The 70177-nt window shown below is 50.3% G+C and overlaps 1 protein-coding gene across 1 annotated transcript; it reads left to right on the forward strand.

Moving 5' to 3' along the window:
- Nucleotides 1-16675: 16675 nt before the first annotated feature.
- LOC101934678 (hydroperoxide isomerase ALOXE3-like) lies at nt 16676-41799 on the forward strand. Its single transcript, XM_005314189.2, has 14 exons — nt 16676-16981; nt 22721-22925; nt 25834-25918; nt 26097-26219; nt 31574-31677; nt 32132-32304; nt 32905-33048; nt 33634-33837; nt 34220-34306; nt 36418-36587; nt 38447-38568; nt 39027-39127; nt 39725-39895; nt 40456-41799. The coding sequence occupies exons 1-14, from the start codon at nt 16835-16837 to the stop codon at nt 40633-40635; spliced, it is 2016 nt and encodes a 671-aa protein (XP_005314246.2). The 5' UTR covers nt 16676-16834; the 3' UTR covers nt 40636-41799.
- Nucleotides 41800-70177: the final 28378 nt, after the last annotated feature.

Below are 70177 nucleotides of genomic sequence, written 5' to 3' on the forward strand. Positions count from 1 at the left end.
AGTCACCTCATGCCCAAACTGCTATACAAAGGGAGATCCAGGACATGCTACAGATGGGTATAATCTGCCCCTCTAATAGTGCATGGGCATCTCCAGTGGTTCTAGTTCCCAAACCAGATGGGGAAATATGCTTTTGCGTGGACTACTGTAAGCTAAATGCTGTAACTCGTCCTGACAACTATCCAATGCCACGCACAGATGAGCTATTGGAGAAATTGGGACATGCCCAATTCATCTCTACTTTAGACTTAACCAAAGGGTACTGGCAAGTACCACTAGATGAACCCGCTAAGGAAAGGTTAGGCTTCGTCGCCCAGGCAGGGGTGCATGAATTCAATGTACTCCCTTTCGGGTTGCGAAATGCACCCGCCACCTTCCAAAGACTTGTAGAGGGTCTCCTAGCGGGATTGGGACAATCTGCAGTTGCCTACCTCGATGATGTGGCCATTTTTTTTGACTCATGGACAGAACACCTGGAGCACCTGGAAAAAGTCTTTGAGCACATCAGGCAGGCAGGACTAAGTGTTAAGGCTAAAAAGTGTCAAATAGGCCAAAACAGAGTGACTTACCTGGAGCACCAGGTGGGTCAAGGAACTATAAATCCCCTACAGTCCAAAGTGGATGCTATCCAAAAGTGGCCGGTTCCAAAGTCAAAGAAACAAGTCCAATCCTTCTTAGGCTTGGCCGGATATTATAGGCGATTTGTGCCATACTACAGCCAAATCGCCACCCCACTGACAGACCTAACCAGAAAGAAACAGCCAAATGCAGTTCAGTGGACTGATGAGTGTCAAAAGGCCTTTCACCAGCTTAAGGCGACACTCAAGTCTGACCCTGTGCTAAGGGCCCCAGACTTTGACAAACCATTCCTAGTAACCACAGATGCATCCGAGCGGGGCGTAGGAGCAGTTTTAATGCAGGAAGGACCAGATCAAGAATTCCATCCTGTCGTGTTTCTCAGCAAGAAACTGTCTGAGAGGGAAAGCCACTGGTCAATCAGTGAAAAGGAATGCTACGCCATTGTGTACGCGCTGGAAAAGCTATGCCCATATGTTTGGGGACGGCGTTTCCAACTACAAACAGACCATGCTGCGCTACAGTGGCTTCATACCACCAAGGGGAATAACAAAAAACTTCTTCGGTGGAGTTTAGCTCTCCAAGATTTTGATTTTGAAATACAACACATTTCAGGGGCTTCTAACAAAGTGGCTGATGCACTCTCCCGGGAAAGTTTCCCAGAATCAACTGGTTAAAAATTGTTCTTGGAATGTGGAACATATTGTTCGTTTTTATATAATCAGTAGTATGTGTAAAGGTGCATGTGTCTTAACTCTGTTTTCTCCTAGAGCTCCAGGAAGAAATCACAGCCAGTGTGGAACAGGCTGTCCAACACGATCTGTGATTTGGGGGGGCGTGTCATAACTATAAAGGGAAGGGTAACCACTCTCCTGGGTACAGTACTATAAAATCCCTCCTTGCCAGAGACTCCAAAATCCTTTTACCTGTAAAGGGTTAAGAAGCTCAGGTAACCTGGCTGACACCTGACCCAAAGGACCAATAAGGGGACAAGATACTTTCAAATCTTGGGGGGGGGAGGGGAAAGGCTTTTTTTTGTGCTCTTTGTTTGGGAAGTTGTTCACTCTTGGGACTGAGAGGGACCAGACATCAATCCAGGTTCTCCAAATCTTTCTGAACAAGTCTTTCATATTTCAAACTTGTAAGTAAACAGCCAGGCAAGGCGTGTTAGTTTCTTTGTTTTCTCAACTTGTAAATGTACCTTTTACTAGAGTGTTTATCTCTGTTTGCTGTACTTTGAACCTAAGGCTAGAGGGGGGTCCTCTGAGCTCTTTAAGTTTGATTACCCTGTCAAGTTATTTTCTCATCCTGATTTTACAGAGAGGATTTTTACCTTTTTCTCTAATTAAAAGCCTTCTTTTTAAGAACCTGATTGATTTTTCCTTGTTTTAGGATCCAAGGGGTTTGGATCTGTATTCACCAGGGAATTGGTGAAGGTCTCTCAAGGCTATCCAGGGAAGGGAACTAGCTTTGGGATGGTGGCAGCGGACCAGATCTAAGCTGGTAGTTAAGCTTAGAAGTTTTCATGCAAGCCCCCACATTTTTACCCTAAAATTCAAAGTGGGGAAGCAGCCTTGACACCATGCATCTCTCATACGCATATATGGGGGCGGCCAAACTAACAGGTCCCCAGAACCACATACAACTACCTTAGTGGGGGCGGCAAAACAATTCCCCAGAACCGCTCTGCATCTGACCTTGCTGCACAGTCAATAAGTTCGGATAGCATGAGCCCAACAGGGACAGACGGCCCCACGGACAGTCCTCCTCCGACACCCCAATAGAGATTTCAAAAGGTCTCCTACCTCTATTGTGGCGCCATGGGATTCAAAGGGGAACGATCCGTAGCAGCTGCCGGTGCCTCTGCGGGCATTGCCATCCCGGACGAGCCCCCAAGTTGTCAGAGAATTACAGAGTTCTCACTTTTTGTTTGGGTACAGCAAGTCAGATACTTTATTTTCTCTCTATCAATTGCACAGAGGGAGAGAGCTAAACAGGTCTCTCAACAGGTAAACAATTACAGCAAGCATTTATACCTTTTGTTACAGACAATAATGAGCAACAGCTGCATTTTGTTTATACATAGGTCATTCTGATATCTTGTTTTGCTCACTAATGTAGACTCAGTCTACATTCCATATTATCTACACATTATCTGTATAAGGTCGCAACAACTTCTCACACAGTTCTTTCCCATTCGCCTCACACATTCCTCGCTTCTATAAATCTCGCGTTATTAGGGTTACAGTTAGCCTGACTCTTGCTAACAAACTGTCATGCATTGCAATCCTCTTCCTGTCAGTTCTTTCTCTGCTTCCACAATTCCTACTCTGTTTTAACCAGTTACTGATCGATGGGAGAATCCATGAACTTTCCTGGAAGACATGGCGACATCCTGGTGATCAAGTCAAGAGGGGAATTTCCCGCCTTCAGAATCACCCTGCATCACCATGTTCGGGGGGGCCCCGGGGCTCGCCGATGACCAGCTGTTGGGCGGGCATAATGCGCTTGGGTAGGGGGTGCAGAGAGGAGGGAGCAGTGGGCAGGCAGGACCTGTGATCCCTTGTGTGAAACAGGGGAATTGGCTCTGGGAACCTACCTACCCCTTCTCGCAGCTCCACGGTGTGGTACCCCTCAATCCATTGGTAGCAGGGGAAGCGGTAGATGTCCCTCTCGGGCGATGTCACCTGGATGCAGTTGCAGAGCCAGCTGTCAGAGGGGAAGAAGGAATAGGGCTCCTTGTGCCATTGGATCAGCATGATGGGCTCCTTGTGCCATTGGATCAGCATGATTGGCCCCAGGCATTGTGCGCTGGGCACCTGCTATTCGTCCACCTGAGGAGAGAGGGAATGGGGAGGGATGGGGGGAGCAGGGTTAGACCCCCTGCAGAGTTAGGGGATGATAAGGATTCCCCCTAATTCCTGCACGCTGCTCATTGCCCTTCCGCTCCGGCTTCTGGGGCAAAAAGGGAATCGCCCTGGGGTTTATGGAGGCTCTGCCTGAAGTGACCTCCAGGGGTCACCACTCACACCAATCACACAGAGATTGGGGGTCAGCCAGAGGTGGATTTACAGTAAAACACAGGGTGCCCTGGCACGGCCTCCCCAAAGACAGGAGGCCCCAGGGCCGGGCAGCTGTAGGGGCAGAAGCTTGATCCTGCCGGCTCCTGGGGCTCCTGCTGCAGGCTCCGCCCCCACCGGCAGCCAAGCTCCCCCTCCCCCCCTCTTCCCTGAGCATACCCTGTTCCCGCTCCTCCCCCTCCCTCCCAGCACTTCCCCCATTACCAAACAGCTGTTTGCCAGTGCTCAGGTCGCTCCAGGAGGGACGTGGAGGAGCGGGGCCACAGCATGCTCGGGGGAGGAGGTAGAGAAGAGGCAGGGGTGGGGCCTTGGGGAAGTGGGTGGAATTGGGGCAGGGTGGGGCCCCCCGCACTCCTCCTACACATGTGACTGTGGGATTTATTTCCGGGTGGAGTTCCTCTGGGCAGCTTTCACTGGCTCCCTTGCCACCTTCGAGGAGCAGCGGGCGCTGTCCGGGGTTCTCTGCTCGGTGTCCCCGTCAGGTTCCCGGCGTTTAGCCCTGTGCCCTCACTCCCCTCCCTGTTTTATCTTTAGATGTCCCCCATAATTACTTGAGATCCTGGACCTTGTGGATCCTCCCCTTAGGCTGGGGGAGGTCCTTTCGCAGTGGGCGGGCTTCTGCCTGCCCACTTCCATGATCCCAACAGGACCCCCCCTACACACACAACCCCAACCCCCTACCACAAGCTGCTCAGGACAGAGGGCTGGGGTGGGACAGGAAGGACCACCAAGACCCCAGCCCATGACCCCAGCCCACACACCCAGCCCTGACTCCTGCGCACTCCCACATACCCAGCCCCCTGCCCTCCCTGACTCCTGCACCCCCACACATATCCAGCCCCCCCACACCCCATGCCCTGACTCCTGAATCCTCCCACATCATCACCCCCACTCTGAGCACCAAACGGGAGCTTCTGCACCCCCCTCATTCCCACGTGCACCCCGAGCATCAAATGGGAACTGCCCCAGGTAAGCGCTCCACACCCCAACCTCCTGCCCCAACCCTGAGTCCCTGCCCTCACCCTAGCTCCTGGCCAGACCCTGCACCCCCAGTCCAGACCCTGCACCCCCCTCATACATCCCCAGCCCCCTACCCTCCCTGATTTCTGCACCCCTTCACACACACCCAGCCCTGACTCCTGCGCACCCCCACATACCCAGCCCCCTGCCCACCCTGACTCCTGAATCCCCCCTCCACACTTTCCTACCTACATACCTTGCACCAAATGGGAGCTGCGCCAGGTAAGCGCTCCACACCCCAACCTCCTGCCGCAACCCTTAGCCCCCTCCCACATCCTAAGTGCTGGCCAGACCCTGCACCCCAACATTTAAAAAAAATTTTTAATAATGTGCTCTTATCCAAAGCACTTTACAATAGTTAGCTAACGGTACAAACACTATTTGGAAAGATCATTAAGTAGTCCACCGAGACCCTCAGCAATTTTCAAGCGGTCTGTGGAAAAATAAGTTAGATGACAAAAACAATCAAGGTACCTGTAGCGTGGTGGTCACCCCACTCCGGTCCAGAGGGGTTAAAAACAGCCCTGGGAGGGGTGTGTGGCTGGAGAAAGCAGCATTTAGGCTGAGCTGATTGGGGGAAGTGGCTGCAGCTGGGGCCATGCCCCAAACAGACTCAGCTGGCCCTATAAAGGCAGGGAAGCCGGGACAGACATAGACTCTCTCTCTGAATGTAGAGAGAGAAGGGCCTGACTGCAGGGAGCTTTACCAGACAGCTAGATTGGGAGTAGGGCTGGGGAAGGGCCAGAGGAGCTGGGAGCTCTAGCCTAGGAAAGCCTCAGGCTGCAGGCCTGGCAAGGCCTAGTAGGTGTAGGGTTGTAAGGAGTAGCCCATGGGTAGGCAGAGGCAACAGGTCTGAACCCCTTTACCTGTGATGAGTGGCTGATACTGCAGTCTGCCCCAGTGAATGAGGCTAGATGGTGACTGGCAGTAGCCTTACACTGAAGTGAGGTGGGGTTAGTGGGTGGGGGTTCCTCTGGGAGACCCAGAGTGTGGGGGTACTGCCAGGGGGGCAGCAACCCAGAGAAAGGGGTACTGGGGGGTATGGGGCCAGTGGCATGGTGGATCACCAGCCTGCAGAGGGGGCCAGTGGCATAGCGGATCACCGGCCTGCAGAGGGTGCTCTGGAGCTGGGATTAGGTAATTCCCATGGATGACCAGCAGGAGGTGCCGCAGGGGTGAGTCCAACTCCTTACAGTACCTCACTTTATTTTTATTTACTTCCTATTACTTATAGGAGGAGGAGGAGGATGAAGGGGGGAAAAAGAATGAAAAATGGGGGTGGGGGGAGATAAGACAATGTTCTTTTTCTTGGCTGGGTCCCAAGGAAGAGCCCCAAAAATGAAGCTGCGCAGAGGGCCCCACTAACTCTAAATCTGGGCTATAATACTGGCTTAGGCTCCCCAAAAATCACACAGGGAGAGTTAGGCATCAAAGAAGCTACAGGCAACTAGGCACAACTTTGGATCCCTAACTGAAGGGTAGAGGGCGGTGCCTGATTCATAGCCACAAATCTTCCCCTGGAATGAGGCCCTTAAAACAGGCCAGTCCCTTCCTCACAGGGTCCTGCAACACTAGGTCCCAATCATTGGAGTGCTCATTTACAAATTTATGTATCATGGCCCCCAAAGTTCCATTAAACTTCACCAGGTCATTTGTTTGATGGTGGTAAGGGGTGGCAACCAACTGGTTCACCCCATTAATTTTCCAAAGGCTTTTCATGGTTCCTGCAAGGAAATTAGTTCCCAAATCTGTAAGGATGTCGGAGGGCCAACCTACCCTGGCAAAAATGTCTGTTAATGCCTGGCACACACTTTTTAGTTGCTTAGAGCTACTGCTTCCAGCCATCGGGTGGCAAATCCATGCGAGTCAGTATGTACTGCTTTCCTCTGGGTGTCTTTTTCAGAAAAGGACCCAGAGTATTCACAGCTATTTGCTGAAATGGAACCTCAATTATGGGGAGTGGCTGGAGCAGGGCTTTGACCTGGTCTTGGGGTTTTCCCACTCTTTGGCATACTTCACAAGATCGGACATAAATAGAAACATCCTTGCCCATTCCCTCCCAGTGGAATGACTTCCCCAAACGGTCTTTGGTCCTGTTCACCCCAGCATGGCAACTAGGATGATCATGGGCCAAGCTCAAGAGCTTTACCTGGTACTTAGTTGGAACTACCAACTGTCTTTGAGGATGCCAGTCTTCCTGGTGTCCACCAGAAAGTTTCCTTGTATAGAAGTCCTCTTTCTATAACAAACCGGGATCGATTAGAAGAGCTGAGAGGTGGTGGTTTGCTCTGTGCCGCTGCCCAAGCTCCCTGGAGGCTGTCATCTGCTTCCTGCTCAGTCTGGAACTGTTCCCTTGATGCTGGAGACATCAGTTCCTCACTGGATTGTGGAACTTGGGCTTGGTCCCTCTGGAAGTGATGTAGGTGATGCGGCTGTTTCCGTTGACTGTGAACTGCTCTCCACTGGTGCACTACTTTGTATTTCAGCTCCGGCTGAGCCTCTTGTGTAGGGTTATCTACTGCTGCCAGTGCAGGTTCGCTGGTGCCCTCTGGCGTTGGAGTTGTAGTCAGGGTTGCAAGCACTGGACTCAGTGCTGGCCGTGGTTCTGGTGCTGGTTGCGCTGCTCATTCCGGTTCTGGGACTGCTTCTGGTTGGGTCTCTGGGACTGAATCCACTACGGCTGTTGCAGCCGTTAGCAGGGGATCCAGTTTTACCACCTCAGTTTGGGTCCTTGTAGAAGGCTCAGGAATGGAGCTAGGTGTGAATGCTTGCTTGGCCTGGCTGTGGGTGACCATTCCCACCCTCTTGACTAGCTTCACATGGTTGGCCAAGTCTTCCCACAGCAGCATGGGAATGGGATAATCATCATAGACTGCAAAAGTCCACATTCCTGACCAACCCTGGACAGGCAACTTGGCTGTAGGCAAGTTTAAAGAGTTGGACATGAAGGGTTGAATTGTGACTTGAGCCTCTGGGTTGTTGAATTTGGGGTCCACTAAGGATTGGTGGATAGCTGACACTTGTGCTCCAGTGTCCCTCCACGCGGTAACCTTCTTCCTGCCCACACTCAGTTTCCCTTCACTCTGAGGGTATGTGGGAGGCATCTGGGCCTGGGGACCTTCGGTGTGATTCCGGTATAATGAACTGCAATCTGTTTGGGTTCTTGGGGCAGTTGGCCTTCATATCATTACATTTAAAACATCGCCTAGCTGACTGGTCACTGGGGCGAGGTGGGTTGCAGGAGACTGGTGTGGTGGGATGATAAAATGTTTGGTGTTTTCTTTGGTATGTAAGTTGGGCCTTGGACTGCCCTCAGTGGAAGGGGTTGATTCAGGTTGCCCCTTCTGATATCCGCTCCAACTGCTACTAGCTTTTTTTCTTTTCCGCCACCTCCACCCATTTGGTTCCGATCTCCCCTGCCTCGATTACAGTTTTGGGCTTCCCATCTAGGATGTACCTTTCTATTTCCTCAGGAACACCCTCTAGGAACTGCTCCATTTTCATTAGGAAAGACAAATCTTCCAGAGATTTAATACTTGCTGCTGATATCCAGGCATCACAATTTTTTACAATGTGTTAGGAGTGTCAGGAAAATGCCATGTCTGGTTTCCACCTTAGGGCTCTGAACTGCCGATGGGCATGCTCGGGTGTTAGCCCCATTCTAATTCTGGCCTTTATTTTAAAGTTTGTAACTGTTCATGTGTTCCTTAGGCATTTCAGCTGCCACCTCTGCTAAGGGTCCACTGAGCTGTGGCCTCAGCTCCACCATATACTAGTCTGCAGAGATGCTGTACCCAAGGCAGGCCCTCTTGAAATTTTCTAAGAAGGCCTCTGTCTCATCGCCCACCTTGTAGGTGGGGAATTTTTTGGAATGGGGACCAGTACCTGGAGAAGGATTGTTAGGGTTATCTGGTAGACCCAGCTTAGCCCATTCCAGATCTAAGTGCTTCAGCTCTAACTCTGTAACCAAGCATTTTGCCTGTTTCTCCTCTTCTGCTTCCAACTCCAAGTGCTTTAAGGCCATCTGTCTTTCATGTTCTTTCTGTCTCTCTTCAGCTTCCAATCTGACTAATTCTAGTTTCTTTTGGACCTCAAAAAGAACAGGAGTACTTGTGGCACCTTAGAGACTAACAAATTTATTAGAGCATAAGCTTTCATGGGCTACAGCCCATTTTGGATGCATAGAATGGAACATACACACACACACACATCTCCTCAATATATGTTCCATTCTATGCATCCGAAGAAGTGGGCTGTAGCCCACGAAAGCTTATACTCTAATAAATTTGTTAGTCTCTAAGGTGCCACAAGTACTCCTGTTCTTTTTGCGGATACAGACTAACACGGCTGCTACTCTGAAACCTGTCATTTTGGACCTCAGTTTCCCTCATCCTAGCCTTCCTGTACTTAGCCTAGCCTAACCCGAGAGCTAGAAAAAACCCAGCTTGTGAATTCCCTTGCTGTAACTTAACTCTTCTGCCTCCAGGCAAAGAAAAAAAACTTCAGCTGCTCTCATCTTTTATTTATTTATTTATTTATTTATTTATTTATTTATTTATTTATTTAAAGGTATCCTTTGAAAACCAGGGAGGTTTTCTTTTAAATCAGCCAAAAGAAAAAAAGGCTGATGTCTGTGCTTCTGGCTGAAATGATCCCACCACGCTGCCACCATGTCAGGGTTCCCTCCCCACTCTGAATTCTGGGGTACAGAGGGGGGGAGCCACATGAAAGACTCCCTAAGCTTATCCTAGAATCATGGAATATCAGGGTTGGAAGGGACCGCAGGAGGTCATCTAGTCCAACCCTCTGCTCAAAGCGGGATGAATCCCCAACTGAATCCATTTTATATTTCACCAGCTTAAGTTAAAACTTCCCCAAGGCACAAATTCCATTCCTTGTCCTTGTATGGTATTGCTGCCACCACCAAGTGATTTAAACATTCAGGGATGGGGCTACTTGGAGCCCTATTCCCTCCCCCCAAAAAAAATTCCCCCCAAGCCTCTTCACCCCCTTTCCTGGGGGGAGGGCTTGAGAATAATATACCAACCGTTAGGTTAACAAAGTGAGCACAGACCAAATCCCTTGTTTTTAGGACACTGAAAATCAATCAGGTTCTTAAAAGAAGAAAGTAAAAGAATCACACCTGCAAAAACAGGATGGAAGATAACTTTACAGGGTAAATAAAAAGACTTAAAACCCAGAGGATTCCCCTCTTATTCCTGTTTTGTAACTGGGAAGCAGAATCAAATTAGCTCTTAGCATAGGGAGAACTCACAAGCTAACAAAGAGAATCTAACACATTTCCTTGCTATTACTTATCATTTTTGTAATCTTAGATGCTTATTTCAGGTAGGGTTTTAGGAGATTTTTTTTCTGCCCTGTTCCCTCTCTGTCCGAGAGAACAAGAAAGGGAGCACAAACAAAACCTTCCCCCACAGATTTGAAAGTATCTTTTCCTTATTGGTCCTTTTGGTCAGGTGCCAACCAGGTTATTTGAGCTTCTTAACCCCTTACAGGTAAAGGAGGGATTTTATGCTACCTGTAGCAGTATGATTATGACAAAGGTAGTCAGGGAAAGTGTTGGACCCTTACTGAATCGGGGAGGCAACCTAGTGACAGATGATGTCACTGGGGGAGGGGGAAGTCCTAGATGACTGGAAAAAAGGCTAATGTAGTGCCCATCTTTAAAAAAGGGAAGGAGGGGGATCCGGGGAACTACAGGCCAGTCAGCCTCACCTCAGTTCCTGGAAAAATCATGGAGCAGGTCCTCAAGGAATCAATTCTGAAGCACTTAGAGGAGAGGAAAATGATCCGGAACAGTCAGCATGGATTCACCAAGGGCAAGTCATGCCTGACTGACTTAATTGCCTTCTATGGTGAGATATCTATGGATATGGGGAAGTGGTAGACGTGATATACCTTGATTTCAGCAAAGCTTTTCATACAGTCTCCCACAGTATTCTTGCCAGCAAGTTAAAGAGGTATGGATTGGATGAATGGACTATAAGATTGATAGAAAGCTGACTAGATCATCAGGCTCAACGGGTAGTGATCAATGGTTCAAAGTCTTGATGGCAGCCGGTATCAAGCGGAGTGCCCCAAGGGTCAGTCCTGGGGCCAGTTTTGTTCAACATCTTCATTAATGATTTGGATGGTGGGATGGATTGCACCCTCAGCAAGTTCATGGATGACACTAAGCTGCAGGGAGAGGTAGATACGCTGGAGGGTAGGGATAGGGTCCAGAGTGACCGAGACAAATTGGAGGATTGGGCCAAAAGAAATCTGATGAGGTTCAACAAGGACAAGTGCAAAGTTCTGCACTTAGGATGGAAGAATCCCATGAAACCACTACAGGCTGGGGACCGACTGGCTAAGTGGCAGTTCTGCATAAAAGGAAAAAGATATGGATGAGAGCTAGAAGGGGTTAAATGAAATCAACTACATCCAGTAATGGCAAAGTTCTTGGTTCAGGCTTGGTGCAGTGATGGAATAAACTGCAGCTTCAAATCAAGTCTCTGGAGTCCATCCACAGCTGGGATGGGTCCTTTGTTCAGAGCTTCAGTTTGTAGCAAATTTCCTCCCGAGGCAAGAATCGGGATAGAAGACAAGATGGAGATGCAGCTGCCTTTTATATTCTCTTGTGGGTGGAAACCCCTTGGTTCTCCTGTACAAAATCACAGCAAGATGGAATTTGAAGTAACATGGGCAAGTCACATGTCCATGCATGATTTAGTTCTTTACAGGCTGACGCTATTGTTTACCTGTTAGTTTGAACATTCCCAGGAGAGTTCCGATGTGGATTGGTGTCTCCCAAAGTCCATTGTCTGTTAAGTGTTTCTTGATTGGGCACTTATTGAGAATTGTCCCTTCTCAAGAAGCTGACCAAATGCTTTGCTGAGGCTACTTAGAATCAAAACATATTAAGATACAAGCACATAGCCAATATTCATAACTTCAACTACAAAAATGATACACACAGCCAGATAGCATAATCATAATCAGCAAATCATAATCTTTCCATAGACACCTTACATGACAACCTTTGTACAATATTTGCTGCAAATATAGAACAGTGGTTGTAACAATGATCTATACGGTCACAGTTTGTCAATAACATCACAGTGCTCTCCTTGGAGGAGCTATGGAAGCAGATTGGGAGCAAGAGGTTTTGAATTTTTTTTTTAAAGAGATGAGCAGCAAAGGCAGCAGCAAAGCTGGGAATCAACCCCCTGGTCCCCAGTGCTGCATCCACTGAGCCATACTTCCCACTTGACAGGCAGGAACTAAATTGCTTTTGGAAATATTCTCTCCAGGCCTCTTAAAAGGGCACAAACCCTCCATCCACCTACATGGAATTTGGAGGGAGGAGCACAGGCTGCAGGAGGGAAGCATTTGGAGGAGGCATGTGGAAGTCAGTCTGTGCCCATGGCTGGAATGGCACTGCCAGAGGAGCGTCTATAGAAATAGCTCTCTTTATTAAGAGCCGATGTAGTCATACAAATGCAGCATTCTCTCCTGTCATTACCCGCCATGTGGCCCATGAAACAAAGCCCAGGTGGACTTTCCTTTGGCAGGTCACCTTTCAAGATGACTCACGAGCGACCAGGAAGAGCTTCCAGACTGAACTGTGGCATAACACAGGCCAGGGAATAATTTCTGTACAGGGCCCAGAACTTGTCATTGTACTGGATCTTCTATAGCAGTTGTTTCTAAACTTTTTTTCTGGGGACCCAGTTGAAGAAAATTGTTGATGCCCGCGACCCAACAGAGCTGGGGATGAGGGGTTTGAGGTGTGGGAGGGGCTCAGGGTTGGGGCAGAGGTTTGGGGTGAGGGATGTGGGTGGGGCCGGGAATGAGGGGTTCTGGGTTTGGGGGGGGCTCAGGGATGGGGCAGGGGGTTGGGGTGCAAGAGGGCATCAGGGATCTGGGATGGGGGGGTGCAGGCTCTGGGGTGGGGCTGGAGATCAGGGGTTTGGGAACAGGAAGGGGTTCCAGGTTTGGGGGGGCTCAGGGCTGGGGCAGGGGACTGGGGCACAGGGTTGGGCATGGGGTTACCTTTGGCGGCTCCTGGTCAGTGGTGCAGTGGGGGTGTTAATGCAGGCTTCTCGCCTGTCCTGGCACCACAGACCACGGTGCGCCACAGAAGCGGCCAGCAGGAGGTCCGGCTCCTAGGCGGAGGATTCTTGCCAGCAGGCACCGTCCCCACTCCGTGTGGAGCCGGTGCTCAGGGCAGGGGCAGCGCACGGAGCCTCGTGGCCCCTCTGCCTAGAAAATGGACCCGCTGCTGGCCACTTCATAACCTTTCCACTGATACCTTACAAGGCCTGCTTTATATGTAAGATCATGATTATATGAAAATGAGGAATCTGGGGGTTACAGTACGCTCCCCCAAGGTATAGAATGTCACAGCCAGGTGCCCCGGGGGGAATGAACAGAACAGGGCAATTATTGGGTGATCCATCCTATGTCATCCAGTCCCAGTGTCTGGCAAACAGGGGCTGGTGGAACCCAGAGCATAATGGGGTTGTGTCCAAGACAATCTTGGCTAATGACCAGCGACAGACCTATCCTCCAGGAATTTAGCTAATCTTTAAAGTGTCATATTTTCAATTGGAATTTGTTTGGTTTAAGCTCCAGCCATTCTGACTTTCGCCACGAGGCTTCAAGCCCTTTAGTTCCCGGGATTTTCTGGCTGTTACACAACACGACGATCCTCTTTATATAAGCTAAACCATGTCTCCCTGTCAGGCAATTTCTGCAGCCCTCAAATCACTTTTGGTGGATTAGAGATGGGGTATAGCATTACAGTTATGGGTAGGAGTTCATTTAGGGTTAGGGATGGGGTATAGGGTTACAGTTATGTTTGGGGGTTAGTTTTAGGGTTATGGATAGGGTATAGGGTTACAGTTATGGGTAGGGGTTAGTTTTAATACTTGGAGTGAAGTTTAGGGTTGAGTAGGGGCTTAGGGTTAGAGAGATGTGATTAGGGTTAGTATGGTGCTATTTACCCCTTTCACCATGTTATGAGACCAAGGTGGCATGGCAAAATGGGGGAGGGGCCATGATCTGCACTGGGGTCTGTGCTGCACCCAGGGGCTGTGGTCTCAGCTGGGACATCTAGGCACTTCGGAAACAATATCAATAGCGCAATGAACTGACGTCCAATAGAAAAGGAAATACATTTCCAGTGATGGATAACTCACTTGTGAACTCCCCGCTGCAGGAAATAATTGAAGTCCAAAAGCTCACCCCTGACATCCTTGGGATTTCAGGATAATCCCTGGCAGGTTTCACCCAGAGATTGCAATGGAGCCCAGTAGCCTTAATCTCATTTTATCAGTGGGGAAACTGAGTCATGCAAAGGCAGAAGGGAGTTGCCTGAGATCAGGCAGCAGGCAAGAGCTGGAAATAGAAAGCAGGTCATCTGACTGTCAGGCCCTTGAGCCACCCTACAATGCTATTGGAAAGAGGTTTAGTTTCCCCACGCATCTGTAAAACTGAGGTGGGGGGGACACATTCAGATATTTCCCAGGCCAAAAGGGACTTTGGTGATAATCTAGTCTGCCCTCCTATTGCAGGGCATGGGATTTCATGGGAAGGAATAGCCATTTTTGCTGCCCCTTTCACGGCCTGATGGGGGATTTGAACCCACAATGTTTGGCATCAAAAGCAGGCATCAAAATCACAGAAATGGTAAACCTAGGCCATCCCTGTCCTGTATTTGTCCAACCTCTTCTTAAAACCCTCCAGTGATGCGAATTCCACAACCTTTCTTGGCCACCTAGAATCATAGAAGATTAGGGTTGGAAGAGACCTCAGGAGATCATCCAGTCCAACACCATGCTCAAAACAGGACCAACCAGCTATTCCAAAGCTTAACTATTGTTAGTGTTAGGAAGTTTTTCTGAATATCTAAAATAAATCTTCCTCACTGCAGATTAAGCCTTGGCCTTCACAACATCTGGCAAGGAGTCTGACAGCTTGACTGTGCGTTGTGTGAAGAAATACTTCCTTTTGTTTTCTTTTTTAAACCAAGCTGCCTATTAATTTCATTTGGTGACCCCTAGTTCTTGTTTTATGAGAAGGAGTAAATAACACTTCCTTATTTACTTTCTCCCCATCATGGGCACAGGCTTTGTTCTACTACCAATTTAGCAAGGAGAGTTGGCTCCTTCATTAGCCCCCACCCCTCCTGCTGCCTTTCCTTAAACATTTCTTTCAAAATTGTGAAATCACCCACAATATCACTCACAGAAAATACTACAGTGCTCAAACTCCTGTATGATTCAGAGTTTGGGTTAATAGAAGATCTGTTTAAAAGGAGTGATTTCCTTAACAAAAGATGAGGTCGGGACACCTTCAGTTCGACTTCCCCTTCAGGCAAAAGCTTACCCTGCCTTGTCTTGAACATTTTTTTAAAAACTTGTTCAAACTTGCCCGTCACCCCTGACACGGTTCAGCAAGTGACACACCTAGATTTTGAAATCGTAGCTGAATAATATTTACCTCTGCCTATACATATCCTTCAAGGCAAGGAGGTTGATTTACCCCTATCTATATATGTATCCTTCAAGACCTAAGGGGTGGACAAACTCCTATATCCTTCACAGTTTGTCTGGTTGTCAAGATAGAAGTGCCAAGCTCTCTAGAGCTGGTGGTGTGCACACCAATTTTCACAATAGCCAAGACATATGCCAATATTCCCCCTTTTGCAATTCTCCACCAAAATGTTAAACCAAGAAAATAAAGACCAGCAGGATCTTATTAAAGGGAATAAGGCAAAATGCCACGTTTATTGTGAATAAAGAAAGAATCAGAGTAAGCAATCAGTTATAGCTGTAACATCTCATTCACTCACACACACAAGTCCTGCAAAGTTGTTATAGTTCCCAGCCTCAGAGTTGCTCGTGCCAAGCCACTGGCCAGGTGGCCTGGACACGACGGTGCAGCATGGTCTTGTGAGATGCACATCCGATGCTCCTGGAGGTTGGTTTGCAGAATCAGACCCAAAGTCCTCAGTCTTCAGTAGGGTGACCAGATGTTATGATTTTATAAGGACCGTCCTGATATTTGGGGCTTTGTCTTAGATTGGTGCCAATTACCCCCCACCCACCTCGATTTTTCACCCTTGCTATCTGGTCACCATAGTCTTCAGGTTCTGTTCTTATAGGGATTTATCCTCGTACAAGTTTATAGGGTTTGCTTCATCATGCTGTTCTCACATTTGAGGTGTTAGTCAATCATGCAGATGGCACAGCAATGACAAAATGACAGTATGTTGTTATATTTTTCTTCGATTCTTCGGCCTTCCTGTCCTTGGGGTTATCAGGCTATCTCGTCCACCTCTTTCTTCAGCCAGACAATCTGATTTTAAGGTTGCCATCTCAACATTTAATCTTTCATTGCTCATTCAATCATGCATACATACAATCACATTCACACTCCAATGTATATCCTGTCACATCTGCATTTTAATCACCTCCCCATCCTTTAACATAACCATTCTAAAATCAGTGGGACATGGCAGACTTCAATAAGTCTTTTCATCCTACTTGTTATATCTAAAGGAAACGAACAAGATAAGCATGGAAGAGTGGGGGGTTCATACATCTTATTCCAGAGTTCAGGAAAACAAAGTTGTACAGTACCAGCAAACTGGATCTCTGGATGTTTTTCTACAATTAGCACAGACCTTGCAAACTGGCGGGCCTATTTCAATTAGCACAAACTCAGCAGGGTGAGAGAGCTGGCTGAGAGACATATTTCTTTCTAAGGGTCAGTCCAAATCCCGGGGTCTGCTGTGGAGTCACTCTTTCTTACATTTCCCATATCAGAAATATACCAGTTACCAATCTAGTCCAACACCTGGTTTGTCACCGCTTGTTTTATCACCCTGTGTGGGCAGAGGCCTCCTTAAGCATTCATTGGAAATGAAAATTAGCCAAGTCAGCCTCACCGCCCTTTGCCTGTGTCCAATCCCCAGTGCTGGGGGTGGCTGATCCATGGAAGAACTCACCACTCACATCACCAGCTGCTTAATGAGGGCAATATAAAAACCAGCAGCGGGGCAGGACTGGGAGATAACGGATCTCTGGCAAGGACGGCCAGCCAGACAAGGGAACCCTCTAGATACGCTCCTCTCTTCCTCACCAACTACGATGGACACCTACAAAGTCCGTGTTGCCACCGGGAACTTCCTGCTAGCTGGGACGTTCAGCTCCATCTCCATCACCCTGGTGGGGACCCATGAGGAGAGTGACAAGAAGCCCCTTGACAACTGGGGGAAGGACTTCAATCCCGAGGCGGTGAGTACTAGTAGAACGGAGCCAGGCTCTGTGGACAGAACCTCCCAGTAGAAAGTGTGTGGGGGGTCACCAATGCTCATGACTTGGGGCTGTTTGATCATCAATCCCCAGCTTCTGGAGTCATGGGGTTACGCTGGGCGACTCTGCGTTCATTTGAAAAAATATTGAATTTCTAGTCCCTTCGGTTGCGCAGAAAACCTGAACTAAGTGCAGCTTAAAAGATCTCCAAATGGTTGGTGTTTTTTTCTTAAATCTCCAGTGCCTGGAGTCACATGATTTTTACAGTAGACTGGCAGCTTTTATTATGAGAATGTTACTGTTCATGCTAGAGAGGAGAAAGGGGTGCAAATTTTCAACTCTAATTTTTTTTGTGGTGAAAAATTGGTATTTGGCACGACCTTTCACAAATTTGCACTGATTCCACTGAACTGTTTGAGTTCCAAAACAAAAAAATCAAAATGTTTCAGTCTTCTCATTTTCAAAATGAAAGTATTCAATTTTTCTAGGCAATGAGCATTTCTTTTATGTTTCATTTTGTTTAAAACATTAAAAAATGCTTGAAATCAAAACAAAACATTTTATTTCAGGTCGAATGAAATATTTTGTTCAACCTGAAATGATGTCCCCTGACTTTTTGATTGGCCAAAAATTTAATTTTTTCGGTTTGACCAGAAGTGAATTGTGCCCCCCAATTTTGTTGGAATTGCCAGAACTGAAAAATCCATTCTCTGTCTTCATTATACTGTATGGGGAGGATGGTCCAGTGGTTAAAGTAGTTGCCAGGGCTATGACAGATCCTGATTCTATTCCCTGTGCTACTGCAGTCTCACTGTCTGAAAGCCTTTCTGTGACTCAGTTTCCCCATTTATATAATGGGGATAACAGCACTGTACTACTTCACAAAAGTGCTGTGGGGGTAAATGTGTTAAAGATTCAAGGTGCCTCAAGACAGCAGTGATGGGTGCCAGACAGGTACCTAAAATAGACTAGCTGTAGAAATGCCTCAAAAATACAAAGCACACGGGTTACTGCTTTAATCTCATGATTTGTAAATCAAACTCATGATGGTTTGGGAGGGACGCTGAGGGATGGTGTATGTTGGGGGCTTTCCCTTCACCTCCTCCCCTGGTTCTTGCCACATGGACAGTAAGCAGAAGACCAGAAGTCCAAAGTGCAGGTAACATGATGTTTATTGGGGTTAGTTCCAAGCAAACATCCATCGCTCTACACGCTGGCAAAGTCTATTTCCCAGAGCTCTGTTCCCAGTTCTGATGCTGCAGAGCCCAGCCTGTGTCCCTGTTCCCCAATTTCCCCCCTCCTTCTTATCAGCCCCAAATATACCAGCCTTGCACACCCCTGGTTCCACCCCTTACAGTTTATGGTCATATTCCGTTTTGGAGAGGCGTGAGTCTGGGGTCTTCATCCTACCGCTTTTGTACCCCACGGGAGGGTGTAACGGCGCGGAGGACTCACCAGCTGCTGGTTGCTCTGGGGATTAGCTCAGTCCACCTCGGGAGCGCCCTCTGCAGGGGGTGCCCATTGTCTGCTCTACTCCACTATTTCAGACCTGCGTTGCTCCCCCACTCAGCAGAGTCCTCTACAGGACACTTCCTTGTGGGAGTGCCCACAACTTCTTCCTCACCTCCCTTCCAGGGGTTACGGCAGTCCTGTGGCTTGCACCCGCCTCAGGGGCCAACCACAACCCAAAGTGTAGCCCCTCACTTCAGGGCCAAGTTGCTATCTGTATCAGCCCTGCTCCTCCATGGCCAGGTGCAGTGCAAGGGGGGACCCAGACCGATCTGCTACTCTGGGTCCCTACCCAGGGACCCTCTAGCGGCAGCCTCCTTGCCCAGCCTAGCAGGTAACAGGCCAGAGCTCCCCCTCTGCTCCCCTGAGCCTGCCCAGCACTGCTCTATTTCTGGTGCTATCCCTGGGAGCTCGTCCTCCTCCCTTGCTTGTTGGGGAGAGACTCCCCTCCGCTCTGCTGGGCCGCTCCTTATATCTGCTCTGCCCCAGCAGCTGCCTCCCGTCCAGCTCCTATCAAGCCTCGCCCTAATTAGCTACAGGTTTCCACAGCTTCCCTGGCTGCTTCTGCCCCACCCCCTGCACCACTACAGAGGGGTAAGGAGTGAGGTTGTGTCCTGGGCAAAGCCAGGCTCTTCTCCGGCTTTTAGTGTGTTGTGTCCCTGACCCCCCCAGCCGCTCTTGTCCCTCCTAACTGGTTGCTTGATCTTGGCTGGAAAGAGGAGCCAGGCAGCCTCCCAGTGTATGCTCGTAGATTACACTCCCAGCACGCCCTGTAACATTTTAGTTCCACCTCTTATCAGCCCATCTGGCTGTGGGCACATGTAACACGCCGTGTCTTTGTCTTTCCTTCCCACATATTAGTATAAGGATAAAAAAGTCACACCCAAAAGTCTATTTCAGGCTGACAAACAAGCCTATATCCTCACACTCCACCCCCTTCTTTTTCTTTTCTTCTGGGATCCGCTGGCCCAGGTATCCCGGGAAAAGCCTAGGACATATGGCAACACATTTCCTGATAGGGCCAGGCATCAAGGTGGAATGTGCAGATGTTCCATTTGCCCCACTGCCCCCTGTGCCTGCACCTTCCCTTGTACGGACATCCATATTCCAATGAGTGTGCCAGATGCCCCATTATGGTGTGCCCGAGAGGTTGGGTCTGGCTTATCTGTCACACTGTGGCGGAGGGCCTCTTCCATGACAATTAGTGGTTGTACCTTGTGGGTCTGTGCTCCCCTTCACCACCACAGTAGACATTGCAAAATTAGCATACTTAACAACAGGCCAATAGCCATAATAATCCACAGTAACATCGGGAGCCCTGATCATTGTAATATAGTCCAACATCCAGGCCACCACCAGAACTGCTCCTCCTCCTCTGACAGGGTCAAGGTCTTTTAACACCATTCTGGAGTGTATGTTTTAAATCTGTCCGGTTGTTGGCAGTGGCAGCGAGCTGCTCCTGCAGGTATTGGATGCTTTGTCCATATTATGAGTCCACTAGATATTCACAGGCAAACGGGGTATTGTCCACACTGGCTTGAGCACTTACTATTCACTGCTACTAATTGGAAGAGTTTAGCAAGGTTGAGCAGAAGGATTAAGTAATTCAATAAGTCATTGTAATATCATCCAGATTTCCACCTGCTGCAATAAACAAGGGTTGTCTACCCATCCAAGTGCAGAAGTTGCTGTATTTCTTTGTGGAGTCACAGCCTGGTGTCTAAAGAGACAGAAGAGAAGCTGCCAAACTGGCATTGATATGTTTCACGGTAGGCCCTGTAAGCCAACACCCTGACTCACGATATGCATCTACTCGCTAGCACTAGATCTCACCGCAGCAGCGTTAAGTGCCATGCCAGCCCCGAGCTGCTGCCCCTTTGGGATGGCAGGCCTGGTGTATTGGTGAGTAGCCAGTGCCAGGGGTTGAAGATCACAGGGGGAAAATTTGCAGGGACCATAATGCCCGGGGGACAGGGCGGGCTAAGGGGGAGTGTCTAGAGCAAGACTCAAGGGGTTAGATAGCCAGGAGGTCGATCAGTATCGGAGACATCTGGGGCAATGCTTGGTGTTTTCATAGAGGGCTGGAAGATCTGGTACTTGGTGCCGGGTCAGTGGATTAGGTGGAGATCAGGTGAGGCAGTGGGGCAGGGCCAGGCGAAGCTGTGGGGCAGGGCCTGGTGAGGCAACAGGCATCGGTCTGTAACTCAGCCAGCTTCCTCTGGCTCTTGGGGTCTTTATATAGTCCGGGTACCCACAGAGAGCGTGGCCAGCCCAGCCCATCGGGGGCCTGGGCTGCAGCTGCCCCGGGGCTGCAGGTTCAAGGAGGGGCAGCAGCTCAGGAGGGCGCCCGAGGATCTGGAAGGCCGGGATTCAATACTGGGGACCTGGTGGGGCCCTGGGGAGTGGGGTGTGACGGGTTCGGTCACAGAGACCCCCTTGGGACTGTCACCTGACGTGCTGAAATTACCTCTGAGCCCATTTTCCCTGCCAGCTTGGTACTCCAGAACCCTGCCTTGTTGAGCCAGACACACCTGCCTGCTACAAACACAGACCCAGGTCTGAACCACGTCCCCCAAAGCTGCAGACTTAACTGAAAACAGCTCAGCAAGTGCTCCTGTCTCCAGCACCCAGACACCCAGCTCCCAATGGGATCCAAACCCCAAATAAATCCGTTTTATGCTGTATAAGCTTATGCAGGGTAAACTTATAAATTGTCCAGGCTCTGAGAGAGATGCACAGCTGTTTGCTCTCCCAGGTATCAAGCACTTACTCTGGGTTAGTTAATACACAAAAGTGATTTTATTAAGTATAAAAAGGAGGATTTAAGTGATTCCAAGTAATAACAGACAGAACAAATGGCAGGTTTCAGAGTAGCAGCTGTGTTAGTCTGTATCCGCAAAAAGAACAGGAGTACTTGTGGCACCTTAAATAAATTTGTTAGTCTCTAAGGTGCCACAGGTACTCCTGTTCTTTAGACAGAACAAAGTAAGTTACCAAGCAAAATAAAACAAAACACGCAAGTCTAAGCCTAATACATTAAGAAACTCCATACAGGTAAATCTCACCCTCTGAGATGTTCCAATAAGCTTCTTTCACAGATTAGACTCCTTCCTAGGCTGGCCCAATCCTTTCCCCTGGTACAGCCCTTGTTAGTTACAGTTCAGGTGGTAAGTCGAGGATTTATCATGACTGGTGGCCCCCTTTGTTCTCTTCCACCCCCTTTTATAGCTTTGGCCCAAGGTGGGAATCCTTTGTCTTTCTGGGTCTCCACCCCCCACCCCATACTCAATGGAAAAGCACTAGCTTAAAGATGGATTACAGTTCAGGTGACATGATCACATGTGACTGTCAGATTTCATTACCCACTTGCTCGCATACATGTATACAGGAAGAATTACGAGTAAACAGAGCCATTTACAACCAATTGTCCTGATTAATGGGAGCCATCAAGATTCCTAACCACCATTAATGACCCACACTTTGCATAATTACAATAGGACCTAAGAGTTATATTTCATATTCCTAGTTTCAGATACAAGAATGATACAGTCATACAAATAGGATGACCACACTCAGTAGATTATAAGCTTTGTAATGATACCCTACAAGAGACGTTTTGCATAAAGAATATTCCAGTTACACCATATCCACACTTACAAAAATATTTTTATAAAACATATGAAGTGCAAAGTCACACGGGGTGCACCTCTCATTAAACTGCAAGGCATGGATGGGGCAGGCTGGGCCCACGGTAGAGGGCTTGGATGGCCGGGGGGCAGGATATCAGCCTCTGCTTTAACTGAGGCCAAGCTTAGATGCACAGGGCTGCTCTGACCCGTTTCTGTCAGCTCTAAAACATGGTGGGCACCGCTTGAGGGCTCACAAAGGCTTTAAAGGGATTGTGCCCTTCTCCTATACATTGCTCGGCTATGCTGAGGTACCTCAAGCTGTAGTGAAACCGGAAAACCTTGGCCTCTACCTCCAGGCTAATGAAAGGCAGGTGCTGAGTAGAACAGTAGTTGCAACAGTGACCTCGCCAATCTGTGTTTCCTTGGAGACGTCCACACAGTGAAGGCACAGGAGGCTAACAAGTATTTTATTTGCAGGCGCGGGGCGGGAGAGAGATGCTGACGGTTCACCCAGAGTTGCTGGATTAATCCCTGAGTCACACCCTCATGCTGTGGTCTCCCCCTCCCCCCCCCCCCGTTGCAGGTGGAGGAGTTCAAGCTGTGCTGCGGGCGCTGGCTGGGGGACATCATCCTGGTGCGGCTCCACAAGGAGCCCTACTCCTTCTACCCCACCGACAACTGGTACTGCAGCTTCGTGGAGGTCATCTCCCCCCAGGGCCAGACCTACCGCTTCCCCTGCTACCAGTGGGTCGAGGGATACCGCACCCTGGAGCTGCGGGAGGGCAAAGGTAGGGGGCTGTTGGCTGGGGATAGGGCATGGGGGCCGGCCTGGTGCCGCTTGGGTTCATAGCTAGCTAGTTATCCTGGTACACACCCCTCTATCTATCCATCCCCATCAACACCCCTTTATCTTTCCATTCATCCCTATACACCCCCTTTATCTATCCATCCCCATCCACACCCCTCTATCTATCCATCCCCATTTACCCTCTCTATCTATCCATCCCTGTACACACCCCTACATCTATCCATCCCCATGCAAACCCATTAACCTATCCAACCCCATAAACTCTTTCTCTCTATCCTTCCCCCAAAACAGCCTTCTGTATATCCATCCCCGTACACCTCATCTATCTATCCATCCCCGTCCAATCCCCTCTATCTCTCCATCCATCCATCCCCGTCCACACCCCTCTACTTATTCATCCCCACACACCTCCTCTGTCTATTCATCCCCATACACCCCCTCTATCCATCCATCCACGTCCACACCCCCATCTATCAATTTCCATACATGCCCTCTATATATCCATCCCAGTACACGCCCCTCTGTCTATTCATCCCCCTACGTCCCTTCTATCTGTCCATCCCCGTATAAACACCTCTGTCTATCCATCACTGTACACACACCCCTATCTATCCATCCCCATACACCCCCTCTCTCTATCCATCCCTGTATAACTCCTCTATCTATCCATTCCCGTCTATACCCTTCTATTTATCCATCCCCGTACGCACCCTCACATCTATCCATCCCTGTACAGACCCCTACATCTATCAATCCCCATCCACACCCCTCTAGCTATCCATCCATCCCTTTATACCCCGTCTATCTATTCATCCCTACACACATCCCTTTATCTATCCATCCATCCACATACACCCCTCTATCAATCCCAATACACCCCCCTCTATCTATCCATCCACGTACACACACTTCTCTCTATCCTTTCCTGTTCACACCCCTCTGTCTCTACATCCCCGTCCACACCCCTCTGTCTCTACATCCCTGTCCACACCCCTCTGTCTCTACATCCCCATCCACAACCCTCTGTCTATCCCTCCCCATCCACATCAATCTATCCATCCATCCCCATACACCCTCTCTGTCTATCCATCTCCCTTTACACACCCCTCTTATTATCAATCCATCCTGTAGTGAGGCAGTGTGGCTCCCCGCCACCCCGGAGGGGGAAGAGCCCATCCAGAGGCCGGAGTGGGCGGAGCTAGGGAGCTCAGAACCCACCCCTCAGAGGGTCAGGCGGCGACCCGGAAGTATAAAGGCTTGTCCTCAGAGCTCAGTAAAGCCCCAGCTGCCGGATAGACCAGACGTCTCCAGCCTAGCTCGTGGCTGGGAAAACTCCGCAGCCCAAGGCGGCCACCAGGAGCTGCCGGGACTGCCCTGCGCCCGCTATCCGGAGGAGTGGTCGGACCTGCCGATCAATCCCTGCCCTGAAGAACCCATGGTTCTGGATCCCCCAGAGGCCGACACCAGGACCTCGGTAGGCCCTGAGGGGGAGTGTGGAAGTAGCCCGGGGGCAGCTGACCCCAGTCTGGCTGCAGCACTGCCAGAGCCTATGTTGGTGTGTTGGGGCCAGGATCCCCACTGACTAAGCAGCGGGTCTTCTGTCACTGCTAGGGCCCCGGGCTGAGACGCAATGGAGTGGGAGGGCCTGCGTCTCCCACTCTCCTAGGCCTTTGGAGGCTTGGAGCCTACTGTTTGTTGCCCCGCCCTGACTTAGGGCCTGGGCCTAATCCTGTTGCTTCCAGTTACAGCAAGGGCTGCTGAGGGAGACCCCACAGCTGGACTAATCCCCCCCCCAAGCTCAATGGGGTGTAGCGAGCCAGTGTGGCACCCCGCCACCCCGGAGAGGGTCGAGCCCCAGCAAACCCTTGTACAATCCCCATATACCCACTCTATTTATCCATCCCAGTTCACACCATTTATTTATCCATCCCTGTACACACCCTCTATCTATCCATCCCCATCCACCCCTACATCTATCCATCCCCCTACACACCCCTACATCTATCCATCCCCCTACACACCCCTACATCTATCCATCCCCCTACACACCCCATCTATCCATCCTCATACACAGCCCTCTATCTATCCATCAATACTCATACACCCCTGGTATTTATCCATCCCCATACACCCCCTCTATTTATCCATCCCTGTACACCTTTCTGTCTATCCAACCCTGTTCTCCCCCATCTATCCATCTGCACATACCTCCTCTTTCTATCCAACCCTGTACATACACCCCTATTTATCGAACCCGTACACACCTCTCTATCTATCCATCACTTTACACCCCCTCCATCTATCAATCCCGATACACCCCCTTTATCTATCTATCCCTGCACACATCCTTCTGCTATCCAACCTCGTATACACACCCATATCTATCGAACCCCGTATACACACCCATATCCATCCATCCCTGTGCACTTCCCTGCATCTATCCATCCCTGTACACACCCCCATCTTTTCATCCCCATACACACCCCCATCTATCCATCCCTGTATATACTCTTCTATCTATCCATCCCCGTACAACCCCTCTATCTATCCATCCCCGCACACAGCCTTACATTTATCCATCTCTGTACAACCCCCCATCTATCCATCCCGATACACCCCCTCTGTATATCCATCCCTGTACACACTCTTTTATCTATCCATTCATCCCCTTACATCCCCTCTATTTATCCATCCCCATATATCCCCTCTATCTATTCATTACCGTCCACACCCCTCTATCTATCCATCCCTGTATATTCCTCTAGCTATCTATCCACCCCCATACACCCACTAGATCGATCAATAGATTGGTCGATCTATCTCTCTATCTATCTATCCCATACACATCCCTGTCTCTCTCTCTCTCTGACGTTCTGTCTCTCCCCCAGGCCAGATGATTTGTAACGATGCCGATTCCCCATTGCTGCTGGAGCAGCGGCAGGCTGAGCTGAAGCACCGACGTGAGTGCTACAGGTGAGTGAGATCCTGATGGGAGTTGGGGGAGCTCCCTGTGGGTCAGGGCTGCGCAGGGTCCCGGGGATGGAGGTGGTGGTAGAAACCACAAGACAGGTAGGCCTGGGACTGCGGCTGAGTGATTGTCGGGGCAGCAGCAGGCCAGAGCTAATATCCCCTGAGGTCTCTCCCTGCCCAGGTGGAAGGAGTTCGCCCCTGGACTGCCCCAGTGCCTGGACGTGGACAACATCATTGATCTGGACTCTAACTCCACGTACTCCTTAACCAAGAGCACCAACTTCCTGCTGCGTGGGGTGACCGCGTGAGTGCTGCTTAACCATGGCCCAGGCCTGTTCCCAGTGCCTGCCTCTAGGCCTGCCACTAGAAACTAACCCCAACCCTGTACAGTAACCCTAACCCTGTACACAACCCTGTACACTAACCCTAACCCTGTACACAAACCTGTACACCAGGGGTCGGCAACCTTTCAGAAGTAGTGTGCCGAGTCTTCATTTAGTCATTCTAATTTAAGGTTTTGCATGCCAGGAATACATTAACGTTTTTAGAAGGTCTCTTTCTATAAGTTTATAATATATAACTAAACTATTGTTGTATGTAAAATAAAGAAGGTTTTTAGAATGTTTAAGAAGCTTCATTTAAAATTAAATTAAAATACAGAGCCGCCCTCCCCTTCTCCCCCCAGACTGGTGGCCAGGACCAAAGCAGTGTGAGTGCCACTGAAAATCAGCTGGTGTGCTGCTTTTGGCATGCGTGCCATAGGTTGCCTAGCCCTGCTGTACAGTAACCCTAACCCTGTACAGTAACCATGTTCAGCAATACTAACCTTGTACACTAACCCAACCCTGTACACTAACCCTAACCCCGTACACAACCCTATAGAGTAATCCTAACGCTGTACACTAACCCATCCCTATACACAACCCTATAAACTATCCCTAACCCTGTACACAACCCTGTACAGTAACCCTCTACACAACCCTTTACACTAAGCTAACCCTGTACACTAACCCTGTACAGTGACTCTAACCCTGTACACAACCCTAACCCTATTACCAACCCTGTATACTAACCCAAACCCTGTACACGATCCCTAACCTTATACACTACCCTGTACAGTAACCCTAATCCTGTACAGTAACCCTAACCCTGTACACTAACCCTGTACCCTATACACATCCCTATACACTAACCCTAACCCTATACACTAACCATAACCTATACATAAGAACATAAGAACGGACGTACTGGGTCAGACCAAAGGTCCATCTAGCCCAGTATCCTGTCTACCGACAGTGGCCAATGCCAGGTGCCCCAGAGGGAGTGGACCTAACAGGCAATGATCAAGTGATCTCTCTTCTGCCAGAAGGCTAGGGACACCATTCCTTACCCATCCTGGCTAATAACCATTAATGGACTTAACCACCATGAATTTATCCAGTTCTCTTTTAAACGCTGTTCTAGAACTGGCCTTCACAACCTCCTTAGGTTGACTGTGCGCTGTGTGAACAAGAACTTCCTTGTATTTGTTTTAAACCTGCTGCCTATTAATTTCATTTGGTGACCCCTAGTTCTTGTATTATGGGAATAAGTAAATAACTTTTCCTTCTCCACCTTCTCCACATCACTCATGATTTTATATACCTCTATCATATCCCCCCTTAGTCTCCTCTTTTCCAAGCTGAAGAGTCCTAGCCTCTTTAATCTCTCCTCATATGGGACCCGTTCCAAAACCCTAATAATTTTAGTTACGCTTTTCTGAACCTTTTCTAGTGCCAGTATATCTTTTTTGAGATGAAGAGACCACATCTGTAGGCAGTATTAGAGATGTGGGCGTACCATCAATTTATATAAGGGCAATAATATATTCTCAGTCTTATTCTTTATCCCCTTTTTAATGATTCCTAACATCCTGTTTGCTTTTTGGACTGCCTCTGCACACTGCGTGGACATCTTCAGAGAATATCCACAATGACTCCAAGATCTTTTTCCTGACTCGTTGTAGCTAAATTAGCCCCCATCATATTGTATGTATAGTTGGGGTTATCTTTTCCCATGTGAGAATTTACATTCTGAGAATTTACCATTAATTCCTACCCTTTGTTCCCTGTCTTTTAACCAGTTCTCAGTCCATGAAAGGACCTTCCCTTTTATCCCATGACAGCTTAATTTACATAAAAGCCTTTGGTGAGGGACCTTGTCAAAGGCTTTCTGGAAATCTAAGTACACTATGTCCACTGGATCCGCCTTGTCCACATGTTTGTTGACCCAATTGTATACACAATTCTATACAGTAACCCTAACCCAATAAACAACCCTACACTAACCATATCCCCATACAAAACACAATATAGTAACCCTAAGCCTGTACATTAATCATAACCCTATACACTAACCCTAACTCTATACTATAACACAGTAACTCCAATCTTTCATCAAGACCTCTCCCTTCCTCGAGCATGGGGTCAATGTGTGACTGCCAGCCCCCACAGCCCCGGTCATCCCCCAGAATTTGCTAGATCGCAGGCCCTGGTTCTCATGGGAGACTTTAATCACCCTGATATCTGCTGGGAGAGCAATACAGCGGTGCACAGGCAATCCAGGAAATTTTTGGATAGTGTAGGGGACAATTTCCTGGTGCAAGTGCTGGAGGAACCAACTAGGGGCAAAGCTTTTCTTGACCTGCTACTCACAAACAGAGAAGAACTAGTAGGGGAAGCAAAAGTGGATGGGAACCTGGGAGGCAGTGACCATGAGATGGTCGAGTTCAGGATCCTGACACAAGGAAGAAAGGAGAGCAGCAGAATACAGACCCTGGACTTCAGAAAAGCAGACTTTGACTCCCTCAGGGAACAGATGGGCAGGATCCCCTGGGAGAATAACATGAAGGGCAAAGGGTCCAGGAGAGCTGGCTGTATTTTAAAGAATCCTTATTGAGGTTGCAGGAACAAACCATCCCGATGTGTAGAAAGAATAGTAAATATGGCAGGCGACCAGCTTGGCTAAACAGTGAAATCCTTGCTGATCTTAAACGCAAAAAAGAAGCTTACAAGAAGTGGAAGATTGGACAAATGACCAGGGAGGAGTATAAAAATATTGCTCAGGTGTGCAGGAGTGAAATCAGGAAGGCCAAATCACACTTGGAGTTGCAGTTAGCAAGAGATGTTAAGAGTAACAAGAAGGGTTTCTTCAGGTATGTTAGCAACAAGAAGAAAATCAAGGAAAGTGTGGGCCCCTTACTGAATGAGGGAGGCAACCTAGTGACCGAGGATGTGGAAAAAGCTAATGTACTCAATGATTTTTTTGCCTCTGTCTTCACGAACATGGTCAGCTCCCAGACTGCTGCACTGGGCAGTACAGCATGGGGAGAAGGTGACCAACCCTCTGTGGAGAAAGAAGTGGTTCGGGACTATTTAGAAAAACTGGACGTGCACAAGTCCATGGGGCCGGATGTGCTGCATCCGAGGGTGCTAAAGGAGTTGGCGGGTGAGATTGCAGAGCCATTAGCCATTATTTTTGAAAACTCATGGCGATTGGGGGAGGTCCCAGATGACTGGAAAAAGGCTAATGTAGTGCCCATCTTTAAAAAAGGGAAGAACGAGGATCCGGGGAACTACAGGCCAGTCAGCCTCACCTCAGTCCCTGGAAAAATCATGGAGCAGGTCCTCAAGGAATCAATTCTGAAACATTTAGAGGAGAGGAAAGTGATCAGGAACAGTCAGCATGGATTCACGAAGGGGAAGTCGTGCCTGACTAACCTAATTGCCTTCTATGATGAGATAACTGGCTCTGTGGATGAGGGGAAAGCAGTGGATGTGTTATTCCTTGACTTTAGCAAAGCTTTTGATACGGTCTCCCACAGTATTCTTGCCGCCAAGTTAAAGAAGTATGGGCTGGATGAATGGACTGTAAGGTGGATAGAAAGCTGGCTAGATCGTCGGGCTCAACGGGTAGTGATCAATGGCTCCATGTCTAGTTGGCAGCCGGTTTCAAGCGGAGTGCCCCAAGGGTCGGTCCTGGGGCCGGTTTTGTTTAATATCTTTATTAATGATCTGGAGGATGGTGTGGACTGCACTCTCAGCAAGTTTGCAGATGACACTAAACTAGGAGGCGTGGTAGATACACTAGAGGGTAGGGATCGGATACAGAGGGACCTAGACAAATTAGAAGATTGGGCCGAAAAAAACCTGATGAGGTTCAACAAGGACAAGTGCAGAGTCCTGCACTTAGGACGGAAGAATCCCATGCACTGCTACAGACTAGGGACCGAATGGCTAGGTAGCAGTTCTGCAGAAAAGGACCTAGGGGTCACAGTGGACGAGAAGCTGGATATGAGTCAACAGTGTGCTCTTCTTGCCAAGAAGGCTAACGGCATTTTGGGCTGTATAAGTAGGGGCATTGCCAGCAGATCGAGGGACGTGATCGTTCCCCTTTATTCGACATTGGTGAGGCCTCATCTGGAATACTGTGTCCAGTTTTGGGCCCCACACTACAAGAAGGATGTGGAAAAATTGGAAAGAGTCCAGCGGAGGGCAACAAAAATGATTAGGGGTCTGGAGCACATGACTTATGAGGAGAGGCTGAGGGAACTGGGATTGTTTAGTCTCCAGAAGAGAAGAATGAGGGGGGATTTGATAGCAGCCTTCAACTACCTGAAGGGGGGTTCCAAAGAGGATGGAGCTCGGCTGTTCTCAGTGGTGGCAGACGACAGAACAAGGAGCAATGGTCTCAAGTTGCAGTGGGGGAGGTCCAGGTTGGATATCAGGAAAAACTATTTCACTAGGAGGGTGGTGAAACACTGGAATGCGTTACCTAGGGAGGTGGTGGAGTCTCCTTCCTTGGAGGTTTTTAAGGCCCGGCTTGACAAAGCCCTGGCTGGGATGATTTAGCTGGGAATTGGTCCTGCTTTGAGCAGGGGGTTGGACTAGATGACCTCTTGAGGTCCCTTCCAACTCTGATATTCTATGATTCTATGATTCCCAGAGACTAAACCCAAACCCTACCCCTAACCCTAACCCTGTACCTCTCCTTTCCCTAATCCTACCGTAACCCACATCCCATAATCGTCTCTTACTCTGCCTAGGCCCTATAGTCCTTCCCTAGCCCTAACCCAACCGTGTAGCCTAGTGCCTTTCCGTACCCTTAACTCTGACCCTTCAGCAAGACATCCACTTTCCTGTGGTGTGGGAGGCATATGTGTGTGCAGCCCAGACCCCAAGGCCCAGCCCCAGGGACTAACCACTAACCCTGCTCTATACCCTAACCCTTATCCCTAGCCCTACTCTATAACCTAACTCTATCTGTTCCCAGACACATCCATTCTCTCTCTCATTCTCTCCATCCCCACCGATCAATCTGTCTATCTATCCGTCCCCATACACCCCCTAATCCCATATTACTCACTCTAGTCCTTGTTGTAGGGGAGAAGAGCTTGAAAACCCAGGTGTAACCATTGCAGCCATGCTGCCTGAGTTTGACAAGAGCCTGAGCCCATCACTGCAACAGGGGGCAGCTGCCCCGAGCGTGGCTCCACTTTGCCACCAGTGCATCTTTGTGGGGAAGAAAGGGGGGCCCCATTTGTTATTGTCGGGGGCAGAAATGGCCATCCCCATCCCAAGCCCCCCCCGGGGGCTCTCACATGTCTCTCTGCCCCCCCAGGAAGGTGGAGCTGCGGCTGAAGGGTTTCCTGAGCTGCACCGACTCCTGGGTGAAGCTGGATGACATCAACAAGGTTTTCTGCTTCAACAAGACCCTGATCACAGGTGGGTGACCCCCCACTCCTCCGATTCCCACTCGCCTGGGCCCACAGGAGCCCCCACGCACAGACCACAGTGATAGGGATGAGTGTGATGCAAGTGGCTAGAGACAGCAGCACTGCTTGTGCCAGGCCTTGCACAGACCACCCAGACCATGCTCAGGAACCCCCTTGTGCCGGGCACTGCCCAGACCCCTTGACCACGCTCTGGGACCCCCTTGTGCTGGACACTGCTCAGACACTCCCCCAACTGGGGGCTTCATTGTGCCAGGTGCTGCCCAGACCCCCACTGAGATTGGACCTCCCTCATGCTGGACCATTAGCCTCGTTTTCCAGCTGGGGGAGGCCGTGGCCCCGAGAGACAACAAAAGCTGCCCCAGATGCCCAGGGCAGGACTCGAACCTGGCTCCCTTGAGTCCTGGCCCATCAACCTCGTGGTTGCCCTGCCTATGTCCCCCCAGAGTACGTGCAGGTGCACTGGCGAGAGGACACATTCTTCGGGTACCAGTTCCTGAACGGGGTCCACCCGGTGGTGATCCGGCGCTGCACAGAGCTCCCCTGCAACTTCCCCGTCATGCCAGCCATGGTGGCCTCCTTCCTGGGGGAAAGCACCAGCCTGCAGGATGAGCTGGAGGTAAGTGGGGCTCTGGGGACACCCCTGGGGGGACTAGGCTGCAGTCTCAGCTCTCGCTGCAGCTCCCTCCCCAGCATCGCTCCAGGCACAAGCAGCCATGGGTCAGAGCTGACTAGTGGGCCCTACTCCAGAGCCAGTGGCTGCGCTCACACTGGCCACTCGGCTCCAGAGTCTAGTCCCAGGGCAGTGCTGTGGGGAAGTTCACAGCATGGGGAGAGGGCACTGCTGCTGTGAAGCTCACAGAGCTGGGAGAGGGCACTGCTGCGGGGAAGCTCATGGCACTGGGAGAGGCATGGCTACGTGGAAGCTCACAACGCTGAGGGCACTGCTGTGGGGACTCTCTCAATGCTGGGAAAGGGCACTGCTACATGGAAGCTCACAGCGCTTGGAGAGAGCACTAGTGTGGGGAAGCTCACAGAACTGGGAGAGGGCACTGCTGTGGAGAAGCTCAGAGCATGGTGAGAGGGCACTGCTGTGGGGAAGCTCAGAGCACGGACACCCCAGCTTTCCCCCACGCCCTGGGGTCCCCGCTCTGAACCCCTGGAAGCGCTGGCTTCCACCAGCCCTCTCACTCTGCTCTGCTCTCCCTGTGCCTTGCAGAAGGGAAACATCTTCCTCGCTGACTATAAAATCCTGGAGGGCGTCCCGGCCAACACGATCAACGGCTACCAGCAGTACATCGCCGCGCCCCTCTGCCTGCTGCACCTACAGCCCTCCGGGGAGCTCGTCCCCATAGCCATTCAAGTAACAGTCCCTGGCACCCCCAAAAGCTGCCTGGTGGGACCCCCATGCAGCCCCGACTGCTACACAGTCCCAGGGCTGGCCATTGCCATCTAAAGGACCGGCCCACGGAGAGAACCCCGAAATCCTGGCTCCCAGTCCCCCTGCACTAACTGCCAGACCCCACTGCCCTCCCAGAGCTGGGGAGAGAACCCAGGAGTCCTAGCACTCAGCCCCCCTGCTGTAACCACTAGTCCTCCCCTTCTCTTCCCTTCCCTTCCCTCCCCTCCCCTCCCAGAGCCAGGGAGAGAAACCAGGAGTCCAGGCTCCCTAATCCCCCCACACCCTTCTGTGCATGCATGCATGTGCCCAGCTGTGTGAGTATGCACACCCCAGCTGTATGTGTGGGCCCAGTTATGCATGTGTGCACACACCCCAGCTCTGTGTCTCCTCTTTCTAACACTGGATTTGTGACACCGTCATGTCCCCTCATCCTGGCAGCTGGGTTCCAGCCCCTGGGCTCCCCTGGGGGAAGCAGCAGGATTCACACACTTGGTTTGTGCCAATCCATCCTCCCACCCATCCTGGGCCTCTCCCCCTCCCCCGCAGCTCAGCCAGTGTCCAGGCCCCAACAGCCCCATCTTCCTGCCCAGCGATTCCGAGTGGGACTGGATCCTGGCCAAGACCTGGGTGCGCTACGCTGACGTCCTGGTGCACGAAGCCGTGAGCCACCTGCTGCTCACTCACCTGATCAACGAGGCCTTCGTCCTGGCCACCCTGCGTCAGCTGCCCATGTGCCACCCGCTCTTCAAGGTGAGAGAGGGGAAGGCCACCCTCCCAGAGGGGACAGGGCCAATAGGCACCCCCGGGGCCAGCTGTGCCCAGATGTGTGGGAGAGAAGAGCCCTGCAGGGGAAGCATGCCAGATGTTCCCCACTGCCGGCATCCAGCTGTGCCCAGCTGCACATGCGTGTGCCTGGCAGGTGCTTGTGCCAGGCTGGGCGTGGCCCACGCTCGCCACATTCTACCCATCATGGTCCAGCACCCTCCTGACCTCATGGATGAAGGGGGAGAAGGAGCCGCTGCTGATTTCTTGGAGGGGCTGTGTCCTTGCCCCCCGGATATATGCAGGGCTGGGGCTTGGGGGTGGCTCCCTACTTGCCCTCACCCATCCCTGTGTCTCTTCCCCTCCCTAGCTGCTGCTGCCCCACACCCGCTACACGCTGCACATCAACGTCGTGGCCAGGACCCAGCTACTCGGACGCAGAGGGAACCTTGAAAGAGTGAGAGGACACCACAGTCAGGGGCACTGGACCCCGCTGCCCTCCCAGGGCGGGGGCGAGAACCCAGGAGTCCTGGCTCCCAGCCCCCCCGCTTTAACCACTAGGCCCCCACTCCTGTCCCAGAGCTGGGAAGACAATCCAGGAGTCCTGGCTCCCAGCCCCTTCTTCTCTAACCATTAGACCCCACTCGCCTCCCATAGCTGGGGACAGAACCCAGGAGTCCTGGCTCCCTGCTCCTCCAGCTCTAACCACTAGCCCCCATTCCCCTCCCAGAGCCACATACTTGGGAGTACCGGGCTCACCTGGAACCACTGAAGCTCTCTTCCCATATTGTCTCTCCATGAAAACTGCATCGGGAACCTCCTGGAGAGCAGGTACTTCGGGCCAGCCTCCATCTCAGTTAGTCCCGGTGTTTGCACCATATGGCTCTGCTTTCAGCTCATTGGAACTGTTAGCAATTAACTTCCAGAACTCCTGGAGGACGGGTGAGGTCCCAGCAGGCTGGAGAAGGGCAAACATGACATCTGTCTTTGAAAAGAAGAACAAAGAGGACCCAGGGAATTATAAACCAGTCTGTCTAACTGGAAGATACTGGATCAAATTATTAAACAATCAATATGTTCCCATAGGGTTAGAAGGAATGGCCCATATGGATTTGTCAAGATCAAATCATCCCTAACCAACCTAATTTCCTTCTTGGACAGTGTTGCTGGCCTTGTGACTGGGGAGAAGCAGTAAATGTGATATATCTTCATTTTAGTCTTTTGACACATCCCACGTGCCAACTAGGGAAATTTGGGCTGGATGGAATTACTATGGGTGGTTGAAAGACCAGACACCAAGAATGGTTCTCAATGGTCCGCTGTCAAACAGGGAATCTAGTGGGGTCCCACAAGAGGTCAGGCCCGGTACGGCACTATTCAATATTGTCATGAATGACTTGGATAACAGAGTGGAGACTTTGTTGATAAAATTTATGCTGACACCAAGCCAGGAGGGGTTGCAAGCACTTCAACGGGCAGGATTAGAACTCAAAGCCACTGCCACAGCTCCAAAAATTGGGCTGAAATTGACAAGCTGAAATTTAGTGAAGACACGTGCAAAGTGCACCACCAAGGAAGGAAAACTCCAATGCTCAACTGCACAATGGGACATAACTGGCTGCCGGGGGCGGGGGTGGGGTCGTACTGCTCAAAAGGATCTGGGAGTTATAGTGGAATATAAGACAACAATGCAACACATTTGGAAAAAAGGCTAATATTATTCTAGGCTGTATTAACAGGAGTGTCATGTGTCATTGTCTGGCCCTGATGATACCTCAGCTAGAGAAGTGTGTGTGTGTGTGTGTGTGTGTGAGAGAGAGAGAGAGAGAGAGAGAGAGACAGACAGACAGACAGACAGACACTTTGGAAAGAAGTGGCCAAATTGGAGAGAGTCTGGAAAAGAGGAACAAACATGATAAAAGGTTTAGAAACCCTGATCTATGAAGCCAGGTTAAAAAAAAAACTGGGCACATTTAGTCCTGAGAGAAGAAGACTGAGAGGAGGGACCTGATAGTCTTCAAATATGTTACAAAGAGGACGATGATCAATTGTTATCTGGTCCTGCTGAAGGCAGAAGAAGAAGTAATGGGATTAATCTTCAACAAGGGAGATTTAGGTTAGATATTAGGAAAAGCTTTCTCTCTCTAAAGATAAAAAGCACAGGAGTACTTGTGGCAGCTTAGAGACTAACAAATTTATTTGAGCATCAGCGAAATTTGTTAGTCTCTAAGGTGCCACAAGTACTCCTGTTCTTTTGCAGATACAGACTAACATGGCTGCTACTCTGAAACATCTCTAAAAATAATTAACTCTGGAGCAAGTATAGAGGTTGTGGAATTTCCAGCATTGGAGGTTTCTAAGAACTGGTTGGACATACACCGGAGGTTGTGAGTGATCGGTCATTTTTGGGGTACAATGCAAAGCGAAACATAGGGGAGGCATATTTGTCATGGGGCGTATTGTCAGTTGTCTCATTGCGCTGAAATAGATCGTGGCGGTATTTCATTCTAACCTGCTCCGGGCCCGGTGGCTCAGAGGTTGAAGGCTCTGTCTCTGGTTCCTTCCCAGAGTATGGGCTCGGGGATTGAGGGGACGAAGGTGCTGATGGCCAAGGGCATGTCCTGCCTCTCCTATGCCTCCCTCTGCTTCCCTGATGATATCCAAGAGCGCGGGGTTGACTGCATTCCCAATTACTACTACAGGGATGATGGGTTGAAGATCTGGTTGGCCATTGAGAGGTAAGGAGCAGGAGCCGGGGCAGAGGGTGGCGATGAAGGAGATGGCATGTGGAAAATTCCCACCAGCTCAGAGTTGCTTAGAACACGGCTTTCCTGCCACATAAAGAATTCTGAGTTTAAAAAAAAACTGTAATTCCCCAAAAGGCACTTTTTCAAAGACACTGCCCCCCCACACCCAGCTAGATTGCATGAATGCTCCTTGAACCACTAATGAATCACACAGAGAAGGGCACCAGCCAATTCTCGCCAGCCTTGCACACCAGAACTATACCATCTTGCCCTAATCAGAAGCCTGGCCAGTTTCAGTTTATTATCCAGTCCGCCCCTCCCTCAATGCGGAGAGGACATGCACCAGTCTTTGTACCTGAGCTGAGATTTCCTGAGCACTTCAACCAAACCAAATTGTTTTAGGTAAAATATAAAACAGATTTATTAACTACAGAAAGATCTAGATTTTTTAGTGATTATACGTGGCAGGCATAAGTGGTTAGAGATAGTTACCAAAGAAAATAAAAGGTAAGCGCACAGTCTAAATCATAAACCTTATTACCTAGGCAGCATTTACATCAAGCAATTTTCTCATCCCACTGGATGTTACAGTTCTTAATACACAGGCTTCTCCCAGAAGCCTGGGACCAGTTTCCTCAGTTAAAGTTTTTGTCTTCCTGGTGGGCTTTGCTGAGTCATCGGGTTGAGCAATCCCTCTGGTGGTCTTGTGCAACTGAGTCAGAGAGTGGAACAGTCCCCATTGTGTGGTGCTTGGGCAGCCCTCATTGAAGTGTAAATCCCTTGATTACAACTCCCTGCTTATTCATGATCGTTGAACACTCTCCTGGGTGGGGGGAAGTTCTTTGTATGTCACTAGCAAATTTACAGCATATTTCAGTGACAACCACCCAGCAAAATCTCATAACTTCATACGCACTAGCGATATACATATTTGGAAAGAACAAGGGGTTTCAGAAGATCATGACCTTTCATATGATATTGTACATGGCATGCTTTGTATGAAATATGACAACTATATATGAATGACACATATGGTTTTTACAGGGAGCTATTTTGAGGTACAGTGTGTCACAGATTCTATTCCTGATACCTGGAGGTTCCCTGGTAACAAGGCAGTGTGGTGCCAACGGGCAGCTTTGGGCACTGAAAAATTAATCCTACCACAATGGAAAACTCAACCCCCATCAAACATTGATGCCTGGCTGGGCGATCTGGCTGATCACTCAGCTAACGAATGGCTGGCATTCCGGAGAAAGGGAATGCCCGAAAAATTCAAAGCAATTTGGGCTGACTTATTAGAGGTCTATTATTAATGTATACCCTGAAGATAGATATGTCACATCCCCTCCCCTGCCTTTATCCAAACCCCCGTTACTTACTTTGTGTGGTAGATTGGTTGGCTTTGGAAAAATGAATGAAAACTGGTAAATACGCAAAAATGGAGAGGAAAAGTCAAACTTTTGGGAATTTTGCCCAAAACCAAATTCCTGGAAAAGGTCTCGTTGGGGGTGAATGGAAACACTTGGTTTCAGTCAAGCCAAGATGTTTTGTGTCAATGGCAACTTTTGTTTAACATATTAACTTCCAGAAGAGCAAGCCCAATTTGAAATGGAAAGTTAAACTCTGCCTCGGATGAGATCTAGGATCACCTGGAGTTCAGGCCAGAGGCTTAGCCACCAGGTCATGCTCCCACAGCTAGGAATGGGTGAAGTGGAGGGGACGCTAGGTACCGGCAAGGGTCTGTGGTAGCACTGGGCTGTTTGCAGATGCTGGCTGACTGATGCTAGTGAACTGGGGAGTGATGAGGCCTGCATTGCTCCACCAAGATGACACATCTCTTCTCTTTCCAGCTTCGTCTCCGGCATCATCAGACACTATTACCGCAGCGATGCCCATGTCCTGGCCGACTGCGAGCTGCAGGCCTGGGCAGACGAGATCTTCCATGAAGGCTTCCTGGGGAATGAGGCGTCCGGTAGGGGCCATGTGAACCCAGAGCTCTGCAGCCGTTGGTCACTGGGCTCCATGCAGGGTCACTGGGGGGCATCTCCAGACTTCATGACAGTCAGCCAGATCCCAGCTGGTGTCAATGGGTTTCTCTCCATTGGAGTCAATGGGGCCAGATCCCAGCAGTTGTCCATGGGCGTCATGACCCCCAGACGGGGAGCAAGGTGTCTGACCCTGGAGGGACAGGGTGGCCTGGGTCACAGTGGTGGGATGGGACTGTGGGGTGACTGGGAACATCCCTGCTGTGATAACAGGCAGGGTGGGGAGATGGCACATGGCTGAGCTGAGGCCCAGAGCAGGGGAGCGACTCTCCAGGGGAGGCTCCAGCAGAGGGAGGCATCAGACTGGCTCTAGGGGTCCCAGCTCAAGGCCACGGAGCAGGGCAGCGCCGGGCCAGGTCTGTGACGCCTGTTCTGCATCCCGCAGGCTTCCCCTCATCCCTGCAGAGCATCCCTGAGCTCATCAAGTACCTGACCATGTGGATCTACTGCTGCTCGGCCCGGCACGCTGCCCTCAACAACGGGCAGGTAGGGAGAGGCCAGCCTGGGCACTTGGGGACTCATTCCCTGACCCCTACTGGGATCTGGGGTCAAGCCACAGACACACCACCCTGCACCCCACACGGGGCCGAGGGGTCCAGCCACCGACATCCCCGCACCTCACACGGGGCCCTGGGGTCCAGCCACCAACACCCCCACCCTGCCCCCACCCCAATGACACCTCACTCTCCAGGACCCTGCTCTAGCAGCCAATCCCCGACCCAGCACCCAACCCCAGTGAGACCCAGGACACCTCAGGACTGTGCCCCAGCCCCCCAGGACCCTCCCCCATTGCCACACTCAGCACCCCAACCCCCATCTTGACTTTCCTAACTGTTCCCCGTGGGAGACATTCTGACCAAGCCCCGGGTGCCCAGGTCTCTTGGTTGAGCCAGACCTTCCCTGTGCTGGTGCCTCCTGGGCAGGATGATGAGGGAATCCCCAGCTGGGCTCTGAGGAGTCCCTGTCAGGGCAGGGGGGAATCCCTGTCTGGGCTAGGCCAGTCCCCGTCTGGGCTGCGGGATCCCTTGCTGGGCTTGGGGGGTCCCCGGCTCCTCTGACTGTGGGGGTCTCTCTGGCCCGCAGTACGAGCTCGGAGCTTGGATGCCCAACTTCCCGGGATCCATGAGGAACCCCCCACCCCAGGCCAAAGGCACCACCTCCCTGGAGAACTACCTGGACACCATTCCGGAGGTCAACAGCACCAGCATTGCCATCTACACCCTATGGGTCCTCTGCTGCGAACCGGGGGACTCGGTGAGCACACGGGAGCTAGGGGGCGCTGTGGGCCAGGGAGCAGGGTGCGAGCAGCAGGGGCACTTTCCCTGGCAGGCAGGGCTGTCCCCAGGGTGGCACTAGGGGATGCTGTGCTGAAGGGAGTGGGGGCGGGGCTTAGCAGGGGGCACTCTCCCCTGGCAGGCCTGGCCCCAGAGTGGTGCTAGGGGGCACTGGGCTGTGGCTGGGGGTGTCCCTTTAATGAGCTGTTCAGCTGAGTTCTTCCCCCCGTTGTGGTGACAATAAAGGACCCGCTGACATTTCACATGAGCCAGGGCATGAACCCAGGTGTCTCGGCCCAGCTGCACTTTGGGGGATTCCGTTCAAACACCCATAAATTCCACCGTGTTGTTTCAACCGGCTGCAGGATTCTCCTTCCCTCCCTGGCCTGAACTCTTCCCAGTGTTGCTACACAGCTGTTAAACACCTGCCCCATTCTCTAGGGCATGTGAGGGATCCTGGCCCTAGAGGTGGCTGCATCTCAGCCCCGGGCAATGGAGCCCTTCCGTGCTGTCTCTCACCGCTCTCCTGTTCCTTTGCAGAGATCCCTGGGCACATACCCTGATGAGCACTTCATAGAGGAGGAGCCCAAGCAGCTGATCGCAGCCTTCCAGGGGCGCCTGGCCCAGATCTCGCAGGAGATTCAAGAGAGGAACAAATCCCTGCCCATCCCCTACCGCTACCTGGATCCCCACCATATCGAGAACAGCACGTCCATCTGAGCCCGACCGGCGAGCCCCAGGGACGGGCCCCATGCAGCTGCTGGCAACTCTGTCCCTGAGATCCTGTCCTGGGTGCAATAAACCACAGACTGGTTCCACTCTGAATGGCTGATTCTGTCTAGTGGGGTACAGCACGGGGGGCTGGGAGCCAGGACTCCTGGGTTCTCTCCCTGGCTCTGGGAGGGGAGTGGGGTTTAGTGGTTAGGGCAGGGGAGTTGTGACGTTACTCATGTAACCGTATAGATCATTGTTACAACTACTGTTATATATTTGCAGCAAATGTTGTACAAAGGTTGTCATGTAAGGTGTCTATGAAAAGGTAATGGTTTGCTGATTAAGATTATGCTATCTGTATGCATGCATCATTTTTTTAGTTGAAGTTATGAATATTGGCTATGTACTTGTATATCAATGTGTTTTAATTCTGAAGTAGCCTTGGTAAAGCATTTGGTCAGCTTCTTGAGAAAGGAATTTGCAAGTTAAGTGCCCAGTCAAGAAACACTTAACTGACAATGGACCTTGGAAGACTCCAATCCACATAAGAAGCCTTCCTGGGGACGTTCAAGATAGTATGTGGGCAATGGCTGCCGTCTGTAAAGAACTGAGTCATGCATGGACATGTGATTTGCTCATGTGATGTCAAACTCCATTTTGCTGTAATTTTCCACAGTAAGAACAAAGAGGTGTCCTTACACCTGGAAGAGACTATAAAAGGCAGCTGCCTCATCTCCATCTTGTCTTCAATCCTGCTTCATTCCTCTGGAGGGACTTTGCTACAAACTGAAGCTTTGAACAGAGGACTGAATGACCCATCCTGCTGTGGATATACTCCAGAGACTTGATTTGAACGTGCAGTTTAATCCATCACTGCTACAAGCCTGAACCAAGAACTTTGCCATTAGTGTATGTAATTGATTTCTTTAACCAGTTTTTGCTCTCCTCTGTATTTCTTTCTTTTATGAATAGAATCTAAAGGTTTAAAGGAGTGGCAACAGCGTGATTTGTGGGTAAGATCTGATTTGTATATTGACCTGAGTCTGGGGCTCGGTCCTTTGGGATAGGAAGAAATTTTTTTCTTTTACTGGGGTATTGGTTTTCATAACCATTCGTCCCCATAACGAGTGGCACTGGTGGGGATACTGGGAAACTGGAGTGTCTAAGGGAATTGCTTGTGTGACTTGTGGTCAGCCAGTGGGGTAAAACCAAAGTCTTCTCTGTTTGGCTGGTTTGGTTTGCCTTATTATTAAAGGAACCCCAGCCTTGGGCTGCAACTGCCCTGCTTTAAGCAATTTGTCCTGAATTGACACTCTCAGAAGTGTCCCACCAGAACCAGCAGCGTTACAGGGACTGGTGGTTAGAGCCAGGGGGGGCTGGGAGCCAGGACTCCTGGGTTCTCTCCCCAGCTCTGGGAGAGGAGCAGGGGTCTGTTTGTTTCTCCTTGATGAAAACCCGCCCCCTTGGTTCACTCTACTTCCCTGTAAAACAACTGCCCTCCCCTCCTCCCTTTGATCACTGCTTGCAGAGGCAATAAAGTCATTGTTGTTTCAAATTCTTGCATTCTTTATTAATTCATCACACAAATAGGGGATAACTGCCAAGGTAGCCCGGGAGGGGTGGGGGAGGAAGAGGGAAGGACAAGGCGACACTGCACTTCACAACTTATTGAAGGCCAGCCTTCTGTTGCTTGGGAAGTCTTCTGGGGTGGAGTGGTTGGGTACCCGGAGCCCCCCTCCCCACGTTCTTGGGCATCTGGGTGAGGAGGCAATGGAACTTGCGGAGGAGGGCGGTCGGTTACACCTGGGCTGAAGCGGCGGTCTCAGCTCCTGCTGCCTTTCCTGCAGCTCAACCATACGCCAGAGCATATCAGTATGATCCTCCAGTAGCCTCAGCTGCATGAGCTCAGAGAACATTTAATCGCAAGTGTTTTTTTTTTCCGCCGTCTTATCTGCGCTAGCCTCTGTGACGGAGATGATAGGGGGAGTGTTGAAATATTTGCAGCTGTGAAAGGAAAAAAAAAGGGAGAGTAGTATTTAAAAAGACACATTTTAGAGTACAAGGTCACATTTTGTCTCTTATATTGAAGACCTGCCAGTTTGGTGTGAGAGATCACACACACAGAGCCGGGCAACAGAATTCGGCTTGCAGGCAGCCATGGTAATCCACAGTCTTTTGGCTTCTTTAAGTCTTCAGGGCAAATTAATAATTAAAAACACTTGCTTTTAAACCATGTATTATATTTACAAAGGTACACTCACCAGAGGTCCCTTCTCCACATTCAAGGTCTGGGAGCCCGCCTTGGGAGGGTGATAAACAGTTCCTGGCTGTCGGGGAGCATGGTTTCTCCGCTTGCTTGCTGTGTGCTATCTTCAACCTCCTCCTCATCATCATCATCCTCATCCCGCAAATCCTTATCCCTGTTGCGTGAAACTCCCCCCTTGCAGGAGTCTCCGAACAGGAGTGGGGGCACCCCCTTGAATTGCATTCAGCTCATCATAGAAGCGGCATGTCTGGGGGTCTGACCTGGAGCGGCCATTTGCCTCTTTGGTTTTTTGGTAGGCTTGCCTCAGCTCCTTAAGTTTCATGCAGCACTGCTGCGGGTCCCTGTTACAGCCTCTATCCTTCATACCCTTGGAGATTTTTCAAATATTTTTGCATTTTGTCCTTTGGAACGGAGTTCTGATAGCATGGATTCCCCCCCCCCCCCCCCCCCCATACAGCGATCAGATCCAGTACCTCCCATTCGGTCCATGCTGGAACTTTTTTGCTATTCTGGGACTCCATGGTCACCTCTGCTGGTGAGATCTGCACAGTCACCTGTGCTGATGAGCTTGCCACGATGACCAAACAGGAAATGAAATTCAAAAGTTCCCGGGGAGTTTCCTGTGTACCTGGCCAGTGCATCTAAGTTGAGAGCGCTGTCCAGAGCGGTCACAATGGAGCACTCTGGGATAGCTCCCGGAGGCCAATACCATCGAATTGCATCTACACTACCCCAAATTCGACACAGTGATGTCGATTCAACACTAGTCCCCTCATTGGGGTGGAGTACAGTAATCGATTTTAAGAGCCCTTTAAGTTGACAAAAATGGCTTCGTCGTGTGGACAGGTGCAGGTTTAAATCGATGTAAGGCTGTTAAATTTGACCTAAACTCGTAGTGTAGACCAGGGCTTGGATTCCTGTGTAGCAGTAAAGAATGCAGCTCTGGGGGCAGGGATGGTTGTGGCCAGTTCCTGTAACCCCGGGGCTCAAGGCAAGCTCCAGAGGGAGGGGCTGGACAAAGTTTTCAGAGGGGAAAACTTCCAAGAGGAAGTTCTGCAGAATGCAATAAAAAGGCACAACACACATTGCCTGAAACTATCAGCAGTTGGGCTCCATCTCAAATTCATGGGTGTGGTTTAGGTTCAGGGGCCGCAGCATAGACCCTCTTGAGCCAACCCAAAGAGGCAGTGGGGGGCCTACATACTACCTGAGAGAAATGCCAAGTGACGGAAATCAGTCCGGGGACAATGAGAACCGGAGTTTCAGCCCCAGCTGTGTGTAAGAAAATATGACAAGAGGAAGATGATTTTGTAAAAAGCTGCCAAAGGAGGTAGGGGGCTGTATCTTAGGAACCTTTTTAACAAATCTCCCCATATTTGACCCACTAACCCTTCCCTGAACGCCCATGAAAAATGTGCCCTACTAATTTCAAGAGAATCCAAATAAACATGTGGAATGTAGGGTAGTTAGAATAGGTGGTTTTTAAACAGAAAATAATACTTCCGTCGAGCTAGCTACTGCCTCTCGCAGAGATGAATGACCTGCGCTAATGGGAGAACCTTTCCCGTTGCTGTAGTGAGTGTCTACACTGACGCACTATAGCAGTAGAATCATAGAAGATTAGGGTTGGAAGGGACCTCAGGAGGTCATCTAGTCCAACCCCCTGCTCAAAGCAGGACCAACCCCAACTAAATCATCCCAGCCACGGCTTTGTCAAACCAGGCCTTAAAAACCTCTAAGGATGGAGATTCCACCACCTCCCTAGGTAACCCATTCCAGTGCTTCACCACCCTCCTAGTGAAATAGTTTTTCCTAATACCCAATCTAGACCCCCCCCCACTACAACTTGAGACCATTGCTCCTTGTCCTGTCATCTAATTTAGCTGCCCAGTGAGCACACTTTAAATGCAAGTCTTGCCAACACCATGTGCTCAAATCCCAGGCCCTCCATAATCACAAGAATGGCTTAAAAATAATGAGATTAATCATAACATATGTGAGGTTCTTTTTATTTGCCTTCTGGTATTGGTGCCCCTAGGGGTCACATTTTGAGCACTGCCAGCCAAATCTCCCTGAAACCTCCCGCTGGCTCTGTTGAGACATTCTCAGGCCAGGCGGAAAGTGCTCTGAGCACTGGGAGGAGATGCCCTGCAGGGTTATATGGACACGCTGTTCTGAGCCTCTGCAGGGTCCAGGTAGGGGTAGCTAATGGGCAGCGACTTGTTCCTCTGCTGGATTTCCTTGGAGATCTCCACCAGATGTGCCTGGAAGGCTGCAATAAGCCACTTGGGCTCTGCCTCAGTGAAATGCTCCTCAGGGTAGTAGCCCAGGGGTCTCTGGAAAGGAGCGAAGAGAGAAGTGAATATGGAGACACTGAACTCACAGATCCCCCTCGGCAAAGGGGAAGAACCAGGGTCCATTCCAAGCTGGCCTGAATGTACTACTTCTTGGATCCCTTCTGATTCTCCTGGGTAATGGACAATCAGGCACAACTGGTGCTCTCTCTTGCCCTTTGGGTACCAGGGAATCTCTCACTAGCCACCTATGAGAACAACTCCAATATCTGCTTCCAACAGAACATAAGAACGGCCACACTGGGTCAGACCAATGGTCCATCTAGCCCAGTGTCCTGTCTTCCAACAGTGGCCAATGCCAGGTGCTGTAGAGGGAATGAACAGAACAGGACAACTATCAAGTGATCCATCCCCAGGCACCTGACACCCACTTCTCTCCACCTCCTCCCAGAGGCTCCCCCTGCCTGCTGCTCACTCTTCTCTGAGCCCCCAAGTGTTTCCTGCCCACCACTCCCTCCTTTCTGCCCCCTTCTGCCTTTAGGGTGCATGACGGGGGGAGGGAGCGGAGAGAAGTGACAAAAAAGGTGGAAATCGTTTAGACTTTCTCGTTGAATTTTGATCTGGTGAAAATGTTTTGTTTTGACTTTCTCACTTCATTTAAACTTTTATATTCTATTATAATCTTTTAATATTCTATTATATTTAATATTATATATATTTTATATTATCCTGTAGTGTTTTGATGTGATCAAAATATTTTAATATATTTGTATAGAGTATATTTAATACTAAATTACAGTGTTATGCCATTATAGAAACAAAACGTCGAAATATTATAGTGTGTATACACACACACACACACACATTATATTTAACATGTGTTACAGACCCAGACCAGTGGGGTACAGGAGTCTGGTAGAGGGAAAATATACTGGTCACTGGATGAGTAGTTTTCTGTTCCCTGAGTGACCAGACCAGGAGCTGCACTAGAGTAATCAGGAACCTGCTAGAATCAATTAAGGCAGGCTAATCAGGGCACCTGGGTTTTAAAAGGAGCTCACTTCAGTTTGTGGTGTGAGTGTGAGGAGCTGGGAGCAAAAGGCGCAAGGAGCTGAGAGTGCGAGTGCTGCTGGAGGACTGAGGAGCACAAGCGTTATCAGACACCAGGAGAAAGGTCCTGTGGTGAGAATAAGGAAGGTGTTTGGAGGAGGCCATGGGGAAGTAGCCCAGGGAGTTGTAGCTGTCATGCAGCTGTTACAGGAGGCACTATAGACAGCTGCAGTCCACAGGGCCCTGGGCTGGAACCCGGAGTAGAAGGTGGGCCTGGGTTCCCCAACCCACATGGCGAATCTCTGAGGCAAGAAAATCCGCCAATAAGCACAGGACTCTCCAAGATAGAGGAGGAACTTTGTCATACATGCTAGAATGCAAAGGTGTTCAATAAATATTTCTGTTCTGTAACTGGGGGAAAAAAACAGATGTTGCAGTCATATCATACAAGGATGATAACACTCTTTCCTTTCCACTAGTATCTCAGGAGGAATTTAAACCTCAGCCACTAAAGATAGACATTTTTTAAATCCGCAGATCCAGATAACTTTCAACCAAGAGTTTTAGAAGAGCTGGCTGAGGAGCTCACTGGGCTGCTAACGCTGATTTTCAATAGGTCTTGGAGCACTAGGAAAGTTCCAGAGGACTTGACGGAAGCTAACATTGTGCCAATATTTAAAAAGAGTAAATGTGATTTCCCAGGCTGGTCAGCCTGATGTCAATCCTGAGCAATATAATGGAGCAGCTGATAAGGGACTTAATAAAGAATGAAAGGAGTGTAATCTAATGAATGCCACTCAGCATGGGTTTATGGCAAATAGATCCTGACAAACTAGCTTGACATATCTTTTTTGGGTGAGATTACAAGTGTGGCTGATAAAGGTAATAGTATTGATATAATAGACTTAGACTTCTGTAACGCATTTGACTTTGTACCACATGGCATTTTGATTAAAAAGCTAGATGGATATTAACTGAACATGGCATACAATGAATGGATTAAAGAGAAGGGAGGATGGCAATACCATACCGTGCCACCCTTCCTTCAGCGCTTCCCTCTCAGCTGCTGGCTGAGTGCCAAGCTCTGAAGCACAGAAGGAAGCAATTTCAAAATGGCAGAAATTCTCTGTGGGACCCAGCTCCACTAGGAAGGCTGGGTTGGGGGAGGGGTCCCTTGCCACCACCCTAATTTGCAGGGCTGATGAATATGCATGATCTCATTTCCATAAATAGATACATAGACTTAAGGTCAGAAGGGACCATTATGATCATCTAGTCTGACCTCCTGCACAACGCAGGCCACAGAATCTCACCCACCCACTCCTGTAACAAAACCCCTAACCTATGTCTGAGTTATTGAAGTCCTCAAATCGTGGTTTAAAGACCTCAAGGTGCAGAGAATCCTCCAGCAAGTGACCTGTGCCCCATGCTGCAGAGGAAGGCAAAAAACCTCCAGGGCCTCTGCCAATCTTCCCTGGAGGAAAGTTCCTTCCCAACCCCAAATATGGCAGTCAGTTAAATCCTGAGCATGTGGGCAAGACTCACCAGCCAGCACCCAGGAAAGAATTCTCTGTAGTAACTCAGATCCCACCCCATCTAACATCCTATCACAGACCATTGGGCCTAATTACCTGCTAATAATCAAAGATCAGTTAATTGGCAAAATTAGGCTATCCCATCATACCATCCCCTCCATAAACTTATCAAGCTTAGTTTTGAAGCCAGATATTTCTTTTGCCCCCACTACGCCCCTTGGAAGGCTGTTCCAGAACTTCACTCCTCTGATAGTCAGAAACCTTCATCTAATTTCAAGTCTAAACTTCCTAGTGTCCAGTTTATAACCATTTGTTCTTGTGTCCATATTGGTACTAAGCTTAAATAATTCCTCTCCCTCCCTGATATTTATCCCTCTGATATATTTATAAAGAGCAATCGTATCTCCCCTCAGCCTTCTTTTGGTTAGGCTGAACAAGTCAAGCTCTTTCAGTCTCCTTTCATAAGACAGATTTTCGATTCCTCGGATCATCCTAGTAGACCTTCTCTGTACCTGTTCCAGTTTGAATTCATCCTTCTTAAATATGGGAGACCAGAACAGCACACAGTATTCCAGATGAGGTCTCACCAGTGCCTTGTATAATGGTACTAACCATCTCTACTGGAAATACCTCGCCTGATGCATCCTAAAACCGTATTAGCTTTTTTAATTGCCATATCACATTGGCAGTTCATAGTCATCCTGTGATCAACCAATACTCCAAGGTCCTTCTCCTCCTCTGTTACTTCCAACTGATGTGTCCCCAATTTATAACCAAAATTCTTGTTATTAATCCCCAAATGCATGACCTTGCACTTTTCACTATTAAATTTCATCCTATTACTATTACGCCAGTTGACAAGGTCATCCAGATCTTCCTGTATGATATCCCAGTCCTTCTCTGAGTTAGCAATACCTCCCAGCTTTGTGTCATCCGCAAACTTTATTAGCACATGCCCACTGTTATTGCTGCCTGCTGTGCGCTCCACAATATCTGTGAGAGTAAGGGGGAGATATTTATGGCACGGTGGGAGGTTGAGGCAACTCGCCTGGCCGCTGATTATGCACAGCCAGACACCAGGGCTGTTAGAGGAGCACAGCAGGGCGCGGTGCACATCAGAGAAGCTTTGAAAACGAGTTTTGTGACTGGTCAGGCTACGGTGTGAAACTTCTGTTTGTTTCTCCTTGATGAACCCTCCGCCCCCCCCACCTGGTTCACTCTACTTCCCTGTAAACCAACCACCCCAACCTCCCCTCCCCACTTCAAGCACCGCTTGCAGAGGCAATAAAGTCATTGTTATTTCACATTCATGCATTCTTTATTAATTCCTCACACAAGTAGGGGGATGATTGCCAAGGTAGCCTGGGATGGGTGGGGGAGGAGGGATGGAAAAGGACACACTGCATTATAAAACTTTAACTCTTATTGAAGGCCAGCCTTCTGATGCTTGGGCAATCATCTGGGGTGGAGTGACTGGGTGGCTGGAGGCCCCCCCACCGTGTTCTTGGGCGTCTGGGTGAGGAGGCTATGGAGCTTGGGGAGGTTGGCTGTTGGTTACACAGGGACTGTAGCGGCGGTCTCTGCTCCTGCTGCATTTCCTGCAGCTCAACCATACGCTGGAGCATATCAGTTTGATGCTCCAGCAGACGGAGCATTGACTCTTGCCTTCTGTCTGCAAGCTGACACCACTTATCTTCAGCCTGCCACTTGCTCTGTTCATCCCGCAATTCAGCCCGCCACCTCTCCTCTCGTTCATATTGTGCTTTTCTCATGTCTGACATTGACTGCCTCCACGCATTCTGCTGTGCTCTATCAGCGTGGGAGGACATCTGGAGCTCCGTGAACATATCGTCCCGCATCCTCCGTTTTCTCTTTCTAATGAAAAGTTTCAGAGTAGCAGCCGTGTTAGTCTGTATCCGCAAAAAGAAGAACAGGAGGACTTGTGGCACCTTAGAGACTAACAAATTTATTAGAGCATAAGCTTTCGTGGACTACAGCCCACTTCTTCGGATGCATATAGAATGGAACATATATTGAGGAGATATATATACACACACACAGAGAGCATAAACAGGTGGGAGTTGTCTTACCACCTCTGAGAGGCCAATTAATTAAGAGAAAACAAACTTTTGAAGTGATAATCAAGCTAGCTCAGTACAGACAGTTAGATAACAAGTGTGAGAATACTTACAAGGGGAGATGGATTCAATGTTTGTAATGGCTCAGCCATTCCCAGTCCTTATTTAAACCGGAGTTGATTGTGTCTAGTTTGCATATCAATTCTAGCTCAGCAGTTTCTCGTTGGAGTCTGTTTTTGAAGTTTTTCTGTTGTAATATAGCCACCCGCAGGTCTGTCACTGAATGACCAGACAGGTTAAAGTGTTCTCCCACTGGTTTTTGAGTATTTTGATTCCTGATGTCAGATTTGTGTCCATTAATTCTTTTGCGTAGAGACTGTCCGGTTTGGCCAATGTACATGGCAGAGGGGCATTGCTGGCACATGATGGCATATATCACATTGGTAGATGTGCAGGTGAACGAGCCCCTGATGGTATGGCTGATGTGATTAGGTCCTATGATGATGTCACTGGAATAGATATGTGGACAGAGTTGGCATCGGGGTTTGTTACAAGGATAGGTTCCTGGGTTAGTGGTTTTGTTCAGTGATGTGTGGTTGCTGGTGAGTATTTGCTTTAGGTTCGGGGGTTGTCTGTAAGCGAGGACAGGTCTGTCTCCCAAGATCTGTGAGAGTAAAGGATCATCTTTCAGGATAGGTTGTAGATCTCTGATGATGCGCTGGAGAGGTTTTAGTTGGGGGCTGAAGGTGACAGCTAGTGGTGTTCTGTTATTTTCTTTGTTGGGCCTGTCTTGTAGGAGGTGACTTCTGGGTACTCGTCTGGCTCTGTCAATCTGTTTTTTCACTTCAGCAGGTGGGTATTGTAGTTTTAAGAATGCTTGATAGAGATCTTGTAGGTGCTTGTCTCTATCCGAGGGATTGGAGCAAATGCGGTTATATCTTAGAGCTTGGCTGTAGACAATGGATCGTGTGGTGTGTCCTGGATGGAAGCTGGAGGCATGTAGGTAAGTGTAGCGGTCAGTAGGTTTCCGATATAGGGTGGTATTTATGTGACCATCGCTTATTAGCACAGTAGTGTCCAGGAAATGGACCGCTTGTGTGGATTGATCTAGGCTGAGGTTGATGGTGGGATGGAAATTATTGAAATCATGGTGAAATTCCTCAAGGGCTTCTTTTCCATGGGTCCAGATGATGAAGATGTCATCAATGTAGCGCAAGTAGAGTAGGGGCGTTAGGGGACGAGAGCTAAGGAAGCGTTGTTCTAAGTCAGCCATAAAAATGTTGGCATATTGTGGGGCCATGCGGGTACCCATAGCAGTGCCGCTGACTTGAAGGTATATATTGTCCCCAAATGTGAAATAGTTGTGGGTGAGGACAAAATCACAAAGTTCAGCCACCAGGTTAGCTGTGACATTATCAGGGATACTGTTCCTGATAGCTTGTAGTCCATCTTTGTGTGGAATATTGGTGTAGAGGGCTTCTACGTCCATAGTGGCCAGGATGGTGTTTTCTGGAAGATCACCGATGGATTGTAGTTTCCTCAGGAAGTCAGTGGTGTCTCGAAGATAGCTGGGAGTGCTGGTAGCGTAGGGTCTGAGGAGAGAGTCTACATAACCAGACAAGCCTGATGTTAGGGTGCCAATGCCTGAGATGATGGGGCGTCCAGGATATCCAGGTTTATGGATCTTGGGTAGCAAATAGAATACCCCTGGTCGGGGTTCTAGGCATGTGTCTGTACAGATTTGTTCCTGTGCTTTGTCAGGGAGTTTTTTTAGCAGATGGTGTAGTTTCTTTAGGTAATCCTCAGTGGGATCAGAGGATAATGGCCTGTAGAATGTGGTGTTAGAGAGCTGTCTAGCAGCCTCCTGGTCATATTCCAATTTATTCATGATAATAATCCTGTTCTTCTCTTTCTAATGTTCACTAGCCTCTGTGAAGGAGAAACATTTGCAGCTGGTGGAGGAGAAGGGAGAGGTGGTTAAAAAAGACACATTTTAGAGAACAATGGGTACACTCTTTCGTTACAAGGTCGCATTTTTCCTCTTATAGTGAGGGCCTGCCGGTTTGGTATGAGAGATCACTCATGCAGTGCCAGGCAACAGATTTCGGCTTGCAGGCAGCCAATATAAGCCACAGTCTTTTGGCTTTTTTAACCTTCTTAACATGTGGGAATGGTTTCAAACAGCAGCGCCCTCGTTTCCCATACCAAGCACCCATTGGGTTGGCCATTTAAAATGGGTTTTCAATGTAAAAGGAGGGGCTGCACTTTCAGGGTTAACATGCAGCACAAACCCAACTAAACCACCCCCTCCGCACTCCCCAATTCTCTGGGATGATCACTTCACCTCTCCCCCCACCATGTGGCTAACAGCGGGGAACATTTCTGTTCAGAAGATCAGGAACAGGCACCTCTGAATGTCCCCTTAATAAAATCACCCCATTTCAACCAGGTGACCGTGAATGATATCACTCTCCTGAGGATAACAAAGAGAGATAAGGAATGGATGTCTGCATGCCAGCAAACACCAGGACCATACGCTGCCATGCTTTGTTATGCAATGATTCCAGACTACGTGCTACTGGCCTGGCGTGGTAAAGTGTCCTACCATGGCGGACGGGATAAGGCAGCCCTCCCCAGAAACCTTTTGCAAAGGCTTTGGGAGTACATGAAGGAGAGCTTTCTGGAGATGTCCCTGGAGGATTTCCGCTCCATCCCCACACACATTAACAGACTTTTCCAGTAGCTGTACGGGCCGCGATTGCCAGGGCAAAGTAATCATTAATCATTAAACACACTTGCTTTTAAACCATGTGTAATATTTACAAAGGTACACTCACCAGAGGTCCCCTGTGTGACCTCAGGGTCTTGGGTGAGTTCGGGGGTTACTGGTTTCAGGTCCAGGGTGACAAACATATCCTGGCTCTTGGGGAAACCGGTTTCTCCGCTTCCTTGCTGCTGTGAGCTACCTCCATCCTCATCTTCCTCGTTCCCTGAACCCTCTTCCCTGTGTGTTTCTCCAGTGAGGGAGTCATAGCACACGGTTGGGGTAGTGGTGGCTCCACCCCCTAGAATGGCATGCAGCTCCGCGTAGAAGCGGCAAGTTTGCGGCTCTGCCCCGGACCTTCCATTTGCTTCTCTGGCTTTGTGGTAGGCTTGCCGTAGCGCCTTAATTTTCACGCGGCACTGCTGTGTGTCCCTTTTATGGCCTCGGTCCTTCATGGCCTTGGAGACCTTTTCTAATACTTTGCCATTTCTTTTACTGCTACGGAATTCAGCTAGCACTGATTCATCTCCCCATATGGTGAGCAGATCCCGTACCTCCGGTTCGGTCCATGATGGAGCTCTTTTGCGATCCTGGGACTCCATCACGGTTACCTGTGCTGATGAGCTCTGCGTGGTTACCTGTGCTCTCCACGCTGGGCAAACAGGAAATGAAATTCAAACGTTCGCGGGTCTTTTCCTATCTACCTGGTCAGTGCATCTGAGTTGAGAGTGCTGTCCAGAGCGGTCACAATGAAGCACTGTGTGATAGCTCCCGGAGACCAATAACGTCGAATTCCGTCCACACTACCCCAGTTCCGACCCGCAAAGGCCGATTTTATCGCTAATCCCCTTGTCAAAGGTGGTGTAAAGGAACCGGTTTAAAGGGCCCTTTAAGTCAAAAGAAAGGGCTTCATCTTATGGATGTGTCCAGGCTTAATTTGATTTAACGCTGCTAAATTCGACCTAAACTCGTAGTGTAGACCAGGCCTAAGAGTGGGTCAACTTACTTAAAGGGGCAACATGCATTTCTCTCTCTCCCGCACACTCAAGGTGTGTGTCTGTCTCTGTCTGCTATGCTATCTCCCCTCCATTTCTGCTGCCTTGTAGAGTGAGAGGCTACATTAACAATAATGTCTTAACCCTTGTGGGCTCAGCCAAGTGCTCGTTCATCATTTAGCACAGGGGTTCTCAAACCGGGGGTTGGGGCCCCTCAGGGGGTCATGAGGTTATTACATGGGTGGTCACGAGCTGTCAGCCTCAACCCTAAACCCTGCTTTGCCTCCAGCATTTATAATGGTGTTAAATATGTAAAAAAGAATGTTTAATTTATATGGTGGGGGGGTCGCACTCAGAGGCTTGCTATGTGAAAGGGGTCACCAGTACAAAAGTTTGAGAACCACGGATTTAGCAGCAAGGCATTCCCTGGGAAATAGCCCACCCTCTTCCACCCTCTAATTTCACCACCTCAACCAAGCTTCACAATCATCATAGCTGTGAACAGTATTAAATTGTATGTATACTGTGTGTATATCTATATAATATATAGTTTTTTGTCTGGTGAAAAAAGTTTCCCTGGAACCTAACCCCACCATTTACATTAATTCTTATGGGGAAATTGGATTCGCTTAACATTGTTTTCTTAAAGTCGCATTTTTCAGGATCATAACTACAACGTTAAGTGAGGAGTTACTGTATTAGGAAAACCTCTCTCTCTCTAAAGATAGTTAACTCTGGAGCAAGCATAGAGGTTTTGGAATTATTAATTAACCCAGAATATGTATTAATACCTGGAGGGGCAAACAGCTGTACATCTCTCTAACAGTGTTATAGAGGGCAAACAATTTATGAGTTTACCCTGTATAAGCTTTATACAGAGTAAAATGGATTTATTTAGGGTTTAGACCCCATTGGGAGTTGGGCATCTGAGTGTTAAGGACAAGAACACTTCTTAAGTTTCATTCAGTTAAGTCTGCAGCATTGAGGCATGTGGTTCAGTCCCTGGGTCTGTGTTGGAGCAGACTGGCATGGCTGGCTCAACAAGGCAGGGTGCTGGAGTCCCAAGCTGGCAGGGAAAGCAGGGGCAGAATCAGTCTTGGCACATCAGCTGGCAGTTACCAACAGGGTTTCTGTGACCCAACTCATAATAATATTGAAATAGATTTTCAATAAGGAAAGTGGTAAAAAGAAAAATACCTGCTGCCCAGCACAACCCAGACCAGCGTGATAACAAGTGGGGAGAGGGATAGCTCAGAGGTTTGAGCATTGGCCTGTTAAACCCAGGGTTGGGAGTTCAATCCTTGAGGGGGCCATTTAGGGATCTGGGGCAAAAATCTGTCTGGGGATTGGTCCTGCTTTCAGCAGGGGGTTGGATAGATACCTCCTGAGGTCCCTTCTAACCCTGATATTCTATGATATTGAGACAATCTGTTGCCAAATGGGGAACTTTGTGACTGTAACAATTGTTCTGCTAGTGTGGTGACAGTATAAATGTGATGCATGGGGCTTGTCCAGACCAGAAAAATTGGTGTTGATTACATTAGGCTGGAAAGTCCCTCTAGCTAGGAGTTTCCCCAGGTGTGGGGAATAGGTTAGCTCAGTGTAACTAAGCTAAAATTGACCTGGGTTTTGTCTCCTCTAGGATTTTCCAGTCTGCTGTCGGTAGCTATCCTAATATAAGCACACCACTATATGTGCAGTGCTGACAGAGTCTAGGCACAGGAGGTTGGGGTTAACTAGCACTTTCCCCTTTGACCTGTCCTAATCAACACCAACCTTTAGCAACAGATTGTCTCAAGCTCATAGAATATCAGGGTTGGAAGGGATCTCAGGAGGTATCTAGTCCAACTCACTGCTCAAAGCAGGATCAATCCCCAACTAAATCATCCCAGCCAGGGCTTTGTCAAGCTGGGCCTTAAAACCTCTAAGGATGGAGATTGCACCACCTCCCTAGGAAATCCATTCCAGTGCTTCACCACCCTCCTAGGGAAAATATTATATTATCCTGTAGTGTTTTGCTGTGATCAAAATATTTTAATATATTTGTAGAGTATATTTAATACTAAATTACAGTGTTATGCCATTATAGAAACAAAACTTGAAATATTATAGTATACATATATATATAGTGACAAAGTTCCTCGTCTATCTTGGTGAGTCCTGTGCTTATTGGCAGATTTTCCTGCCTCAGAGATTCACCATGTGGGTTGGGGAACAGCCCAGAGACCTTCCCTCTGGAAGAACCCACAGTCCAGGTCAATTGGGAGGTTTGCAGGGAACGCAGGCCCACCCTCTACTCCGGGTTCCAGCCCAGGGCCCTGTGGACTGCAGCTGTCTATAGTGTCCCCTGTAACTGCTACATGACAGCTACAACTCCCTGGGCTACTTCTCCATGGCCTCCTCCAAACACCTTCCTCCTGGTGTCTGATAACGCTTGTACTCCTCAGTCCTCCAGCAGCACTCACTCTCAGCTCCTTGTGCCTCTTGCTCCCAACTCCTCACACTCCCAACACAAACTGAAGTGAGCTCCTTTTAAAACCCAGGTGCCCTGATTAGCCTGCCTTAATTGATTCTAGCAGCTTCTTAATTGGCTCCAGGTGTCCTAATTAGCCTGTCTGCCTTAACTGGTTCTAGCAGGTTGCTGATTACTCTACTGCAGCCCCTGCTCTGGTCACTCAGGGAACAGAAACCCTGTCTGACCTGGGAATCATAGATCACTCTCCTGTAGCCCTCTGACCTGGAGGGAGGGAGGGAGGGAGAAGGCTGCTCCTCCTCCTCCTCCTCCTCCTCCTCCTCCTTCTCTGCTACCTGCTTGCTGGCTGACTAGCTGCTTTACCCACCCACACCCTTGGGTGCTACTGCTCCAGCTACAGCCCATTGGGGGGGGGCCTGCTGGCCCACTCCCCAGAGGAGGGGAGGGAGAGACCCCAACCATTGCAACTGCTGCTGAGGATGCCACCACCATCTCCACCTAAGAAGGGTCCTTCCTGCTGGCCACCAGACTGCCGCCTGGAGCTGCTGCATTTGCTTCTGTGGAGCTGTTGGAGCCCTGAGGAGAGGAAGAGGACCATCTGCCAGTGGGGGAGCGCGTAGGAATTCTACAGACCACCGTGGAGGGGGCCATCCCGGACTGAGTAACTTTTGAACTGTGCTCTTGTGGTGGGGATCTAGACTGTGTCTGTGGAGACACAGGGGGTGTGACGTGGAGCCTGCCCCCTGATCCATCTGTATCCCGCCCCCCCCGTCCCCACCACCACCATCATCGTTGCCCCCTCCACCACCCCCACTGGCTATTCACCATCTGCCTTGGGCTCCTGCCTCTGGGACTCAGCTGCTCCCCAAGGCTTGCCACACCCTGTTGCCACCATTGGGCCTGAGGCAGCAGCCAGCTTGCAAGGACTTTCTTTTTTGTTGCAAGCGCACGTGGGTGTATGTACCCCCCCCTTTTGACTGACTCCCTCCCCCCTGCAACAAGCCCCCAGCTTTGCCCCTGCTGCCTACCCATTTGCCCCTTGCTGCTTTTTGTCCCTCCCCCTTGCTCCAGCCCCTCGCTAGCTCCAGTTTGTTTGCCTGCCCCGCCCTTTCCCTCTGCAGCCTTTGTTTGACCTGCCCCAGCCTCCGAAGCTAGCCCCGTGGTTCCTCTGCCCCTTTTCCCGCCTGGTTGTTCCCTTCCCCCTGCGGTCCCCTTGCCCTGATTAGCGCCTCCCCTCGTACGCCCATGTCCCCTCCTATGCGCTTGTGCCCCTCTCCGTTTTCGTTTGATCTATCTCACTGCACCCCCTCCCCCCGCCAATGCTGTTATATCCTCTCTTCCTTGGTGCAACAAGAGGAGCCGGAAACCTTCCCTGAGTCAGTGACTGACCCCTAGCCCTTGATAGCCCCCCCATCCACCCCCCACTTTTTTTGGCACCCTCCTCCCCTGCCTACAGCCTAGCGGGGAGGAGTGGTCGACCTGTTTCCCCTTTCCCTACCCCCCCTCCAGTGTTTGCTCTCCCCCAGTCCTCATTATGGCAGGGGACGAGGAGAGTGAGACCCCTCGGGCAGACCCTAATGCCCCTCCTCCACCCGCCCCACCATCATCCCTCCTAGCCTCTACCTCAACCGCCGCTGCTGAGCAACCTACTAGCACCACTGCTGAAACGCCGGCAGCGGTGGGTAACGAGGTGACCTCCGCTGCTGCCACGTCCCTCGCCCCCTCTGACTCTGGGGGAGTCCCCCCAGCCAGCAGGAAGGGCCAGGGCACGAAGAAGGGTAAAGGCCCCGCTAAAAAAGCCAGGCCCTCCATGGCAGGGGGTACCCCCACTGCCGCAGCCCCGCAACAGGCCGCGGCATCCCTCCCTGCTGTTCCCTCCACCAGCTCTATGGGTGTCCCACCCCCAGCTCCCAGGGCATACGCCCAGGTGGGGGCGGCCCCCCCGCCTGCCACTACGTCATCTCCCCCATCCACCGCCTCTGCTACCATCTATAGCGGCCGGGGCCCCTTCCCCACCTTGACCAGGAAGCATGGAGTCCGTTGCCTCCTCGTACCTGCCTCGCCCCACATGGAGACCTATGTGCGGGCGTTGGCGAGGGTGGTGGGGCCCACGGCCATTGTGGCGGCCTCCAAGATGTACGGAAAGGTCGTCTTCTTCCGAGCATCGGAGGCCGCCACCCAGGAGGCAGTGGAGAAGGGTCTGGTGGTGGGGAGCGTGTATGTCCCCCTGGAGCCGCTAGAAGACCTGGGCGCCCGTCTGGTCCTGACTTCTGTCCCTCCCTTCCTTCCAAAATCCGCCCTGTTACCTGCCCTCTCTACCCTGGGGAGGCCGATCTCTGTGGTCAGCCCTCTCCCATTGGGCTGTAAAGACCCCACCCTTCGTCACGTCCTCTCGTTCCGCCGGCAGGTACAGTTACAACTGCCGCCGGCGGCACGTGACAGTGAGGCGCTCAAGGGGTCCTTCTTGGTCCCATACCAGGGGGCCTGCTACCGGGTACATTATTCAACGGGGGAGGCCCGGTGCTACCTCTGCCGGGCGATGGGACACGTCCGGAGGGACTGCCCTTTGGCCCAGCACGGAGGGACATCCGGGACCCCCGAGCCCTGGCAGGGCGCCGGCCCCGTCATCGCCGGTGCCCCTAGCTGCCCAGCGCCCGAAGCCGCCCCTCCTCCTTTCCGGCCCACCAATGCTCCCGCTCGGGCCCAAGGGGTATCTCCCCCAGTGCGCCCAGACGAGCAAGAGGGCCCCGCCTCTGCCGCCTGCGATCTGGCAGGGCCTGTGGAGGAGGGTGAGGTAGGGTTATCGCCGGGCATAGACGAGGGCATGCATCAGAGAGAATCCTCCCTCCTACATGCTGCCCCACCATTGCCTCCCCGAGTCCCTAAGCCTTCGCTCTTGCTCCCTGACCCAACTCCTGTTAGCCAGCCTCCAGATGATGCCATGGAGGGCTGGTCCTTAGTGCAGGGGAAGCGGGGCAAGCGGAAGGCTCGAGCTCCGCTCCTTCCATCTGATGCGGTAGCCCCCCGGAAGACCAGGAAGGGGGGCACCAATGCTGAGCCTTCCGCTTTGCCCCCGGGTGGGTTTTGTCCACTATTGCCGGCTAGGGAAGACGTGGCAGCATCGGAGGAAATCACTACCCCTCCTCCGGTGTCCCTTCCTATGGAAACCCCTGATGGAGTCCCTCTCGCCCCCTTACAATCTGAAGCCCCTGCACGCACCAAGGCGAGCGTCGCTTCGGGTGCAGGAGGGGAGAGCCCTGGGGTGGTGGAAGATGACCTCCCTTCCATTTATGAGGAGATCGAGGCCCTGGGTCTGACCCCAGTTACCCAGGGGGAGGACGACCCTCTGCCAGCGGGCCTCGATCTGAGCGACCTCGCCTCAGCCCCCCTTTCCCCGTATTCCGTCCCCTTACCCACTGCTTCCACTCCCGCCTCCGAGGAGCCCCTAGACTCTTCCACCACCCTGCTAGCAGCAGCCGAACCTCTTGAGGCGAAGGCCAGTGCCACGCAACAGGGACCCGAGTCACCAGGGGACTCCCTCATGGCTGAGGGACAGCCGACCTCCTTTCCAGGTGGGGTCCCCATCGTTGATTCTCCACCTACGGATGCCGTGGCCTTACCATCTGCCTTGGAGCACGAGTCCGGCATCGCCGAGGGCCCACCTCCCTCCCCGTAAATCCCTGAGCCCATTTGCAGGGTGCCACCCCCCCACCCAGTGGCCTGGCTGCTGAGGCCCCCGATCCCACTATCGCCCCTTCCCCTGTCCCTATTGCTGACTCCGACCCTGCCCCTGTCACCGACCCCGTCCCTGTCCCCTCCACTTCCCGTGATGCTTTTTCTGCCCCTGGGGCTGTCTCCTTCCATATCCCAGAGGATGACCCCCAAGGAGCGGCCTTTGTTTTTCCCTGTCCCGACCCACCAGGGGCTGCTATTTTCCCTCTGCTGCCCCCCATTGAGCCAGGATCTGAGGCGGGCCACGTGGCGTTGGCCCATCGGACGCCACGTCGAGGGTCTACCCCCTGCTTGCCCATCTCGGTGGGCCACGGGGTTGTGACAGGGGCCCCACTGGGGGAAAGCCATATATCAGTGACCCCACCCCCCATATGCTGAGAGAGGAGCTACGGGAGTTCCTTGAGGACGTCCGTGGCTCCCGCAACAAGGTACAGCTTGCACTCCAGCGATGGGGGGATTTCCATCAGATCCTCCAGGCCGCAAGGGCCCTCATGGGGGAGGGTAAGACGACTGGGAGGCAGGCCGCCGCGGCCTATCAATGGGTCTGCCTCTTCCGTGACTCCTTAATCGCTTATGGGGTAGGTCACGGATTCTTGCATGGCCCGACGGAGGCCGTGGGTGTCTCTGCTAGCGAGGATCCCCCCCAGCCCTCCTCATGGCACCGATCATCTTCGCAACATTAAACACCCGGGGGTGTAGGATGGGTCTCCGCAGGAGCCAGGTGCTCTCCTTCCTTCCGGAGGGGGGGTACTCTGTGATTTTCCTGCAGGAGACCCATACGGATCCGGCCACCGAAGACAGCTGGCGGCTGGAGTGGGGGTACAGGGTCTATTTTAGCCATCTCACAGTTCATACGGCTGGAGTGGCTACCCTGTTCTCCCCCGACCTACGGCCCGAGGTGCTGGGGGTTGCCAAGGTTGTGCCGGGCCGCCTGCTGCACCTCCGGGTCCGTATGGAGGGGCTTGTGGTCAATCTTGTCAATGTCTATGCTCCGACATCGGGCCAGGAGTGGCTGCCTTTTTGTCAGCAGGCATCCGCCTTCCTCGGCTCCTTGGATCCTCGCGAGTGCCTGGTCCTGGGCGGGGACTTCAACGCTACCCTCGAGGAGCAGGACCGCTAGGGGACCGAGCAGTGCCCGGCTGCCGCGGATGTCCTCCAGGAGATTGTGGAACATCACTCCCTGGTGGACGTCCGGTGCGACCACCACCCGGACGATGTCTCCACATTCACCTACGTCCGGGTGGAAGCCCATCGGTCGTGCCACTCCCGGTTGGACCGCATTTACTTGTCACGTCTCCATCTTTCACGGGCCCACTCCTCCGACGTGCGGCCGGCCCCCTTTTCAGATCACCATTTAGTCACCGTGACGGCCTCTCTATGTGCGGAGAGGCCGGGGCCGGCCTATTGGCACTTTAACAATAGCTTGTTGGAGGATGTGGGCTTCGTGGCATCCTTCCAGGAGTTCTGGCTGGTCTGGCGAGGGCAGCGGCGTGCCTTTCCCTCGGCGCGGCGATGGTGGGACCTAGGAAAGGTGTGCGCCCGGCTCTTCTGCCACGAGTACACCCGGGGCGCACGCCGACGGAGGGATGTGGCGATAGGGCAGTTGGAACAGGAGGTCTTAGAGCTAGAGAGGAGTCTGGCCGCCAGCCCTGAGGATCCATCCCTTTGCGGAGCATGCCGGGAGAAGCGGGAGGAGCTCCAGGCCCTCGACGATCATCGGGCCCAGGGTGCTTTTGTTCGATCCCGCATCCGCCTCCTTCGGGAGATGGATCGCAGCTCCCGCTTCTTCTACGCCCTGGAGAAAAAGAGGGGGGCCAAGAAGCACGTCGCCTGTCTTCTGGCGGAGGACGGCACCCCCCTCACGGATCCGGTGGAGATGTGCGAGAGGGCCGGGGCCTTCTACGCACACCTTTTCTCCCCGGATCCGACCGACCCTACCGCTTGCAGAGTGCTCTGGGACGGACTCCCGACGGTCAGCGCGGGCGACCGGGACCGGCTAGAGTTGCCTCTCTCTGGCAGAGTTCTCGGAAGCCCTCCGCTGCATGCCCACCAATAAATCTCTGGGCATGGACGGGCTGACCGTGGAGTTCTATCGCGTGTTCTGGGACGTCCTCGGCCTGGACCTAGTCACCGTCTGGGCCGAGGCCTTGCGGAGCGGGGTCCTCCCTCTTTCGTGCAGGCGAGCCGTGGTCGCCTTATTGCCGAAGAAGGGGGACCTCCGCGACTTACGGAATTGGCGTCCCATCTCGCTCCTCAGCATGGACTACAAAATCGTAGCCAAGGCCATCTCACTGCGGCTAGGGTCCGTGCTGGAGGACATGATCCACCCAAACCAGACCTACACCGTCCCGGGCCGTAGCATCTTTGATAACCTCTACCTGGTCCGGGACCTTTTGGAACTTGGGTGTAGGGATGATCTGTCATTCGCCCTCCTGTCCCTGGATCAGGAGAAGGCGTTCGACAGGGTGGACCACGGGTATCTCCTGGTCACTCTGCAAGCGTTAGGCTTCGGATCCCAGTTTGTGGGTTTTCTCCAGGTGCTGTATGCCTCCGCAGAGTGTCTGGTCAGGCTCAACTGGACCCTGACCGAGCCGGTCAGCTTCGGGCGGGGAGTGCGGCAGGGGTGCCCCATCTCGGGCCAGCTGTACACTCTGGCGATCGAGCCCTTCCTCTGTCTCCTCCTGAAGAGGTTGACGCGGTTGGTGCTTCCCCTCACTGGTAAAAATTTACACCTTCATTCCAGTGGGAATTGCTTTGGCTTCAACTTCCAGCTGTTGGATCTTTCTCTGCTAGATTGAAGAGCCTGTCATCAAATTTTTGTTCCCCACATGGGCCCTTATACACTGGTTTGGACTTTACCCGGAGCAGCGAGGCCACAAGGAGAAGACTGCATGGTTCCTTCCCCGGGCAATGAGGCCACACCCTGGTACCCTTTAGGCCCCTGTCAAGGCTCCTTCCCCACTCTGAACTTTAGTGTACAGATGTGGGGGCCTGCATGAAAACTTCTAAGATTAACTACCAGCTTAGATCTGGTCCATTGCCACCACTCCCAATGTGCTAATTCCCTTCCCTGGGTAGCCTTGAGAGACTCTTCTCCAATTCCCTGGTGAATACAGATCTAAACCCCTTTGGATCTTAAAACAAGGAGAGATCCATCCCCCCTCCTCTCTCCCTTCAATTCCTGGTGGATCAAGATCCAAACCCCTTGGATCTAAAAAAACAGGGAAAATCAATCAGGTTCTTAAAAAGAAGGCTTTTAATTAAAGAAAAAGGTAAAAATCATTACTGTAAAATCAGGATAGGAAATAACCTTACAGGGTAATCAAAGTTAAAGAGTCCAGTGGAATCCCCTCTAGCCTTAGGTTCAAAGTTACAGCAAACAGAGGTAAACACCCTAGTAAAAGGTACATTTACAAGTTGAGAAAACAAAGATAAAAACTAACACGCCTTGCCTGGCTGTTTACTTACAAGTTTGAAATATGAGAGACTTGTTCAGAAAGATTTGGAGAGCATGGATTGATGTCTGTTCCCTCTCAGTCCCAAGAGCGAACTCACCCCAAAAACAAAGAGCACAAACAAAAGCCTTTCCCCCACCCAGATATGAAAGTATCTTGTCCCCTTATTGGTCCTTTGGGTCAGGTGTCAGCCAGGTTACCTGAGCTTCTTAACCCTTTACAGGTAAAAGGATTTTGGAGTCTCTGGCCAGGAGGGATTTTATAGTATTGTACACAGGAGGGCTGTTACCATTCCCTTTATAGTTATGACACGCCCCCCCCAAATCACAGATAGTGTTGGACAGCCGGTTCCACACTGGCTGTGATTTCTTCCTGGAGCTCTAGGAGAAAACAGAGTTAATAAGACACATGCACCTTTAGACACACTACTGATTATATAAAAACTAACAATATGTTCCACATTCCAAGAACAATGTTTAACCAGTTGATTCTGGGAAACTTTCCCAGGAGAGTGCATCAGCCACTTTGTTAGAAGCTCCTGAAATGTGTTGTATTTCAAAATCAAAATCTTGGAGAGCTAAACTCTACCAAAAAATTTTTTTGTTATTCCCCTTGGTGGTATGAATCCACTGTAGCGCAGCATGGTCTGTTTGTAGTTGGAAACGCCGTCCCCAAACGTATGGGCGTAGCTTTTCCAGGGCGTACACAATGGCATAGCATTCTTTTTCACTGATTGACCAGTGGCTTTCTCTCTCAGACAGTTTCTTGCTGAGAAACACGACAGGATGGAATTCTTGATCCGGTCCTTTCTGCATTAAAACTGCTTGGACACATCTGTGGTTACTAGGAATGGCTTGTCAAAGTCTGGGGCCCTTAGCACAGGGTCAGACATGAGTGTCACCTTAAGCTGGTTAAAGGCCTTTTGACACTCATTAGTCCACTGAACTGCATTTGGCTGTTTCTTTCTGGTTAGGTCTGTCAGCGGGGCGGCAATTTCGCTGTAGTGTAGTACAAATCGCCTATAATATCCGGCCAAGCCTAAGAAGGATTGGACCTGTTTCTTTGACTTTGGAACCGGCCACTTTTGGATAGCATCCACTTTGGCCTGTAGGGGATTGATAGTTCCTTGACCCACCTGGTGCCCCAGGTAAGTCACTCTGTTTTGGCCTATTTGACACTTTTTAGCCTTAACAGTTAGTCCTGTCTGCCTGATGCGCTCGAAGACTTTTTCCAGGTGCTCCAGGTGTTCTGCCCATGAATCAGAAAAAATGGCCACATCATCGAGGTAGGCAACTGCAGATTCTCCCAATCCCACTAGGAGACGATCTACAAGTCTTTGGAAGGTGGCGGGTGCATTTCGAAGCCCAAAAGGGAGTACATTGAATTCATATGCCCCTACCTGGGTGACGAAGGCTGACCTTTCCTGGGTGGGTTCATCTAGTGGTACTTGCCAGTACCCCTTGGTTAAGTCTAAGGTAGAGATGAATTGGGCATGTCCCAATTTCTCCAATAGCTCATCTGTGCATGGCATTGGATAGTTGTCAGGACGAGTTACAGCATTCAGCTGACGGTAGTCCACGCAAAAGCATATTTCCCCATCTGGTTTGGGAACTAGAACCACTGGAGATGCCCATGCACTCTTAGAGGGGTGGATTATACCCATTTGTAGCATGTCCTGGATCTCCTTTTTTATAGCAGTTTGGGTATGAGGTGACTCCCGGTAGGATGGGGTTCTAATTGGGTGAGCATTACCTGTGTCAATGGAGTGGTATGCCTGTTCGGTCCATCCTGGAGTGGCTGAGAACATTGGCGCACAGCTAGTGCACAGGTCCTTGATCTGCTGCCGCTGCAGACGTCCAAGGGTCACGGAGAGGTTCACCTCTTCCAAGCCACCATTACTTTTTCCTTCATAGTAGACACCTTCAGGCCACTCCGCGTCATCTGTTTCCTGGGCTGTAAACTGGGAAACCTGTAATTCTCTGAAATAAAAGGGCTTAAGAGAATTAACATGGTATACCTTAAGCTTTATGTTGGAGGTGGGGGATGCTATGAGATAGTTAACAGCTCCTACGCACTCCTGGACCGTGAATGGTCCTTCCCACTATGCTTCCGTTTTATGGGCCTGGAGTGCCTTTAAGACCATGACTTGGTCTCCTGCTTTGAAGGACCGTTCTCGGGAATGTTTATCATACCAGGCCTTTTGCTCTTCCTGAGCATCCTTTAGGTTTCCTTTAGCAAGGGCTAAAGAGTGTCAGAGGATGCTTTGTAGATTGCTTACAAAGTCTAGAATGTTAGTTCCTGGGGAAGGCGTAAAAAATGCACTCCCAATTACATGTTTTCTGAGCTGATGCAGTCCTCCCACACTGATAGGGCACAGCTTAATGCATGGAGGCATTCAGTGGCAGAGGCCAAGAAAGAATTAAGTGAGCATGATGAGTGGAGCCAGGATGCGATGCTGAAGTTCATGGGGGAGCAAACGGACAAACATCTGTTGGAGCTGCAGGAAAGCCAACAAGAGCACAGACCCCCACGGCATCCACTGTATAACCGCCTACCCTCCTCCCCATGTTCCATAGCCTCCTCACCTAGATGCCCAAGAACATGGGGAGGGGGCAGGCTCTGGGCACCCAGCCACTCCACTCCAGAGGATGGCCCAAGCAACAGAAGGCTGTCATTCAAACAGTTTGATTTTTAGTGTGGCTACAATAAACAATGTGGCCTTGTCCTTCCCTCCTCCCCCACCCCACCTAGGCTACCTTGTCTGTTATCTCATTTTTTTTAATTAATAAAGAAAGAATGCATGGTTTCAAAACAATAGTTACTTTACAATAGTTACAGGGAATTAAAATCAACAAAGGGGGTGGGTTTGCATCAAGGAGAAACACACAGAACTGTCACACCAAAGCCTGGCCAGTCATGAAACTGGTTTTCAAAGCCTCTCTGATGCGCAGCGCACCTTGCTGTGCTCTTCTAATCGCCCTGGTGTCTAGCTGCTCAAAATCCTACGCCAAGTGATTTGCCTCAATCTCCCATCCCACCATAAATGTCTCCCCCTTACTCTCACAGATATTATGGAGCACACAGCAAGCAGCAATAACAATGGGAATGTTGGTTGTGCTGAGGTCTGACCAACAGTGCCAGTGGGCTTTTAAATGTCCAAAGGCACATTCTACCACCATTCTGCACTAGATCAGCCTACAGTTGAACTGCTCCTTAATACTGTCCAGGCTTCATGAAGGGATCCCCTGAGCTAATCACTGGGGAGCAGGAGAGCAGAGTTGCAGTGGAAGTGGTGAATGAAGATGGTTAGCAGTCCAACTGCACCATCTGCTGCCAGCAGCACCCAGGAGGACCAGAACGGATCCCCCGAACTTGTCGCTGGAGAGCAGGAGAGCAGAGTTGCAGCAGAAATGGTGGCGCTGTACACCATGCCCTGGAGGTTGCTAGGAGCCGGCAGGGAAGACATTCCCAGAACCCCCGGCCAAGCTACATGTCCGACGAGGATGGTTAGCAGTCCTACTGCACCATCTGCTGTGAAGGCAAGGAGCTGCTGCTGTGTAGCAATGCCAGCTGCTGCAGGTGCTTCTGTGTCGAATGCTTGGAGGTCCGGGTAGGGCAAGGTACCTCGGCCAAGGCAAAAGAGCAAGAGCCCTAGAGCTGTTACATGTGTCAACCACAGAAGTGATATGGGGTGTTACAGCGCCGGCCAGACTGGAATGTATGGCTGCAAGACTTCTTCACCAGCGACAAAGGACAGGAATATGATGCACCTGAAATCTAAAAAGGCCCGCACATTTCCCAGAGTCACTACCCTTGATAACAGAATGTCAATAATTGCATTGCCCACTTGGCTCACAGCAGCCCCTACAGTAGACTTGCCCACAACAGCAGCGGTGACGGTGAGCTGAGCAGGCTCCACGCTTGCCGTGATATGGCGTCTGCATGGGTAACCCAGGAAAAAAGGCACGAAACGATTGTCTGCCATTGCTTTCACGGAGGGAGGGGCGACTAACAACATGAGCCCAAAACCACCCGCAACAATTTTTTTGCCCCATCAGGCTTTGGGAGCTTAACCCAGAATTCCAATGGGCGGCGGAGACTGCGAGAACTGCGGGATAGCTACCCACAGTGCACCGCTCCATAAGTCGATGCTAACCACGGTAGTGAGGATGCACTCCGCCGACTTAATGCGCTTAGTGTGGACATACACAATCGACTGTATCAAATCAATTTCTAAAAATCAATTTCTATAAAATCGACCTAATTTCATAGTGTAGACATACTCTTGGAATGAAGTTTAGGGTTGAGTAGGGGCTTAGGGTTAGAGATATGATTAGGGCTAGTATGTTGCTATTTACCCCTTTTCATAACACTAGACCAAGGTGACATGGCACAATGGAGGAGGGGCCCTGATCTGGATTGGGGTCTGTGCAGCACCCGGGGGCCGTGGTCTCAGCTGGGGGTCTAGGCACTATGGGAATGATATCAATAGTGCAATGAACTGATGTCCAATAGAAAAGGAAATACATTTCCAGTAATGGATAACTCACTTGTGGAACTCCCTGCTGCAGGAAATAATTGAAGTCCAAAAGCTCATGCAGCCTCAGTGCGCTGGTCAAATTTTTTCCCTCGTCATATGTCACTTTCCAAAGAACCCAAATCAGCTTTAACCATGCCTTCATGAAGCCCATGCATCATATCCTGGCAACTAAAGGACTTTCCACTCCGCCAGACTCCTTGTCATGGAATCAGTGTGAACTAGGTGGCCTGCCCTGTATGCCCTTTGGCCTAGCGGCAACGTTCACCCTGGCTATAAATCACAAGTTAATGACCATTCTGATGAGGCTGGGACCTCTTGCAATGTGATTTGGGCAAGCACTTCATGGCTGGAATAGCTTGCAGGGAAGACATCAGCGCAGCCATGGGACAGTGTGTCAAGTGGGGAATGGGTCTGGGGAGCTGGGTAGGGGGCTGCGAGTGAGGCATGGATCCAAATAAGAGTGCAGGGGAATTCAGAGAAGAATGACAGGAATGAGGAAAGGGTTAGAAAAACGGCATTGGAGTGAGAGACTGAAGGAGCTCGATCTGTTTAGCTTAACAAAAGGGGAGGTTAAGGTGTGACTTGATCCCAATCTATAAATACCAACACGGGAACAAATACTGGATCATGGGCTCCTCAGTCCAGCTGACAAAGTATAACGCGATCCGGAAACTAGGCAAACTGAGACTGGAACTAGTGGTGAGAGCAATTAACCATGTGGACAATTTACCAAGGGCTGGAGTGGATTCTCGGCACCTGGCAGACCCACTCAGCTGAGTCAGATCTCGCTGCTTGCCCCCATCTCATACATTGTAAACTCCTGGGGGTGGGCTGGGATTAGCTTTCCTTTCTAGGTGGCCCCTGGCATCCTCCGGCTTTCAGGACATTCCCTGGAAGGTTTCACCCATAGATCGCAATGGATCCTAGTATCCTTAACCTCATTTTATCGTTAGGGAAACTAAGTCATGCAAAGGCAGAAGGGAGTTGCCTGAGATCAGCCAGCAGGCAAGGGCTGGGAATAGAAAGCAGATCATCTGACTGTCGGGCCCTTTGGCCGCCCTACAATGCTATGGGAAAAAGGTTTAGCTTCCCCACACATCTGTAAAAATTAGGGGTGGGCATTCAGAGATTTCCCAGGCCAAAAGGGACCTAGGTGATAATCTAGTCTGCCCTCCTATTGCAGAGCATGGGACTTCACAGGAAGGAATATCCATTTTTGCTGCCCCTTTCACAGCCGCGTGGGGGATTTGAACCCATCAGTTTGGCTTCAAAAGCAGACATCAAAATCATATAAATGACAGAACCAAGTAAACCTAGACCATCCCTGACTGGTATTTGTCCAACCTCTTCTTAAGACCCTCCAGTGATGCAGATTCCACAACCTTTATTGGCCAACTAGTCCAGATCAACTTAACCTTTGTTTAGTTGTTTGTTTGGTTTTTGTAACAAAATAGCAGATGAGAGCTGTAGTAAAACTATAAGAAATTAAAGTAAAAAAAGACAATGCCCCTCTGAAGCAAGAGAAGGGGTGAGGTGCACAAAACAAAAAGAAGCAATGTTAGGAACATTGGACCTAAGGTGGCTCTGAGTAATCAGACTGTCACTTTAACAAAGGTCCTTGAAAACTCTGCTGAAGCCACGACTTTGGTCCTTATTTAAAAACATTTTAAATTGTGTAAAGCATCGAGTTACCCCTTAAGGGTTAAATGCCAAATTCCAAAGCCAAACAACTCCAATTCCATGTATCTGGCAAAATAGTCTGTCAGTTTTGCAACTTCGAATTAAAGAGTCAAATGGATTTTTAGTGGCATTATTAAAAACAAAACAAAACCAATTGGTCCTTAGAACCTTACATATTTGATTTCAGATTGTCTCTTTTTGCCTGACTTATTTACAAACATTTCTTTGGAAAGGGGCCCATTTTCCCTTCAGAACAACTGCAAAGAAACCAAGAATTCTTTTTCTCTAACACTTTCCTTTTTAACATTTTCACAGATTCATCGAATATCAGGGTTGGAAGGGACCTCAGGAGGTATCTAGTCCAACCCCCTGCTCAAAGCAGGACCAATCCACAATTAAATCACCCCAGCTAGGGCTTTGTCAAGCCTGACCTTAAAAGCCTCTAGGGAAAGAGATTCCACCACCTCCCTAGGGAACCCATTCCAGTGCTTCACCACCCTCCTAGTGAAATAGTGTTTCCTAAAATCCAACCTACACCTCCCCCACTGCAACTTGAGACTATTGCTCCTTGTTCTGTCATCTGCTACCACTGAGAACAGTCTAGATACGTCCTCTTTGGAACCCCCTTTCAGGTAATTGAAAGCAGCTATCAAATCCCCCCTCATTCTTCTCTTCTGCAGACTAAA

Source organism: Chrysemys picta, chromosome 16, assembly GCF_011386835.1.
Source record: "Chrysemys picta bellii isolate R12L10 chromosome 16, ASM1138683v2, whole genome shotgun sequence".
Lineage (NCBI taxonomy): Eukaryota > Metazoa > Chordata > Testudines > Emydidae > Chrysemys > Chrysemys picta.

Excerpts from the sequence above, each read along its gene's own strand:
- LOC101934678 (XM_005314189.2), top strand. The coding sequence starts at position 16,835 with ATGGACACCTACAAAGTCCGTGTTGCCACCGGGAACTTCCTGCTAGCT. Across the intron at positions 26,220-31,573 it reads CTGCTGCGTGGGGTGACCGC|GAAGGTGGAGCTGCGGCTGA; the intron begins GTGAGTGCTGCT and ends CTGCCCCCCCAG. Across the intron at positions 39,896-40,455 it reads GCTGCGAACCGGGGGACTCG|AGATCCCTGGGCACATACCC; the intron begins GTGAGCACACGG and ends GTTCCTTTGCAG.